This window comes from Strongylocentrotus purpuratus, unplaced genomic scaffold (assembly GCF_000002235.5).
Source record: "Strongylocentrotus purpuratus isolate Spur 01 unplaced genomic scaffold, Spur_5.0 spur5_scaffold_2, whole genome shotgun sequence".
In the NCBI taxonomy this organism is placed as follows: domain Eukaryota; kingdom Metazoa; phylum Echinodermata; class Echinoidea; order Camarodonta; family Strongylocentrotidae; genus Strongylocentrotus; species Strongylocentrotus purpuratus.
In genome coordinates this window covers 28,758,944-28,819,891 of record NW_022145605.1, presented here as the reverse complement: position 1 = coordinate 28,819,891, position 60,948 = coordinate 28,758,944, and the positions used below count along the sequence as shown (strand labels likewise).

General features: G+C 38.7%; 3 protein-coding genes across 3 annotated transcripts in view; 1 reads left to right on the top strand and 2 right to left on the bottom strand.

The window, feature by feature from the left end:
- Positions 1-235: 235 nt before the first annotated feature.
- On the top strand, positions 236-17,869 carry LOC115926799 (DNA polymerase delta subunit 4-like). The gene is made up of 4 exons (XM_030992168.1): positions 236-493; positions 13,732-13,818; positions 14,665-14,776; positions 15,788-17,869. Exons 1-4 carry the CDS (start codon positions 340-342, stop codon positions 15,810-15,812), a joined length of 378 nt encoding a protein of 125 aa, XP_030848028.1. The 5' UTR covers positions 236-339; the 3' UTR covers positions 15,813-17,869.
- A 1,879-nt stretch (positions 17,870-19,748) lies between these two features.
- Positions 19,749-43,880, bottom strand: LOC575563. Its single transcript, XM_030992167.1, has 23 exons — positions 43,613-43,880; positions 39,391-39,663; positions 38,836-38,973; positions 35,041-35,207; positions 34,442-34,646; positions 33,823-34,004; positions 32,963-33,283; positions 32,285-32,465; positions 31,580-31,683; positions 30,485-30,688; positions 29,799-30,020; positions 28,967-29,210; positions 28,460-28,663; positions 27,728-28,023; positions 27,127-27,372; positions 26,441-26,689; positions 25,651-25,831; positions 24,237-24,389; positions 23,489-23,695; positions 22,732-22,938; positions 21,953-22,191; positions 20,260-21,280; positions 19,749-19,829 (listed from the first exon to the last, which is right to left on the bottom strand). The coding sequence occupies exons 2-23, from the start codon at positions 39,650-39,652 to the stop codon at positions 19,795-19,797; spliced, it is 5,268 nt and encodes a 1,755-aa protein (XP_030848027.1). The 5' UTR covers positions 39,653-39,663; positions 43,613-43,880; the 3' UTR covers positions 19,749-19,794.
- Positions 43,881-60,561: 16,681 nt separating this feature from the next.
- The window catches only part of LOC575498 (phosphatidylinositol 4,5-bisphosphate 5-phosphatase A), a 14,632-nt gene continuing 14,245 nt past the window's right edge, over positions 60,562-60,948 (bottom strand). Inside the window, exon 9 of the mRNA XM_030992166.1 lies at positions 60,562-60,839. Within this exon, the coding sequence (XP_030848026.1) occupies positions 60,756-60,839 (84 nt within the window). The 3' untranslated portion in view covers positions 60,562-60,755. The remainder of the gene's footprint in view (positions 60,840-60,948) is intronic.

The window sequence follows — 60,948 nt, the reverse complement described above, 5'->3', positions numbered from 1 at the left end:
TTGATAATCAATACGGGCTACTGATTTTGATCATTTAAATACGTGTATAAGTAGATGTTATTGTAATTTGATAATTTTGTTTGTAAAGTTGTGATTGAAAGTAAGCAAAACGTATACAATAGCGCTTTACAATAAGGGAATCCAATCAGCTGTCTATTTTCTTAATTTGTTATATTTAAATGCCGTACGCCACATGTTACGACATGTTGTTTACATGTATCAGCCCATCCGGATCCCTGTATAGAAGGGTACCGTATAGAAGTAGCGCATTATCAAGAACAACAACTTGCGATTACAATTTACAAGTGAAGTCAGTGAGTGAGGTCTAACTTTTTGAAAATGTCGAGCAAGGTAGTATCACAGCAGTTAATCACTGATCAATTCAGCCAGCAAAGATCAGGGCGAAGTCTTGAGAAATCTAAAGGAAAAGGCAAGCAAATAGTTGGAAGTCCTGCCGGGAGTCCGAGAAAATCTGCAGAGGCACACGTCGAAGGTGAGTACCCGACGCTTGGGGCGCAGCAGCAGCGGGCTGAGCCGGACTGCCATGTTTCTGTGTAAATGGGCAGGCGTTATGAAACTTGTGTCGTAACTAATGCAAATCTTTATTCACGAAATGTTGGAGATAATATTTGTGAAATAAACCCCTTTCATAGTAGATACAACAATTGAACAAATGTTTGGGTCCAATTTACCTGACACATTTACATTTACCTGACTGTGCGATAAACTTACAGCAAATCTCAAAAAGATCAACTCAATTCAATTCAATTCAATTCAATTTCAATTTCAATTTAGTATTTATTGTCCATTTCTGGATATTTGGTTTTCACTGGTGTAACATATACAGGTTAACATTTACTAGACTCTAATGAATTTACAAAAATGTAGACATTAACAGTAAATACACAAGGTTTAACATATGATTAGCACAGATTAACAGAGGATCGAATGTTGTTTTATAAACACTAATTCAGAACAATGGTTAACATAGTAAATGAAGCAGAGCAAAAGGAGGTGTCAGGTGATCAAACGAATTACCAGGTGAGATAAATATAAATATACCGAGGAGGTTTGGTATCCTATCTACCCATACATTTATTTTCGTCTTAAACCAATTTGGGAATTATTAATTAGATTAAATATGATATTAAAGTACAACACTGGGTCTTTGAGACATTCCGTTGTACATATGGATAGAGTTTGCTATTGAAGTAGACTTGGGAGCTACTTTATAGACACCATAACCAGACATGAAATACTCACTGGAAATGTATCAGGCAATCAGGCTTGACATCCTTAACTTCCAGTAAAGGTACGTCTGTTCGGTTGAGGTGTCGGTTGCATGAGAGAGAGAGTTCAGGTTGACTCTCATCCACGGAAGCTTCCAATAGGAATAGCGCCCTCTAGTGGTGAGGGTGGCTATTGCAGACTGCAGACGTCGTCTGCTAGCGTAGGCTGCTACTGGATACGGCTGTCGTCGTCTGCTAGCGTAGCTTGATATAAAAAACTACTACATTCCCCCCCGTTTCAAAGAACTCATCCCAGGGAGAACTGAACCCCTCAAAAAAAACTCGGGTGCCACAATTAGTGGCTGAAACCCGTTAAGACCGGCTTTTGCAACAGCCAGGTCCATCAATAACAACACACAAAATGTACAGAAAACAATGCCATCCTCCGGGAAAAAGAATTTCTTACTCTTTCCGTGAACAAAACCCTCCCTCCTTTGCCAATTTACAAAGGACAACCCTATTATACATCCCATAAATAAAAAAAACTATCACGCCCTCAAAAGGGCAATTTCATTATACACAGAATAATAGAAAAATAACATGCCGATCCCCTTTCTTTGTACTGAAAAAAACAAACAAGGGTGATCCAAACAGTATAGTTTTGTCGTTTTTGGAAAGGAAAAGCAGAAGCAAACGAAATCAAAGGGCGAATCGAGTGCCAGCAATGTGCAATTTATTTTAAACCAATGCAGTTTAAATAAAATGGCCTCGAAAAGACCACACCCAGTTTGCTACATCTATACAAATCATCAAACATTCTCCACAAATCACAAACATCCCCCAATAATCACTATTCCCCGATATCCCGGAGGGAATTGTTCAAGGAAAACATTACAGGGGTCAGTCACTTCGACACCCCACTCAAATCATTGCAGGAGTCACCGTCATCATCCCCCTTAAAACATTGTAGGGATAATAAACATCATCCCCCTTAAGATATTACAGGGATAATCAACATATTGTAAGGATAATCAACAACATCATCCCCCTAAAAACCTTACAGGGATTACAAACATCATCCCTTACCGGAGCTTATAGAGATGAAGCCCGTTCTTAGTGGTAGCCTCCAGTACTTTGAGCAGGGGCTCTTCCCGCGCAGAGGCCACCATTGCCCCCACCTCCCCGATGTAAGCAGGAGTGGAATGCTTCACTCCCTGGGGAGGGAAATACGGGGAATCCGTCTCCAACAGAAGCCTGTCCAGAGGAACCTGCTTCAAAGCCGCAAGCTGAGCCGGGGAGAATTGACTTACCATAGGAGTAAATCCAAAGTACACATGCTGGTACTCCTTTCTCCAGGCAGCGATCTCCCCGGAACCCAAGGAACAGCAGTGGATGTGAATCCTCTGATGCCGGGTTACATGCTTGCCCACTATTCTGCGACATTCCCGAGAAGGAGCTATTCCGAGTGGATCGGACTCCTCCCCCCGCAGGTGCAGGATTAAAACACGTCCCGCACACCCAATCGCAAGCTGCGCAGCCAGCAAACGGCGCTGAGGTTCCCAGCGATCAGCAGCCACGGAGAAATCCAACCCCATCTCCCCGATTGCCACCACTTGACCCCCACACACCATATCTGCGACCAGGTCCACATCACGCCACCCAATACTCGAAATTCCCGCGTGCTTCGGGTGAATCCCAACCGACACAGGGAAACATGGATCTGCAGGGAGCCGAATTTCATGAAACCGACGAGGGTCAACGTAATTCATTACCCCCCCACAAAGACGCACAGGAACATTGGGGGCCCTGCCCGAAATGGCAGTCACACACTCCATCCCCTTTTTCTTTTGAACGGACTCCATCCGGTCCAAATGAAAATGGCTATCAAAAGCCCGGGGAACTGCCGGCCTCTGAGTCATCTGAGAATAAGTTGACTCAGGAGCTGGCTCGGAACCGGAAACCGGGGGTGTAACATCCATAGGACTTACCTCTGGTGCTTCCCTCGCAGGAGATGGAACCCGTGCCTCTGGGATATCCGACCCGGCATCAAAGGAGGCCTGGGGGCGAACATCAGGAGCACCCAGGCTCACCTTCCGGGAAGGAGGTTCCTCCACAACTTTGCGCGGCGCTACCGCGACTCGGCGACCAAGGCGCTGCAACTCTCTCCACTGGGGGGTGGTCAATTTAGACGTCAAAAACGCCAACCACCTCCAGTGTAACAAAGCCGCAGGACTATTAGGTGGGTGCACGATCACTGCCCCGGGATTCTTCCAGTGCATCTCTGACAGGAAATATTGAGCTTCCCGCTCGAGATGCTCTGGCACGTCATTCGTGTATTCCCAAGTCTGACCCGCGCACAGGGACTTCAATCCCTGCAAATCATCGGACCCCGTAAGCGTCTTTGCGATGTAACGCAAGCAACCGACTTGCGCCAGAGTAACATCCCGCATAGGCCCAATTGCAGTTCGCAAAAAACGAAAACACTCCGGCATATGAGAGTATATATGCCATTTGATCGGGCCTCTAGGCCTAACTGAACAGCCAGGCACCGGACAAGGACGAGTTTTCCGGATGGGTCCCCCCCAACCATCATCCTCGCTAGCCCGCTTAGTCCCAGAACGACTTCTCTCATAACCCCTTGAACCACCCGAATATGTCTCAGGTGCACTGGGTCGCGGTACGTACTCATACCTCGGCCTACCCGAATACATCCCAGGTTCCCTGGTTCGCGGTCTGCGCTCAAACCGAGGCCTATCCAAATACCTATCAGATCGCGGTTCATGCTCGACCCGCGAACTATCCGAATACATACCCGATCGCGGCGCGTGAGCATTACCCGGATGCGGCCTCCGAAGCTCAGGCTCCGGGAGTTGCTGTCTGCTAGCACCCCCTTTGCCATGCCTCTTTTTTCGGCGAACAACGTAATATCCCTCCGGACGATTGAAAGGGTCAGCCCCTAAATGAGGGTCGTCCTCGCCCGCAGTCTCCATAGGAGAAACGCTCTCTCCAGGAGTCACATTCCCAGGACCCGCCTTAGCTGCAGTTTCCTCCCCATCTCCAGGGATCAAATTCCCCGGAGTAGACAAACTCTCCCCAGAACCCGCCCTAGCCGCAGTGTCCTCCCCAACTCCAGGGGTCAAATCCCCCGGAGTAGAGAGATCCACCCCAGTCACACCCTCCGAACCCGTGGCTACCGGAGGGGGCGTTGCCGGAGCGCGTGATACAGTAGGGGGAATCGAATTCGATTCCCCTGTTAACAAACCAGGCCCCTCGGGAGACCATAACCTACGGGAGGAACCCTCCCGATACTTACCGGAAAGGAAAGCCAGAGCGACAGAGACTTGCTGCGTCTCCACCATCTCCGGCTTCCACCAAGGAGTCCCTGGGTCCAGGTACAGCTTACCTGACAATATCCCCTCTTCCCGGGGACATATATTCCTGTCAGGATCCGGATGAGGAAAGCGGTTGCATAAGTCAGAGTGGGGTATACAATCGAGCAAGTGCTCCTGCAGGCACTCCACCCAACCTACCTCTCCCTTCTCTACCGCTAACAGGAACAGCCGATCCAGGTGGTCGAGCACCTCCGCCCACGGGACCAGCCGAGGAGCCATCCGGGATACCAATCCCGGATACAGAAGCCTGCGATCCGTGACCGCCTCCTCCACCAACTTGTTCAGAGCGCCCGAGAACGACGCCTCCTCTTCCGTTCCCGGGGGCGGCGGCTGAGAGCCGCCATAGTCATCATCCATCTGTAAAGGGAATTAGATAAACGGGAAAGATATCAGCATACTTACCAAAAGTATACTAACAACGTAATTCTCCCCCCCACCAAAAAAACATTCCCCACTACTCCACCCCTCCAGGAACCTTGGCCCGGCAAGGTGGACATGAATACTTATCCATAGCCTCCCCTTCACTCGGGGAAACATCAACACACTTACCATGATACCACTCCTCACAATGGTCACACTGAATCATGAAATCCCCATCATCTGGTTTCCGGCACAAGCAATAAACTTCAGTCCGATGCACCTGCCTTTTTGTGCTACACCAGGTGGGCACGCCCCTATCTCTACATGGCTTCAGGCGATCCTGATGCCTAGTGGAGATCATGTTGCGAAGCTCCACTCGATATAGATCGGGCGACAGTCTTTCTGCTATCCGAGCTGGTCCCTTCCAGGGGGGCTTCAATTTTCTACAGACTCCCTTCAGACTAGCAGAGTCCAGAACATCACTAAATCACCCTTATTGTATTGCCGCCGGAAGGTATGGACATCATAATCCCGCTTAAGCCGTTCTTGGGTTGAACGCAGCTTTTTGCGGGCTAACTCATGTGCTTCTTCCGTCGCCTTCCGCAAACTAGCCTGATACTCACCTGCCTCGATGGGAAGGGCTGCCCCCGGCACCGGATACAACAAGTCCGCAGGCTGATTCACCTCACGGCCCAGCATTAACCGGTTAGCAGTGAAACCAGTACTTCTATTTACCGTAGTCCTAAGGGCACCCGCAATCTGAGGAAGAAACTCATCCCAACGATTTTGTGCCTTTCCGATGAAGCACCTGACAGCATCCATGAGAGTACGATTATATCTTTCCACTTGCCCATTCGAGGAAGGCCGATATGGAGTCGTCTTCGCCTTGTGTATCATCAAAGATTTACACAATCCCTGAAAAAGGCGACTCTCAAAATTCCGTCCCTGATCAGTAAACACCGCTAATGGATACCCGAATCTTGTGAAAAACTCCCCTACCGCAGCCCGAGCTGTCTCTTCCGCGGTCTGCGAAGGTAAGGGAATACACTCCACCCATTTGGTGAACTGATCCACCATCATAAGGATATATACATTCCCTCTGGATGACTTGGGCAAAGGCCCTAGAAAATCCAGGTGAACCCTTTCCATAGGGACCCCAGCATGGTACAACTCCATAGGACTGTGGCCATACCGGGTCGATTTCTTACAATGATTGCAGATCGAGCAAGTCCTCACATATTCCTTTATGTCCTGGTGCATATTATACCAGAAATACCGATCCTTTATCCTCGCCACCGTTCTATCCCGACCTGCATGACCAGCAGACGGGATATCATGGTTAGCACTCAATACCCCATCTCTTAGTGACTGAGGCACTACTAAATAATCCTGATCATTGACTCGCTTACATATCACCCCGTTAACCATATGGAACACATTGCGATTAATCCACAGATACTTCTCCGCAGGCCCCCACAACATAATGGTTGCTTTCTCCGGTTCTAGTTGATCGACCAACCAGTTCCTGAGATGACTGAGTTGAGCATCTTTACCTTGCTCAATTTGCAGACTCGCATTCGGGAGTGGTACCACATCCTCAGTGGTGACCACTTGAACCCGAAATGTTGGGACAATTACCTCATCCAGTTCCAAAGGAAAACCAGAAACAAAATCAACGGTTCCCTCAACCGCCACTGCCCGGGAAACCTTCGGTCTGTATGCCAGCGGAACCACGTAATCAACATCCTCCAAAAATGAGGCCCAATGTCGGTGCGCTTTTGTACAATATCCACAGCCTCCACAAGGTAAGTCCTCCAAGTTAAACCCTGCACGATACTCCTCGCAGACAGCCATATCCTCAGGAATTCGCGACAATGCATCCGCATTCGCATGCTTCTTACCTGGCCTATGCTCTACCCGCAAGTCATACTGGCTTAATTCCTCCATCCAGCGGGCCAACTGCCCCTGAGGATATTTGAAACTAAGGAGCCATGTGAGACTACTATGATCTGTCCGAACCACAAACTGTCTACCCAGTAAATAGTGACGATATTGCCGAGTAAATCTAACCACCGCTAGCAATTCCCGCCTAGTCACGCAATAACGCCGCTGCTCTGGAGTGAGAGCACTACTGCCATACGCAATCACTCTCTCCTCCCCCTCCTGCAATTGAAGGAGCTCAGCGCCTATTGCATCGTTCGAGGCATCAGTGTCCAAGATAAACAAATCCCGACTATTAGGCATAGTTAATACCGGAGCCCGCGTTAACCGCCTCTTTATATCCTCGAACGCCTCCTGCTGCTCAACCCCCCAACAGAAAGCATGCTTTCCTGTGATACTATACAGAGGAACCGCGGCTGCGGCGTAATCCTTGATAAAAACTCGGTGATAATTCACCAGCCCAAGGAACTGTTCCACCTGTTTAGTATTCTCAGGAGTAGGCCACTCAAGTACTGCACGGACATGCTCCCCCTTGAGCTGAACCCGATTGGCACTTACTTCCCGTCCCAGAAACTCTATCTTTTCCTGAAACAGAACACACTTTTTGGGTTTCAGCTTTAGCCCATACTGAACAAAGCGTTCCAAAACAGTCTCTAAATTCTCCAGATGATCCGCCACAGTAGCCCCGAGGACCACTACATCATCCAGAAAAGCCAGAACAATTTCCCAATTGAGACCCCGCAATACCAAATCCATCGCCCGCGAAAAAGTCGCAGGCGCATTACACAGACCGAACCCCATTCGCACGAATTCATACAGCCCGTATTTTGTGGTAAACGCGGTCTTCCTTCTAGCTTCCTCTTCGATTTTAACTTGATAGTATGCAGAGTTCGCATCTAGCTTCGAAAACCAAGCATTCCCAGTGAGAGTATCCAGACACTCCTCAATATTCGGTAACGGATATACATCCTTCCGGGTAACATCATTGAGAGCCCGGTAGTCAATGCACCACCGGACACCCCCGTCCCGTTTCCGGATTAACACTGGGGCAGATGCCCACTCCGATATAGAGGACCGGATAATCCCTGCATCTAACATTTTCTCTAGATGAGCCTTCTCTTCTTTCGCGAAACTAAGCGGAGTCCGCCGCATTTTCAGCTTAACCGGAGCAGCGGTTCCTGTGTCTATTGGGTGCTCTATAGCCGTAAAACTCCCAAAATCAAAATCATCCCGCGCGAACACATCCGCGAATTTGACCAATAACTGACGAAGCTTTACTCGCTCGTCCTCTGCCAATAAAACACACGAACGCTCATACAGCCCTTCCAAATAAGAGGGGAAATTCTCATTCTCATTCTCCCCCGTTGTAAGCTGGCGAACCGCGGGAAAAGGGACAGTATCCGAGTCTCCTTCCGTCCCTAACTCCTGAGCCTCGCCTAAAAGTTCAGACACTCGCAAACAAATATTACGATCCGTCGGGTTAATCACGTACAACTCCATCCCATTTCCTCCCCCATGTATCACAGAAGGTGCTAGGACTGATAGAGTACTTATTGGCTCAAAGATGAAATCACCCATACGCTGATCCATAATACAGGAAACCCGTTTGACATGGTTAGGAGGAATTACCGCAGACTTACCTAAGTACACACGGGCCACCCTCCCTTGTCCTGGGCCTTCACCAAATTCCATGGGGATAAATTCTTTCCCTACTTGGAGACGAGACTGCCGAATATGTATATTAACCCCATGCTTATGGAGAAAATCCACACCCAGCAGCATGTCATCCTCGATCGGAGCAACATACAAATCCTCAGAGAATTCCCTAGTCCCTAACCTGATGGACACAGGCCCTACTACTATGCCCTTCATTCGCATATCCCGACCAGCCGCATGAACTAAAACCTCCCGCATCTTTTCAGGGGGTGGACTCAACCTCCCGAATATCCGATCTGAAATAATAGTTACCTCGGCAGCAGTATCTACTATAGCGTTAACAGAGTAACCCCCAACTACTAGTGCCACACTCAACAGAGAGCTGGACCGCAATCTATAGATCGTTACCTCCTCCGGTAGGGGGTCATCACTTAGCTCCGCTCCCCCAGGGGAACAATCCCCCAAGGTAACACCCTCTAAATAACGAGAAAAAGCAGCAACCATAGAGGTAAGATCAGGATAAGGATCAATCATATCTGATTCGAGCGCGTCTAATTCTTGGCCACATATTTCTCGGGTTGGAGAGCGGCCCTCTCCTCCGACCCGGGAAAGTTTCCCTCGTCTAATTCCATGAATGCAACTTTTCGTTCCCCTTCGGGGGGAGCAACTCGCTGGGTTAATGGATTGGTTCTAGCCCGAGGGCAATCCCTCCGGAAATGGCCCATTTCACCACAGGCATAACAACCCCTGGGTGATTGGGTCGGCGAAGGCACCCGCGCTTCATGCAGAGCCTCAATAAATTTATCCAGATTCTTTTCCAGACCGGATATTCGGATATCCAAACTGGAAGTCAAACTAGATATCTGGTTATCTAAACTCTTCGCCAAACCGGACATCCGAGTATCAAAACTTTTCGCTAACCCGGATATTCGGTTATCCGTCCGCTCCTCCAACTCAGACATCCGGGTCTCGAGTCGTGAAGGGGGGCGGGTATCCGGAGTACCCTGCGTCGATCGCGGGGCAATATCCACTTTTCGCACCTCAGGCTCTCTGGCCTCGCTTGCTTCGGTCGCCAACACTTTAGCCTGCCGGGTGCGGCCGTACATGGCCTTATGTGCGTGCTGAAACCAGCGGATAGCCTCCACTGCTTCCCCAACATTAGAAAGGCGCTGATTAAGGGCATGACACCCAGCATCGCGGTCGACGCAGCCCTGGCACAAACGCAACACCAGCTGCCGCTGTACGTATGCATCGGGGACCCCGGGAAATGCCCGGGATGCAAGCTGGTGCAGCTTGTCTGCCCATTCAGGCAAGGATTCTGTGGGCCCCTGCTTAGCAGTGTTAAATTCTAGCAGGGTGGCTTCTGGAGGCTCTCGGTATCCGAACCTGCCCTCCAGCTGGCGTACTACTGCGAAATAACCCATGTCAGGGTCCCGCTCCTGAATCCCATCAAAAAACTCACTCGCCTGGCCATCCAAACTCCAGCATAAATGATTAAGCCGCTGGGAGTGATCCCACTCGCGAGCCTCCGCAAACGCGCTGAATTTGCGGAAAAACGCGCGCCAATTCCCCCGCCCGTCAAACGCAATTGATTTGGGGAGTGCCTGATACGAGGTCCTACCCCGATTACCTCCCCAATCTCCCTCCCACCTAGACACAGATGGTCGGGAGAAGGCATCATTCTTATCCCGGGGCAAATGTGGAAGAGTCCGGGGTGAAAGAGTAGTATCCTCACCACCCTCATATCCCCCCGTATATACAGCAGAATGCCTGCGCGACCCCCCCGGTGGGGGTGGATAACTATCATGGGGATAAACATGGGGACTCTGGTCTCCGAAACCTCCCTCACGGGGCGTGCTACTACAGAAATCCCCTGTCCGGGAAATCGTTCTAAACGTCATTCCAGGGAACTCTCCCCCAGAACCCATACGCGGCCGAAAATCAAATCGATCCTGCAGATTCTCCAGATCCTCAAATAAAGGAGAGGACCCCATAATCTCAGGAGTAATTCCCCCGTGTTTCTCCCGGAGTTCTAAGATACACCCTGCTCGAACAGGGCTTAACCCGGGCATTGCCAGTAACTCCGCGAATGTACATCTATTGATCGGAACCCTCGCCATACTCCCACAATGCGAGGTTCACTCCCACAATAATACCAACTCTACAATAAAATAAATCCCAGGATACGGATTGATCTCTTCAACAATTATAAACACCTACTACTGCAGGAAAATAATTGAACAGAACAATATACTAGGATTTATATCCCAGAATATTAATTAAACTACCCAATAATCATTAAAACCCATACAACCACAGGTAAATAATTGGATAGAACACACTAGGATATTTGTGCAACAACAAAATATATCCCAGAATATTAATTAAACTACCCAACAATTATTAATACCCATACAACCACAGATAAATAATTGGGTAGAATATACTAGGATATATTAGCACAATTGCACCCAAAAACAAAAACCCCTAAATAAATTCACCGAACCGATATAAAATATCAACAAAGAGCCTACTTAACTCAAAAATGAGCTAACACTCCCCGCTTGAGAGGTTCGATAAATAAAAGGAGCTCACCAGCACACCAGAGACGGGGTAGGTATAGTCCCACCCCGGCACTGACTATTAAACCCCTACCAGTACTAATCACTAAGTCTACAATTATTCGTAAATTCCGAAAATGTCCCTAAATATAAGGAATAACAAATACTGTAATTGTATTTGTATAACGCAATCGATGTCCCAATACTCCAGCACTACAACTGCCCCACCTCCGCACCGCCAAGACTCACGACTACCCTGGGATAAAACTCCCAGAGCCAAGTCCCCACCCACGGTCACAAAAGTGCTATCTATTTATTTGATATCTCCTGTTTCCCGGAAAACACCCCTACAACAGAGTTAAAAACCGAACAGTCAACCAAGATAAACAGACAATCAAAAGCAATCCCAGTTATAGATTAACCAGAACACCACCACGATTAATACAAATTCCAACCACAGCCAGTTCAGAAATACAAATATAGCAACCTAGCTGTCCATCTATTTAATTAGCAAAAGGAATTATAAATACAACTCCTTCCACCAACCAAACAAATAAACCAACAAATTTAAAGTACTTGCCCTAAACTAACCTAAGGATTGTTTAATAACTATTTCATAAAAGAACTAAAGTAATCAAGCCTGCAAAGGAGACTACAATCCCTTTCACAAGAGCAGAACTCCCGAGAGCATAACCCCCACGATATCCACTAAATAAAATTAAATTAACCAAGCCTGCAAAGGAGAAACAACCCCCTTCACAAGAGCAGAACTCCTGGGAGCAGAACCCCCACGATATCCACTAAATATAATTAAACAGCTTATGTTCAACCAATAATCACTTTTTATTCCCTCTTTAATTCAATTCGTTGAAACTAATTGGTCACACAGCGCGCAGCCCCCTACCCACAATAGGTGGACTACACGTGAGTGCTCACGGGCACTCACCCACGTAACCAGTCAACCCAACTAAACACCAAAAAATAAATGAAGGAAAAAGCCCGACAAAATCGGTCTAAATGATTTGAAACAAAGCAAAAGGTTTCTTACCTTACGCCTGATGCACCAATCCGTCCGAAAGAACTTGGGAACCACTCGAAAGTAACTTTGAAACAGCTAATTTCGAAAACTTGCCGGAGCAAAAATCTTTCAAGTTGCCTCGATAACGAAACAAAGTGAAAGAGATGGAATCTGCTCACTCAAATTTCCTCCGCTGATTCCGAGAAAATCCTGCCTCTCGATCTCGTACGTAACGTATACGCCACAGCACGTGAGCGAATGGGAAATTCCCTTTCCCCCCTCCGGAGAAATTAGACGGACAGCGCATCCAACGCCCCCATTGGTCCATCCCCCCAAGCCACGCCAGCAGACGTGCGCGAATTTTGAAACCCGTTCTACGTAAGACCCACGCTCGGAGGGATATGAAACGAGAAAACGTAACCCAGGCTGGGGATATAATTCCCCCCCCCGGTCATCCCCGGAATGTCACCCACATTCCACCATCCACCGTTCTACAGACCACATTAAATCACGCCATTCAATAACAATGCTTTCATAAACATTCAACATGGCTGCCCATCGCATCCTGTTTAATCAAGCCACCAGATAGATATACCATCCTGGAAATACCATCCCAGAACGGTCATTCACACCCATCACAGTGAACACTCTAAAAAGACATAAAACAGGACACCCACACCACTAGCATTAACACTAGCCACAAATAACAACATAACATCCACTCACGGGAGATAAAGTACCATATTTCACCGCAGCCATCCGGCCAGTGGGCCTACCCAGCCCCCACCGAACCCGCCAGCCCTTCACGGCACTCAACCCCCGTAACGGCACAGAAAATTTACCCACAGAAAAAAGAATGGTCAGCCGGAACTACTAGCGGGCAACGCCCACCACTCCCACCCGGAAACCCCGTTTCCACTAGGAACCCAGCGAGCATCACCCCGCACAGCCCCAAGCACAACCCGGCAAATTTAGGTCCGTGCCCCGCTTTGACAAAATAAATTGACAAAACAACACAAGTTACCCCAAAACGGTGCATTTCGAGGTCCTAAAAGTCCGTGACGCCAATGAAGTAGACTTGGGAGCTACTTTATAGACACCATAACCAGACATGAAATACTCACTGGAAATGTATCAGGCAATCAGGCTTGACATCCTTAACTTCCAGTAAAGGTACGTCTGTTCGGTTGAGGTGTCGGTTGCATGAGAGAGAGAGTTCAGGTTGACTCTCATCCACGGAAGCTTCCAATAGGAATAGCGCCCTCTAGTGGTGAGGGTGGCTATTGCAGACTGCAGACGTCGTCTGCTAGCGTAGGCTGCTACTGGATACGGCTGTCGTCGTCTGCTAGCGTAGCTTGATATAAAAAACTACTACACTATGAATGATTGCCGAGTTCTCACTCGTGCAGACCTGGGCACACACAAAGATTGCGTCCTTAACGTGCATCTTCACATGATCTTCTGCTTCCTTTTTACAAAAGGTCGTGTAAAGCAAACTTCCGACTAGATGCAATGACCTCATGGTTTAAAGTAAGCCCTCTAATCTGTGTATATTATTATTCATTTTTTTGCAGTTGAGAGTGCAGAGGATTTGATTAGGAAGAAGCATCTCCAAACACTTAGAGAATTTGATCTGAATTGGAGATATGGGCCTTGCACCGGTAGGTTTATCACCCTGCGTTATGATGTATTATTAAAGAGGATATTTATAAAATGTTTACTGACCCATAAGGAGATATAACATATATCTTCTGTTACAAGGAAAAAGAGCATTTACTTTACTAATACTGATATTAAATCCTTCCAGTAAAATAGAGGAAATACAAAATTGAAATACAGTGACCGTACAGTTCTGAGCAGATTGTTATTTCCTTCACATTACCAGGCAATTTGAAGTTTGAAGTTTTGAAGTTTTATTTATTCCACATTTTACATAGAAAAACAGTTTATATTCTTTTTTTAATTTTTTGTATACAGGCATATATTATTATAAGAATAGATTTCACACAAGAAGAAAAAATAAAAATATCAAAGATTTCAAAACAAATATAATGTACGGAAAATAAGTACAAAATTTTGAAATATGTAGATATAATGGGCAAGGTAGATCAATGTAATTTGAACTGTATAGCTGTAGTATATATACCCTTCAAATTTTATTTTAATTATAATATTCTCATGTGGGAACCTCCATTATTTGTGTGAACATTTGATATGGTTCTGAGCAGATTTGATATTTCCACCATCTGGAAGGACTATCGAACCAGGCAATTTGATTTTTATTGTATTATACCCTTCAACTTTTATTTTACTTATAATATTCTCATCTGGGAATCTCCATTAATTGTTTAAATATTTGATTTTCATATCTAAAGATATTCCCATATCTTGAAAAAAAAATAGAAACCTAGTGGATCATATAGTGTATATAAACACACCTAGTGTGCATAGTGCTTTATTCAACATAATATTGTTCACTGTTGCTATGATTTCCTCTTGATTTGTAGGAATCACTCGTTTAGAGAGGTGGGAGAGAGCAGAGAGCCATGATCAGAATCCTTCACCTCAAATCAAAGATCTCATCTTAGAACATGAAGATGATGAGGATTATGTCCAAAAGTAAGTGAAACACCCTTTCTTCCCTTCTTTAATTTTCTTCCCTTAATTTCCTTTTGTTAAATTTTTTTCTTCACTTTTTCTTAAAGGGATCCGGTAACTTTGTCTCAAATTCTGAAAAAAAATTCTGGATTTTGCTCATGATGCAATGATAATTATAAACCTTTAGGTAAGTCAGGAACCCCATGACTTTTACAAGCCGATCGCCCGTCTGATTATCAAGATATTTATGATTGGAATTACATATTTTGAAAACCGTTCGCCTGACGGTTTTCATAACACTACAGTCTATTGGGGAAAACGAGTATGGTAAAACCGGTCACTCAAAGGTTTTTACTTTTTTGAGGCACTTCTTGATCATTTTGAAGCGCAATTTTTTTATGGCTTCAATATTACACCATATCACAGACACTGATAACACGTTAGGCCGTGTATCTCAGATTTAACATTGTTAAACGATCCCTTTAAGTCAGTTTCTTCACTTCTTACTTTGATTATATTTAAGTTTTATATGAGGGCTACAGTACATCTAAATTGATTCTTACATTTATATTCTGATATATTTTGAAAAAAGTGAATAAAATTTATTTCACATACATGCTCAAAAGGATGATATATAAAGCCACTCAACATCAATTAAGAAATTAGTAACTTTTTGTGGAATGGATACTATAATTTCCAGCATCATTTTAATTTTTTCAAAACACAAATATCGGCATGGCGCCAAATTCTCAAGTGTATCAAATCACTGCCATCATGTTTTCTTGCTAATAAGTAAATCTTGTTACATATGTAAGTGTAATGTATTATTAATTTATATGCAATATACAACAGTGCCAGTTCTCAGGCTTTTGGACTGATTTTCCTGAAACTTTTTTTGAAATTCCAAACCATTTTCCCTGCAATTTGTTCATGTATAAATTTTACACTATGAATCATGCATCAAATGTATATTCCTTGCGAAATCATAAGAATTGATGTTTGTTATGTTATTATTATTTTTATAATTTTCAGCACCTGGTCTTCTTACCCTCTATGATTGGCAAGACTTGAAGCCTTGTTCACATGTGTGACTGTGCTAAAGATACTATTGGCTCTTCTGTGACATCTGTATACTGTACCTACAAGAAATGAAATTCCAACAGCCATCTGAATGCAATGTTTACACGTAAGCCTCATCTAAACCCATCGTATACTACGGTCGAGATATCTCAGGGCATTATCATGGTATTGTCTTTTTTTCTCTATTCAATAAACTTATTTAAACTCTTGGGATCATATTCTGTCCAAAATTTAAACCTGAAGCTGGGTTAAATGTTTTGTCCAAAATCAGGTTTAGCAAAGGCTGAGGGTTAATTCTTTTAAAACAAAAATTTAGATCTAGAGCAAGTTTTATCTGAATTCATGTGGACCATCAATTTTGGTAGGATTGATTTATTATTTTTGCTTGAGGGCAATTTTAAAGTCATGTCGCATAAAGATGTGTATTATCTCCTTGGAAATGATACCATAGTTACATGCTCATGTAGAGTTGTGGTTTTATGTTTTTAATGTGAATGAAGGCCAACCATGGTCAATGCTGCATTGAATTACAAGCCACTTGTAATTCTAAGCTTTTCCTGAAATACTGAGCATTGTTCATTTTTATCATATTACATGATGTATGTTTACGGTTTGAAAGACTGTATTCTTATTGATCAAAGAATATCGTGTTACAGACTTAAAGTAGATATCTTCCTGGATAGTTACCAGATTTTTAACAAGTATTTTTTGTTTAGGTCTGATATATTCCAAGCATCTTCTACTTGCCCAGTTTGAAAATAACAAATTTAATAATAATGTTGGAATAAAAACTGCATGCATCATTGTTGTCATAGTATTCAAGTGCATAGGTATTGGTCAAATGAAAATGTCTGTGCCATTCTCTACATGTAGGTACTGTGAGTAGGATTCTATGTTGTCTTTGGGAAATAAACTGAGAGTTTACTTTAAAATACATGACAATATTACATTCCTGTATACAGATAAAATGTCACTGTTTTCATAATTTACTTGGTATTAAAGGTTTACAAGAATGAAATGTTAAACTAAAAGTTTAGTTGCTCCTAGCATTACTCCAAGAGTGACCCATAACTTTGTGCTGTTCATACAAGTTTCATATTCTCGATGAAATGAGTATATTCACAACCAAGAATGGGTCTCATGACATGACTGTTTTTTAAACTGGTAGGGTATTTCAATAAAAGAGCTATTTATTCACTTTTTTATGTCTTTTACAACTGTACACCTTTGCACCTTTGCAATTTTGAGAGGATTATAGGCAGCATGCAGGTATTCTGTCAATAAGATTTAAAAAGCAATGCTGTGATATTTTTATAAACATTTTATACAATGTATGGTAAAATAATTTAAAGATGTACAACTTTTGTGCATTTTTTTTGGAAAATGTGTTAGAGGACTTTACATACACATATAATCATGTAATTATGAAGAATATGAAGAAATTTATTTCAGAAAAAAATATGTGCATACAATAGAGTTTTATTCTAGATTCATCAAACTAAGCTGCTTGTTGTATTATTTAATCTGAAGGTTTTTTAAAGTGTTTTTTAATGTTAAGTTTCATTGTATTTACTAATACTTTTACTGCTTATATCTTTATTGTACAAAAAGTCTAAACTATGTGTTCATATATTTTGTATTCCTTTACATATACAGTGTTGTATAATTGTATTATTCTCTTTATCCTTTGTAATTTCAACTTTATTTGATTATGTGCTAAAGTATATAAAAAGGGATGTTGATATTTGAAAACTTAAGCTTGACTGCATGATAAAAGCTTTTGATGTTTTTTTTTTGCATTTTGCATCGAAGACATTATGCTTCTTTTCACTTACAATGTACAAGCTTATGATTTAACATAATTTTGTATAACATTATGCAGCAGTCACCTTTCTCTCAAATGACTGTATGAAATTTACTCCATTTTTTCATTAAAAGCAGGGATTATCTATGTAACACATGTATATCACTAAGTTCTTAGTGTTTATGAACAAATTTAATAAATGTGTTTTATACAAAAACAATGGAAAATTATCATTTTTTGTATTGCTTAGTATCTTTTAAATAATATAATTTTGTATATTCTTATTTTTAAATAATGCCATATATCTATCTGTCATTCTGTCTATTTCTCCATCTCCCTCTCTCTCTCTCTCTCTCTCTCTCTCTCGCTCTCTCTTTGTCTCTTCCTCTCTCTCTCTATCTCCTCTTTCTCTCTATTTATCTCTCTCTATCTCTTCCTCTCTCTCTCTATTTCTCACCAACTCTCCTCTCCTCTCTTCTATACCTCTGTTTCTCTCATCCTTCTTTGACTTTCTTTCTGTGTCTCTGCTTTTTTTTTCTCATCTCTTCTTTCTTCCTCTCTCCCTCTTTTTCTGTCTCATTCTTGATATTTGTCCAAGAACCTAAATTTTACTCTTACACCTACTGTCATTTTCTTCCAATTCGCCAGCTGTCGTCAGTTTGACATGAATACATGTATCCATCTCACAGCCTGGCAAAGTAGTAGAAGTATATAGAATGTAATAACATAATTACACTCAAATCCGAAATAGAATTTAGTAAAGCGTAACCTTCCACCATCTTTATTACATTGTAAAAGAATATTGTACAATATTAAAGCAATCATTGATATGTTGCGGATAAAATGAAAATACGATCAAAACATATAAGCGTGTAAATTGAATCTGAAAGACTTTATCACTCTTAACTACATTAGTATACCGTCACTTGCTGTATTAGCAATCGGTTAAAATAGATCATAAATCATTTATCACATCGAATGAACTACATTCATGCTATGAGTACAAAGAGTTATAATATGAAGTACTATTAAAGAAAGGAAAGTGTATAATTAAATGTGTACTAATTGTTGTCCTTTTATAAACTGATAAAAACATTGTAGATAAACATGATCACTATGGTATACATGTAGGAACATGATATGTTTCTTCTTCCTGTCATTATGTCCACAGGTCCTATATTCATATTTGATACAACATTCACAACAGGATAAAGAATGCGATGTTTTAAGAATAAAATGGAATATAAACAGAGATCCCTGTATAGTTCATTATATTTTTTTTTTTACAGCATTTCAAATCACTTCCTTGAAATTAAAGACAAAAACAGTGAAGCAAGTTTCGATATTCTTTAGGTCAAAGTGAAATTGGCTTTCCACAATATTCATGTGCTATGATGAACAGGTGAATTCTTTTTAAACAAAGACATCTGACAAATTAATTCTAATTAATGCATACAGAATATTCCCATCGATTTTTAAATTGATAGCTCTTCCTTAGTTAAAAGTCATCAAGCTACATCACTAACTTAACAGGATTAACTGTTCGAATATGCATATTATAATTAAGAATGTTAGCAGTCATGATTTTATTTATTACGAAATTTGCATACATGTAGTTTAATTCCATTAAATATTTGCATATATATAAAACACGATCATGTACAAACAAACAAAAATACATCTTGAATTGTCTCGGCCAGCACATCAAAGGTCCTTTTTAAAGAACAATAACTTGATTATTGAATTACTACTTCATTTAACAGAAACGACCACCATTTTGCATTATGGCACGCGCATACTGTGAATTGTTCACAACGCGTATTTTAAGATATAGGCTACACATGCCAGCTCCAACTTGTTTGGTATTTTGCCAATCAAATCTACTATAAGACTGTTGAAGTTATTCTTGGGTAAGTATCTTGTCTGCGGTACTGTTATTCAACACAAACTTGGCTCCATTTCTAGATCTTCTGCCTCAACTCTTGTGTCGAATACAAAAGATGAAAGACCCGGGAAGAAAGAAGAGGGAATGTAGAATGAAAGAGGTGATGGGGGAAAGGAGGATAAATAGAGAGGGGAAGGTATAGATATAGAGAGGGGTTGATAGAGAGAAAGAGAGAGAGACAGCCAGAGAGAGAGAGAGAGACTCACGTGACTACAGTGGGGTCTGGTCGTCGGTTTCATTCATTCCTGTAAAGAAAAGTATAATGATTATCAACTATAGAACAACATGTATGCACTTAAATCAATTATTAAACCCGATTACTTTCATTTTATGTAAATAGAATAACATGTACTTATATACAAACTCGTCTCAGCCAGATTATTCACAATGGTTCAGAGTTATTTCTTGATAACTTATATATGATTTTCATCTATTCATAAATGAGTTTAAACATTATATTTTGTCTAGTCTCCGTGTTTCCACTCTTGTCACATCCTCTGTCCTCTATCGCTTTAAGGTCTTTCATATATTTCCCTTTAAAGATAATATTTTGTTTAACTTCTCCTTCTTTCCCTCCTCTTTCCTCACGTCTTTACATCAAAAGCTTTCTTTTATTCCCATAGTTACAACTCGATCATGCCATATAAAACCAAAGAAAAAGACGGGAATATATACCTTTGTTCTCAAAGCCCGATTTCTCCTTGTAAGTCTCAGTGACATCGGATACCTCGGACATATCGTCTTCATCGCCGTTGAAGAAGGCCAGCATCTTGGGTACGATGTTGCAGAGGAAGATGGAGGTAGCATCCACAGTGATCCCGATGAGGATGGCTGGTGTCTGGTAGTTCTTCTGAGGGAGGAGCGTGTAGCAACAGGCCCAGGACACAAGGAAACAGATGCTCAGGAGACTGGTCAGGAGATGGAACTTATTCTCTTTCTTAGCCGTTCCTCGGAGACGGTGGGACGAGAAGAACGACATGACCAAGGTCGTCAGGACGAGGATGTAGACGTAGATCATGGAGACGATGATGCTGACGTTGTCATGGTTACAAGCCTGGCCGATGAACGCCATGCATCCGGCTTGGGTAACTTCATAGGCCGCATCAACACTCGGTGCGTCAAGGATCAGCCACTCAGTCACCAGGATGACCTCAGCGCCAAGCAGGACGCAGAACAGCACGATGTGCATCGGGAAACTGTTGAGGATGGACTTGGTGGCAACGTCGCTTCGAGCCATGAAACTGGCGCAGAGAGTCTTGGTTACCAGGACAGCGTAGACAACCGAGTAGGAGAAGCTGGTCATCCAGCGTTGGACGCCACACGCTGACTCAACAGGGGACACCATGTACCAGATGTTGTTGAGGTACATCAGGATGATTCCGACGGCCAGCATGGTCATCAGGAACGGGTTGGAACTCTTGAGGATGGCGGAGTCGCGTCGTCCGATGATGACAAAGATGGTAGCCACGCAGAGGAATCCGACGATAGCAGTTACGATCAACACAATGATACTCCAGGACTCCATGTTGGTACTCCATGTCCAGCCAGAAGGCTGGGTTTCCGGTCCGGCTGTTGGGCATTCGGAGAGGACAGAAGGGCATTCAGACGGAGCATCGATGGGCTGATTAGCAGCTTCATTGTAGAGATAGGTCATACTGTCTTCCATGGTCAGTTCTCCACTTATCCACTCACCAATCTGTGGAGATGAATAAATCATCAGACCTTATTGTATTATTCACTACATAATCACGGCTACAAATCGCAAGGTACTTTGAAAATTATATTTGACATCGGCTACTAAAAATCAAATTTATCAGTCTTGCGCGACAATACTTCCCATCGCTTCGAACAGTTGTAATAATAATAATAATAATATACCGTACTTGTATAGCTCATATCACAATATGTCACTATGAGCTGTAGTTGTAGTGTTGAGATGTCCAAATTGAATTGGTACATTCTCAGCTAGAATATTTCTCTTTGTTTTAAACAGGTCAAAAGGTCAGCAGGTAATCACACAAAAAAAGGATGACGATTTTTCTTTTCTTTATTTTGTATTTTGTTATAATATATGCTTAATGTTATTATTCATTATTTAGTGGTGGTGGTTATTTTTTTTCTTGTTATTTTAGGACATTTTTTGCAATTTCTTTCAGCAACTTAGGAAATCCGAACACCGATTTTCATCCCATCAATCAATCTTAATAATCCGAAGACCTCTTGATGGTGATAAGCTTTGGGATACATTTTTGCTTTGTAGACAAACTTCGTCTGACAACCGTGTTCAAAATGGTTTGGCGACATACCTGAAGATAAAGAGAATGTAATCTTGGTCAAATACAAGGGTTTTCAAGACTTTTATTCTTACCGGCACGAAGCTTCCAGTCGAACCCTCGCCCTGGAAGTTGATGATGGAATACTCAGCTGGTCCTTGACGGTTCTCAAACCAGAATGGACGTCGACCGGCCCCTTCGAAGACGTACACGTCCTTGACGGCGTATAGGAGATCGTGCCATGATGCTTCGAAGAACTCCGGACATAGAGGAACAGAGACGTTGGGTCGCTGGTGATAGTTGGACCTTTTATAGACGTGACCCACAAATTCACCTGGAAAGGGTGAAAACAAGATATATGATTGGTTGGAGGACAGTCATGTATCGAAAACTTTTGTGGCAATGAGCCTGAGCAGCCATTGTATTTGCTTATGAATTACAGAATGAATTTGAAGGAGACGAGAAGGTAAATACAAGTACAATCCTCATCTTTGAAAGCATATTCGGCAGCAATAATATTTTTTAAAGAATTGTTATCATAAATTTCTTACTTAATTACTAACAAATTATTATTATCGAAACGGGAAGAAAGATAACTAATGAAAGTACGAACGAATATTCCGATCAACTTCATCAAACAAAATTAAACTTAAACATGTTGAAATTACTTAATTATTTAAAGAATTGTTCTTGCACGGTGGCCTGGAAAATATGAAGTGGTTATATCAATTCTTAGGACTATATACCAAACATCTAAAAATGTATGTTAAGTTCTTAACTATCATTTTAGTGAGTTCATTTTTGTCGAATTGCAAAATATGTTACTTAAGGAATCACAAGCATAATATTTGCCCGCTCAATGTACTATACCTACCGTTTCCACAGAGGAGCTGGATCTTATTGTGAGCAGCCTGAGCGATGGCATGGACGGCGTTGGTGAGTGTTGCGGTATAGGGAGGGATCACGCCCTGCTTCCCCAGATCGACGGCCTGGATGCATTCGGCAGACGTGCATCCATTGGTGAATTCATCGGTGACGTAATTGCGAAGCCAGTGGTTCTCATTCGTCTCCTTGACCAAGTCTAAAATGGGGTGTATTGATAAAAAAAAATTAAAACAATTAATACAGAAAGAATATAGAGGTGGTAACAAATGGAGTAAATGATTTTTCATGCGTAATGTAATATCAGAAATTTTGCGCAACATTAACATTATTTTGAGGCCCAATACCACACGCGAGCAAGTGAACACACATACACACACGCACACCCATATCTTCTCTCCCGTCCAGACCATGTTGGTGAAGCGTCTGCCTAATACAAAGCTTCACCTGAGTAGTAAAGCTATACTCTTCATAACCTCCGCATGTTGCATTTATACCTGAAGACATGTATGAATTTTTTATTTAATAAAGTTCCCCACTTGTGATACCCCACTTGTGATAATTATCTATTCTGTGGGTGAATTATAATGTAGATTGATAGCTTTAATACTCAAAGCTAGGGGCGTTAAATGTGACAATAACTACTGTCCATACACCAACTCATGAGAGTTGAAATTGGGGCAAAGCTAGGTTAGGCATAGATGGCACATGACTGTGTCTTTATACAAAAAAAACACATTGACACTCACCGAGATTGGAAAGATGCTCCTTGAGCGGGTTGTAATCGACCATGTAGTTGGTGACGACAATGGCGCCTCGGGCAACGCTTTCGAGTCCGGCCGTGACGTCAACATCGGGATCAGTGAACCATTTATCGGAGCCGATCCACGTGATCTTATCACCAGGTCCCTGGGAAGATTCCATCTCAGCCGTCAGGAGGTTGCGGGCATCAGTACCTGGGTAAAGGTGACGAGATGCGAGATGAAATAAATGACGTAGAAGACAGCGGCACATTGTTAGAAGGCAATATTTCCATCAAATCTGAAGCCTCCAAGTCATCCCGGAGAAATATATGTGGAGCTTTGTTAAAAATGAGAACACAATCGCAAAGTCTTTCGAAAAAAATAACCTAAATCAATTTAAATAGACTTGTACAGACCGTTTCAAAATAAGTGAACATTACAATGACCGATTACGTAACACGAATATGATTCTATAGGAATGCATTAAGGTCTTGATATTGCACTTGGGTTGATTTACAACAAGTCTTTGTGATCTTAAATGAGGTAAATGTCAAATAGATTATCAGTGTAACAACTAAACAGATTTGTGAAGGCACTTATGAACCCCAAACTTTATTCAGTATAAGGTCCGTCAATAGTGAATTTATACAAACAAATACATTTTTGAACCATCGTGCCTAGTTTTTAATCTTACATTAATTTTTTTTCTTTGAAAATGACAGCATGAGAGATTTTTGACAAAATAAAATCTTACTTTCGACGAAAGCGACGACGACGGTGATTCCGTAATCCCTGATCATCTGGACGATGTCGTCATGGGTGCTCTGTGGTGAGTCAAGGTCGATACCGATGCTATCACGGACGCAGATTCCACCAGCCCTTGCAGCATTGTTGAAAGATTCGTTGCCTGTGAACGAAAGTAGTGAAATAGGGTGTTCATGAAATCAAATTGGAATTCTGAAAAAGTCGAATAGGTTTTGATGTGTTATATAAATATCTAATTCTCTCTGATGAATATCATTTATTTTATTATAAGGTGGATTTCAAAGCTTTTAAATGTAATACTATATCTGAATTTGAATTATCTGCTTATTACTGCCGTCTACAAACTCTGACAAAGCACGATACAGCCCAAAAAGGCTCCAATTGTAAAAGGTTACACATCATTGCACCTGATAGTGCGTTTGGTGTGATGGATCCATTTTTTTTACAGAATATATTTTTCATTAATTGGAAAAACATTACAAATGTCGTCTCTAGTAATAAATCAAAGTTTACAGACCAATTCGAGGTCACAGAATGGGTCTCATTAGTATTTCATTGTTACCTATCTGTAGACACTAATTTGAACGAAATTTACATGAATTCCAGATTATAGGGGCTATCAGAATCTCTATAAAATGTATACTAATATGTGTTTTGATTGTAATTATGACAATATGTAATACAAAACGCCAAAAAAAATTATAGCGACAAACTACACTCAGCAAACATGCAATTGGAATCATATCATTCACGCGTGAATGAGCATAGCCATTTATAAATGAATGAGTCTTTGAAAGAAAATTGTAAAACTGGGGCATCCGGTCACGCAAATATTGACGAGCATTGGAGGTTATGCTACGGTCACAAAGGTTCGTACGAACGATAATTTCGTACGAATCTCCCTGTTTTTCCATTGTCTTCCCGAAATTCCATTGTCTGAAAATCGTTCGTACGGCGTTCGTAGCAGTTTGTAATGGCATTTGTGACCGAGGCTTAACCTATGACTAATTGTCCACGATCTCGGGTGGAAAGGAGAGGCATCTTGACCGTGCTTGTCAAAACCATGATTTCATGAAACTACATCTGACATCAAGAGCTCAATTTACCTCATTGGTTCTCATTCTTTGTTTTCATTGTTGAACAAGAATATCTTACAGATGCACATGTTTATTAACATATTTGTGGCTACTTGCTCTATTTTTTGTACTTTTCTTAATCAGAGCTTCTTGCGGTGAATGAATGTACCCATCCCAGTGTAAAATTTTTAATGTTTGATCTCACTTGAAGTTGATATTAGATGTATATATTTTCATTTACGGTTTATATTAATAATTTGTAACAATAAAGAGTGTCCACTTTTTTTGTTGCTGAATGGATATTGGTACTTTACTACTGGATCTAACCTGCATGGCCATAGTAGGAATGTGAGTAGACAAAGATCACGTGATGCCATCCCTTGTACTTCAGGATATCGACAGCCGCTACGGCCTCGTTGTCGTATGCTGGTGCAGTGCTGAGCAAAGACGATGCAGGGTATGGACCCTCATCACTGAACACGGAGGGACTTGCGGGGGTGAAGCCGATCTAGGAAACGGTAGTCATGAGCAATTAAGAAATTAAGTATAGCTTAAGACTAAATATTACCCTCTCACCTTTCTCTCCTCACTCTCACCTTTCTCTCCTCACTCCCACCTTTCTCTCCTCACTCCCACCTTTCTCTTTATTCGTCTTTTTCTTTCTTTTTATCTCTCACTCTCTCTCTATCTCTCTCTCTCACTATCTCTCTCTCTCTCTCTCTCGTCTCTCTCTCTCTCTCTCTCTCTCTCTCTCCATGTTCCCTCCTCTCACGATGTTACTGGTGTATGGAATTAAAAGGAAACAACAGTACAAAGCAAACAGATCAGCGAAAGACATAAATAGATTCATGGTTATGAAACGTCTCAGACGAATTATATATTTTAAGGACCAACCTTTACTGGATCAGCCTTAATATACTGGACCGTCGTCATAAGATTATTATATGGCTTTATAAACTTTTGGACAGTGTGATAAAATGATTATATCACTGATTTGGGGGCCACTAACAATTGTATCAAAATATACCAAGACAGATAACAATTAGCCCTGCTTTTTCTTTACCCTTGACACAATGGAGTGACTTTTACAGTCAACATAACCAACAGAAACACTTACCGTTGGGATATAGAAAGGGGATGTGACGTCACTGGCAACGTGACCTTGCAGATACTCTCTGACTGGACCGAGAACGCCCAGCATGGGTCCGGTCGGGGGCAGGTTGGACGCTGTTCGGCCGATCAGGGAGGTCAGCTGGCGAGCGGTCACCAAGAACTGACCACACGAGTCTACGATGGTCAAACCGAGTTTGAGATCTGGAAGGATGAGGCTGCTGTTGTTGATTTCTTCCAAAGCATGTTTGATGATCTACGATTCAAAAGTCATCGGTTATAGATCCCCACATTATTATGAAGCTTAATCGTCAATCAATGATACAGTTTTCAACTGACACTTATATGAAATAGAAATAATGGTACTACCGGCTTCCAACCGTTGAAATAGTACAGCAAATGATATGTATTTTGGTGGGACGACACATGAGACCATTACAGAAAATTGTCTAAATTCAATAATATCACAATGATTACAATGATAAGCTTTCTGAAGAAAATTAACCAACTGTCAATCTGAACTGATTATTGTTCCTCAGTGTTTCATGAAAGGGGACAATCGCCGTAGTTCAACAAACTAAAATATATCTATCTCTTATTAAACAACAACGACATGCTAAATCTGAATCTGAATCTAGCATCATCATTTCCTGGACGTTGAAACATAATTCAAGATTTAATAGGATGTTTTACCTCAATGGCCATGGTCTCTTGATGACGCGTTGCTCCGCATGTCAGGTTAGCGCCCTCACCCTCCTCGCTCAACCAAAGGACAGCCGTAACGTCAAAGTCTCCTGGGATGCGAAGATAGGTTCCACCAAGTTCCGTGGAATCGGAACATTCGTAGCAGGCTCCTCTGCATGACGATTCTTTGCCGCTGCCGACAGCAAATCGGTCGTCGACTGTAACAAGTCCGGTGTCATCTTCGTAAGTAGCAAGCTGGAAAATATATGTAAGAAGATTGGGTGATGCTAATAATCCTCTTCGTTATATGTCAAGATTCGTCGTCAATTATAAAATTACATCATATGAACATTATTTGTAAGATGTTTTAGTATAGTTCATTAAGCTTGCTGTGTACTATCTTAGCACTTTGTTTATTTCTTGTCTCATATTTCTTTAGGAACTCCTAATCACTGATGATGAAAGTTACTGGACGATAATTGGAGGGAATCACTTTAATCTGAACTTGACGAAAAAGACTACCACGTAATAAAAACTTACTAGTCAAGACTAAGACAGAAATCTCTTTAAGGAACATTGAAGTTTTGTTTTGGCAGCAACCGACCCTTACCACTTTATTGACCAAGTAATGGTCCAGAGCCAGGATGTTGAAGGCACTTGGTGCATCGCCATTCTCATCAAAGGACACTTCAGCCATACTGCCAGATCGGCTCAAGAAGCGGACTTCATGGAGGTATCGGGCCCATTCCAGGGGCGATGTGGCGAGCATGGCATCACACAGTCCGTCTGAGCGTGGTCCAGGGCACTTGTTGCGGTGGAGGTTGGTGAGAGCGTGAGCGAAGACGTACACCGCGTTGATGACGCCTTCTGCAGTGTAGACGTCTCTACGTGTTAGAGATTCGCTACCTGGAGAGAAATCATGATGTCGTAAATTGTTTTGTTTAAAACGCGACAATCTGAAAGCTATGGAAATGTCCCTCAGTGTTATTACCGACATTATGTTATCAAAAACTAGACTGTGACTTCCTAAACAGGTTTGGCAACAATTATTTTTAATGAATAGGGTGTAATCTACCTCAATTAGGGGAAGCAAAATTCCTGTGGTAAAAAGAACTTAATTTAGAGTTTACAAGGCCGACAGCCTAAGAGATCAGCATCTTTCTATAGATCCTTATATAATCTTTTGTTTTCGGTGCTCTTATGGCTGTTGGTTTCCTGGCTGGACCGTTGATGCCTTGAAACCTTTGTAATGTGCAGAATGACAGGAATCAAATGACGCTGTCACGATAGCCTTGATACAGATAAGTTGATATTTCAAAGAAAATAAATCACTTGAACACACCTGAGCATGGGGTGGTGAAAAGCTGCGGCATATTCGGTGCACCTAGCTGACACTGGAACTTGTTCATCCAGTATTCAGCGAACCAAGTGTTATGGACCGTATCAGCAAAGAACCCCTCCTCCATCGTTGATTGGGGTGTCAGGGAGATGAAGTGATCAACAAAGTCGTCGACTGGGGTCGACTTACGCCTCAGAGTGATGGAATCTTCACCAAAGACAAAGTATTAACAAAGAGTTGTGAACTCTCATTAGTCACTATGTATAGTCACTTGTATATAGACAATCGGCAAATCATCCCTTGGCAGACATAAAGAACTCAAAAATAAATCTAATTTAATCAAAGTCATGTAATTTCTCATTCAGAATCAACGACTAAAATTTGAGTGATTCGTCAATCTCTATTTGCTTTGATCTTTTATTTTAATTTCCGAAAACTAATATCAGGCCAATCACTTGAAATCAAGACTCAACATCTTTAATTCCACTTCAAAAATAAAATGCATCATACCAGTATGAACTTCTCTGTTCCAACTCTCTAAGTAGTTTGTGTCCGCAGTGAAAGCATAGATCATCTGCAAGAACTCTCCAGGTAGAGAACGTCGCTCCAGGGCGCTGAAAAGTAACTGGGTGTCGTCGTTGCTGGCGAAGGTGACGACGATGTCGGCAGAGGGCTTGGCGAGAAGGCGATCGACTGCCCCGTTGAAGTCGGTGATGGGCTCGAATGTGATAGTTTGAGCAACGCAGATGCCATTCTAGAAGGGACAAAGTCAAGCATTTCAAATGATTTGATTAATCTGTCAGCATGGCATACTATAATGAAACCTAATTAGCATGAGCATGGAAAACAAAAGTGGAACAAGGTACTTTTAGAGAGTTTCTGAGTAATTTTTTTTTCTGGGTTTTTCTCTCGACTCTTTTGTTTAACGTAATAAATCACACATAGAAATTGTTGATTTCGCACACATTTTTTTTTTGTTTGTTAAGGATTTTAGGCAACGTACTACATATATAATCAAATGTACTGCAGTTGGTATGCAATGAAAATAAATTGATGACACCTGAAGAGGTTCATTAAAAACTCAATAGGTCCACGCCTCTTGGTTACATTACCATGAGCAGTTTCAGACAGGGATTTTAGATCATACTGATTATAAAAGGCAGGAAAAAGAGGCTTCAGATTTTCAAGTGTTTCAAGATTTTCCCCGTATCTAAAGAAAAGAAAAGTGTCATTGACCTCTCGGTTTAGATTGCTTCTCTTTTTCCAGATGGTCTCTCAAGGTCCATGCAACCCGTTAACGAGAAAGACAAAGAAAACAGTCCTGCATGAACCTTTCACTTACCTTTCTAGCTTCTTCAACAAATTTCGCTGCGGTGGTGTTGTAGATTCCATCACGTGACTGTGTTACTTGTACATAGGTGACATCGTGTTCCTTGAGGAACGCCACGATAGCAGATACCATAGCACAGCTTGGTGCCACGAGGCGGGAGAAATAGGGGTACTCGGCCTTGTTGCTAAGGGCTGGTAGTCTGGCAGAGTCGCTCACCTGAGGAACTCCAAGGGGCTGTAAACATAGTTGAAATACGATGACGCCTTTGTCATTTTCAGCATTTCTGACATTTTCGTATAGATAAACCATTATCGCACTGTTGGCAATTGGTCTCTGCTGTTGATTAGTATGAATGTATTTGAACACCAAAGCAGGATGAAATGGTAACATGTTTTTCTACTGTTAAACTTTTTTCGATCCTCGAAAAGTTGAAGGCATCTGGCGTCATTCTTATTTCGAAAGTTCTAATGAATAAGCAAGCTTCCTCTAGTTATCTCTTGGATTATGCACTATAGGTGTTTTTATCCAGCGATTTTAGGTAAAGTTGCCCTATTATTAATATCAAGTTCGTTGTAAGAATTTTAGTATGCAACAATATTCCGCTCGAATGTTTTATTCGTTTGTCTGTTAAATCAAGGTAATCAAAATGTCCTACTCTGTCTCAACCAATTCAAATATAGCAATATTGATATCGATACCTGCAGGACTTGATCAATCTCGACCGTCTCCTCATCATCGACACGGCTGATGACACCAGCCATGTATTCATATTCCATGTTATCCTGGTTGTGATAACGCCCGAAGGCCTGGTTGGGTTGCCGAGTGAAATGTCGCACGAAGTCATACGTGACCGAGGCGGCTTGGTCGGGTGAGCTGCAAGACTCTCCAAGCATTGGTCGTAGCTGAAAGCAAGAAGCATTAATAGACCAGTTACGATTAGAAGGGCCTTCTTTTATTGAATTAGGACCTCCTTAGCAGAATCATACAGAATATACTCTCCAAGAGTCCAAGGCACAATTTTCCTATATCCATATATTGTCAATTGATTAATGAAAGAAGATAAAGACAAAATCACAAACACGGAGAATAAGAACATGAGGAGAAAAGGAAGATTAATTAAATGATAAAGCTATTATAGGCTAGTAATGATTATCAAAAAAATATATTATATTAATATCAGTAAATACAATATTAACAAATTTAACTTGAGGAATTATCTGCCTTGAATCCTGACTGTTTTGACCCCCCCCCCCCCCCCCTCCCGAAGAAAAACGGTTGTCTATGGTAGCGATAGTGTAACGGGAGTGCAGTGTGCAAGGGGAAGGCACTAAAACAAAATCAAGATTCAATCAATAATGAATTCACATCTCTCTATATATAAAAGGTAACGAGGGCAATTCTTGTCGGGACACTCATAATTTACTTTAACTATCATAACGTCTAGGGGAGTGTTTCACAAAGATTCTAAGTTGAACTTATCTCTAAGTTGGACTTTGAAAAAAATTGAAAAGCCGTTAGCATCTTTGGAAATATTTGGTAAAAGTTATTTTAAATTAAAAGGCATAACATGTTGATTCAAATCATTCATATTTTCTTTTATCATGTGAGATTTCATGTTCTTGATGTGGAATTTATGAAAAGTTTAAAATACTTGAACTTTTGCTTTTTAATATTTTTCATTATAAGGCTACAAATGGCTCTCCATAATTTTTAAGTCCAACTTATAGTTAAGTTTGACTTTGAATCTTTGTGAAACACCACCCAGAGGAAATTGAGATGATGGTGGTAATCACCTGCATGCCTGGCAGGAGGGATGAATCTCTGTTCACTTGATCCATGGCCCACAGCATAGCTTCAGCTTGATCAATACCCGGATGATGGCTCAAAGTTGCACAATCTGTTACCAGGACAACAAAGGAAATGAAAGAATCGTGAAAGAGAGATTACTGGTTTATCTAAAATCTCATATTCCACACTTTTCATAGTAGTGACCTTATATTAGTTCCTTAATTTTTTCAAAATCGTTATCCATGACAGCATAAATTCAGCGTGATCTTTACCAGGATGACGGCTCAAAGTTGCACAATATGTTACCATGACACATAATGTTACAGAATCAGTAATTAAAATAAAATGATGATTAATCTAAATTCACCTTGTATTTATCATAATGACCCTTTTCAGGTAAACAATTCCCTTCTGTATTTCATAGCACGACCTAATTTGAGAATTGTCTCCTCTGAACTGATTCGATGCATTCTAAAGAAGAATGTCATAGAAATCTGTTATCAATGATTCATCAATAATATTTTGCTAGCAACATAAATTGAAACAAAAATTATGCTTAATTATACCTGAAAATGCGCTCACAACGATAGGAAATTAATGGCCAGTTAGACAGATTCCATAACAAAAGAAATACATAAGGATAGAATAAAATAAACATGTTTCATTTTGTTAATTTCACCATAAAAAGAACTGAAGTATTAGCCAAATACCTGACTCATGAACAGGGAAGATTCCAGCTAGGTTGAGAATGTCGTAGTGGTCATAGACCACGACGCATGAGTCACTGCTACATGACGATGTTGGTGGCATATTCGTAACACCATTCTGCAGATAGAACTCGATTTCGTTTTCATTCACCATTAATGTGCCTGGTCCCATCCACTGCCCAACCTATCAAGAAACAAAGGTTAATATATTCTGATAATGAATCAATGTCTAGAATTTTTTTATTTTTTTTATAGGAATTGCTTGGGATACGATACGAATGCGGCTATTAGTAAAAGAAAAAGTTTTTAAAAATTAATAGCCGGTTCCTTATAGCTATTCAAGAAAACAATATTCAGGGGAAGATATACAACCTAATATGAACGTGTGGACAACATGATTGATTCGATTGATCAAAGATTCTCTGGATGGCCATGCATTGTGGCTCAAGGCATGGGCACACAGAGGATTTGTTTTATGTTGGGAACCGGGGTAAAATGCAATAAATTATTGCAAAATTATTGCATTTTCTTTGTTTTTTTTTAATTTATGGAAACTGCCCCCTACCCTAGCCTTTAATAGGCCATTCTTTGTTCAAACTAAATGCCATAACTTTCGAAAATGAAAAATACAATACATATTTTACTCTTAGTGTAAAAGAATGAAAACTGTTTCTAGTATACCTTCTTGACTGCCAAGGTGGCGCCCTCAGCCTGCAGCTGTCTGATCTCGAAGGCGGGAACGGCAGGATCGCCATTACCATCGAACGCAATCCTCCTTCCAGACACGCCGGTAAAATCTGCTGTCTTAACGTACATCTCCACGAATTCAGCAGAGCCCATCTCTTTCATGGCGTCACAGATACCAGGACCGGAGGAGCCGCACTTGTCCGAGTGCGCTCGTCGCAGGGCATCCACGTAGACATGGGTGGCATCAATGGCGGATGGTACGTAGGTCATGGGCTTGTCACTGGAGGTGGTTATGTTGTTCTTCATCAGGTAGTTCTGTTGAGACATGAATCAAGAATAATATATCATCAGAGTTTTTAAAAAAAAAGACCATTCCGTTCTTTAACATCTTCAGAAAAAGGTATGTCTAAATCTTCACTAACGGTATAGTTTAAGCCTATTATTATTCTTTCCTTCAGAAATTGAAAATGAAAGATTGCTTAAATGAAGATCCCAGGTAAGTGTTATCATGGTGCAAAAAAGATATTCATCCCAGTTCAAAATGTTATGTCATAAGGACTTTGAAAACCGTAAGGGGCAATTGCTTTAGTTTAATGCATATTCATATTCTCTCTGTACAGTATCTTTATTCTGGTAATTACCCATATACATGTATGTATACTTTATGCTCATTTATGGAAGCACTAAAGGTAATAGCAGAAAATCCTGTTATGTCAAAACAACAAAATGAAAAGTTGTAAATATTTTGCCTTTCAATTTAACCAACCACAAAGATCCTGACCACCCTCACACACATATATAAAAGGTTGGTTGAGTTTAAACAGGAATAGATTAGATGCATCTTGAATATTCACCTGTACGTCGGCATTGTAGAGTTCTCCTGCTGCGATGCTGAAGAAGCCTTTAGCTGACATCATGTCTGAGGGGATGTCATAGTCGCATCCGACGATTTGGAGATCCAAAGCAGGGCCTCCTCGAGACTGGATGGCCAAGAGTAGGTTTACCAAATCAGAGGAAGACCCCCAGAATGCAACAACTGAAGGAAATGAAGATAAATAAATTATACGATTTGGGTTTATTTATATATGATTTGATTTGATTTGGTTTGATTTAAATTGCTTCTTTCTGACTTTAATTGATATATTATTTTCTTTCATTTCATTTCAATTTGTTAAGCATAGTTGACCCGTCGAAAACAATACTCGTCCCATAAAATAGTTCTTGATTAAGTGCAATAGACCGGCTTACCAACATATTTAAGTGTATGGATGTTTCTTTCCTTATTCTATTAAAGGTACTATGTCCCATTTGCAGCCCCCCCCCCCAATAACGACCGTTAGTTGTAGAATCGAATTTAGCGATCGCGGTCGTTAAATTACAATTTTAAAAGTCTGATTTTCAGACCCTAATAGAGGACAAGGAACGACACGAGTACGTTTTTTCATAGATCTAAGCGGGGTATTAAAGACAAACCTGTTGCATCTAGGTTAGCGATGAGCTGTGAGACGATGAGATCATAATTAGCACCAGTCGATGGAATATTTATTGCTGAAGCCAGAGCAACACGACCTTTCGCTGCATCCTTGAATGCTTCAGCGCCAGTCATTCCGTATGACCCTTCACTGGAGACCAGATGAACGTAGGACCAGCTAAAACTATCGAAAAATTCCACCATCGCCTGTGAGATAACAAAGAGATATGTCAGGTTGATGGCTGCCCGAATATCGACAATGTCAATTGCAAAGGGCAGGGGCCTCTTTAAAATAAGATAATGATGGCTACCATGCATTTAAACCTGTTGGAATTTTCCCATCAAAGCGCGAGCATGAATATCAATAAGATCTAAACTCAAGGTACAAGCTAATTTCCTTGATGACCTTCATATTCTTCTAAGCTTATTTGATCACCATGTGTAAATACCTCCGATTATATTCAATGCCATTGATCTGGAGAGTTTTGCCGGTTCAAGTTGGGCACAATATGACAAATACAATATGATAAAGTTGTTACCAACTGAAGCCAAACTGGCCAAGTCTGTGTATAGATTATATTCAGATGATGATGCCACCTACCTGTGCTTGGACACTGTCAGATGCCACAGTACGGAAGAACAACCCATGTTCGGTCTTATCACTGAGCGACGGGGAGGTTGCAGAATGGCTGATCGTAGGGACCTCAGCACTGGACAGTATCGGGGAAACTGCTGCAGCTTCGCCGCTTGTGTACGGTCCAATCAAACCTGATGAAAATTTATCGGGTCATTAAGACAATAATTGTAAATATGTAAGGCAGTGTTTGGGGAAGGGTTTGGATAATGATTTGCAATATCGTAGTCTATAATAGATATCGAGATACACCAAATGTATTGATTATTACCCGGATAGATCTTTCTGAAGAAAGAATTAAAGAATAAATAGTGAACAAATTGCATGTGGAAAACATAAACAAGATGAAACGCAGCAAAAATTATTTGTAATAACAAAAAATTAATTACATTTTAGAAGAGAGGGTGTAATAAACAATTTCCGAGTTGTGACGAAGTGTTGACGATAGTCACCGGGTTTACTGAATGTCGAGTGTATAGTTTGTATAGTGTTACAATAACAAATAGTACTTTTGATGAGGTAGGCAGCTTTAGGGAGACACCCGTTATTGGAGGACAATGACAATTGGGGAGATTTCAACTATGATCTCTTAACGAGTGATGCTAATATTCATGCACATGATTTTTTAGAGACATTCCTCTCTGCCTCTTTCTTGCCACTTATTTCTAGACCCACTAGAATAACCAATACTTCGGCAACTCTTATTGACAACTTTTTTTCAAATGTACGCTCTGAATTTAAAGCTGGCATAGTTCTGTCAGATATTTCTGATCATTTCCCGATTTTCATGTATTATTCAGAACGATTTCAGGCAAATAACTCTCCTAGTGATGCACCTAAAAGACGTGTATATAATGACGAAAACCTATGTGGATTGAAACTAAGCCTAGAAGAAGAATCTTGGGATGACGTATTTAATACAGATGATGTTAACCAGTCGTATGAAATCTTTATTGGAATTTTTATGTCTCATGTAAATCGAAATATTCCTTTTTCTAAACCCAAGTCTAAAAATTATAAGAAGTCACCCAGACTACCTTGGATAACGAATTCGATTCTACGTTCAATAAATCGAAAAAATAAATTATACTATAAATATATATCTAAATTAACTGATCAAACACGGATCCAGTATACTAATTATAAGAATAAACTTACAGGAGTGATACGTACTGCTAAAAAAGATTATTATCATGATCAATTCAATCGTTGCAAAAATGATCTTAAAAGAACATGGAAGATCATCAATTCTACCATCAACAATGGATCAAAGCATTCTAAGATTACTAAGCTTAGACATAATGATGCAATAGTTGAAGATGAAGTTCAGTTGGCAGATATTTTCAACAATTATTTTTCTCAAGTTGGTTTTAATCTTGCTAGGCACATACCATCCACGTACCGTTCATTTCACCACTATTTGGGGGAGAGAAATAAAAGTTCTATATTTTTCTCTCCTACGTACCCACAAGAGATAATTAAGATTATATCTGGCCTAAAAATAAATAAGAGTGCAGGATTTGATGAAATTGATAACAACCTTTTACAGAAAACTATGAATTATATTGTTGATCCTCTCGTTTATATATTTAATTTGTCATTATTATCTGGACATATTCCAGAATCAATGAAAATTTCGAAAATAATCCCAATTTTCAAAAAGGGTGACAGTACATTAACAAGTAATTATAGACCAATCTCATTGCTTACAACCTGTCTAAAATCCTTGAAAAGTTGGTCCACATACGGACCATGAGTTTCTTTAAAAAGCACAACATCCTCTCTGATACTCAATTTGGCTTCCGAGAAAAGAGTAGCACTACCCATGCCATACTTTCTTTAGTTCAAACGGTTGCCAAAGCTATCGATCAGTCTTCTAATACGGTTGGTTTGTTCATAGATTTTTCTAAAGCATTTGATACTGTTGATCATGATGTACTTCTTTACAAACTTTCTCACTATGGAATTAGGGGAAAACCGTTGACGTGGTTCAAGAATTATCTTAAAGGGCGCTCCCAGTTTGTTTCGCTGAATGGTAATTTCTCTGAAAGTAAACCTGTCCTTTGCGGAGTTCCGCAAGGAAGTATTCTTGGCCCACTTTTGTTTATTATTTATATAAACGACATCGAGAGGTCATCTTGTCTGCTTCAATTTATACTTTTTGCTGACGACTCAAATATTTTTTTGTCACATCGCGATCCAGAGCAATTGACGCAAATACTAAATAACGAACTTAAAAGTGTGGCAAATTGGATAAAAGCAAACAAACTGTCACTTAACTTAGACAAAACTAGTTACATGCTATTTAGTAATAAGGTTGCAACTTTGCCTAATTGTATAATTTTTGATGGTACTGTCATTCAAAGGGCCCGAACAACTAAATTTTTGGGGCTAGCTATTGATGAAAAACTATCTTGGAAAGCGCACACTGACAATATCTGCAAAATCATTGCTCGCAACACTGGTATCCTTAGTAAATTAAGACACTTCCTACCCCATTATATTATGTTATCCTTGTATTCTACGCTTATTCTTCCTTACTTGAATTACGGACTTATTGCCTGGGGCAGTGTAGCAACTTCCCAAATTAATAGACTCTTTATATTACAAAAAAGAGCGATTCGTATTATTAATAATGCAGATTTCCGGGCACACACGAATAATCTTTTTCTGAATAATAACATTTTGAAAATTAAAGACTTGTATATTTTTCAGCTTGGACAGTTAATGTACAAGCTCAACACTAAACAATTACCTTTGCCTTTTAATGATATGTTCGTAAGAAATGATTCGATTCATAGTTACCTCACTCGCCAGGCGAGCTCTTTTCATTTACCATTAAATAGAACATCTTTTGCACAAAAGACATTTGTTTTTACAGGTCCAAAACTGTGGAATTCTCTTTCAAATGATATTATACAGTGTAATTCGATACAAATTTTCAAAAGGAGACTTAAAAGCTTTCTTCTGAATAGTTACTATGCTATTGCATTCCTCAATCAAATATAATTTGTAGTGTGACTTTATGCAACTTTGATTATTTCTTTTTATAAACATGTATGTATTTATCAATGTTTTGCGTTTAAAAGTTATTTTTTTTTGTATTACTGAATCAATTACTGTTATTATTGTTGTTTTTGTTTTGTTTTCTCATAAAATGATAATTCATGATAATTACTTTTACAGGGGGGCTTACACCCTACAAGCTCTGCTTTTTAGTCGGCCCTCCTTCCCTTTCAATTTCATGTTTATTTTTTAATGTATTGTATTGTGCAAATTGATCTATATGTATATAAATATGTGAATATGTTAAAATATACCATCATTGTAAATATGAACGATTGAAAGAGGAAAAAATAAATGAATTGAATTGAATTGAATTGAATTGAATTGAATTGAATTGAATTGAATTGAATGCATGTCCTCTGATAACGAGACAAGTTACGCATGAGTGGGCACACGTGACATTTGAAGTCTGAGCGATTTCTCTGATTTGACTAATTACACCATCTCAAAGACTTTCGAAAAATTAACATAAGGACGATTGAGTATCCCGTTGTATATTAATTATGTACAGATTACGTAATAAGCCAGAGTGGCGTTCTGCAGTAGGTGGCGCACAAGGCCATTGAAGTGAATTCTTAAAAGTCTTTGTGACCACGTTCGATATATTTCTTTTAAAATCATATAAAATTCCAACTGGATATATAGTGGAAAATATTATCTCTTAATTCGTTATGACTAATATAGTATGGTACTGACCTGGCCTGTAGGGAGAGTCAAGGCAAGGATATACCCCTTGTGCTGTAGTGTTGACTTGGTTCACTATCTGAGCTGTATAGTATGTGACGTCAGCGACCGCCCGCTCAGGAATCTTGCATGATTCATAACGCTCCAAACCTGATCATACGAAAAAGTGTCCATGTTTAGATCACCAATACGAAGTTATTTTTTGAATATGAATATGAATATATAAGTCCTCGAGTTATGTTTTCTAATCATCATCATTTCGTTTTATTTCTTACCCTATTCTTCTTCCTCCTCTTCTTTTTCTCCTTTCTTTGTCTTCTCTCCTCTTTTCTTCTTTTTCTTCTTCTTCCTCCTTCTTCTTCTCCTCCTCCTCTTTTTCTTCCCCTCCTCATTCTAATCCTTCTTCCATGTATCCTCCTTGTTTTCCTCATTACTATACTTCTTATTTTTAGCTATATATTAATATTTATGCAGTTATTGATTTGTTTATTATGTTTATTGACCTGTCTATCTTCTCTATCACCAAGAGATTTATAATAAAAAAAAATTTAAATCATAATTTGTTACCGATGTCAAAATCCGGCGCTTCCATCCCAGAGGGCAGGGCTACAAGAGCCGCCTTGATCGCTTCGTATATCTCTTGATTCTTCATAGGGAGAGTACAGGTCATTCCGTCGGAAGAGCCGTAGAAACTCTGCATGACTCCGATAATGACGTCAGCATCTGATGTCTGGTACTCGTCGACATCCCGTCCGCGGCATTGCTCTGCATGCGTAGCAGACACCACGGTCAATACCGCGATAAGGATGAGGACACACCTGGCCGTCATGATCTAAGAATCTAGGCAATTAGCAAATAGAATAGACGTGACTTCACTTCAATTTTAATTTTATTCATTTATTTATCTATTTACTTTTTGTTGTTGATTGATTGATTGATTGAATGATTGATTGATTGATTTATTCATTTATTTATTTATTTATCTATCTATTTATTTTTCTATCTATATATCATTTCTATCTACTTACTTTTTGCATACTTACAAATTTTGACAAATAAATCATTACACAATCTATGCCTGACTAAAATATGGGATAAATTTGGCAAAACAAATTATGGTTTGGAAGTCAAACGAACATATAACATCAATGATGTAGGTCAACAAAAAAATACGAAGAGCTAAAACACCACGTCAATCAAATAGTTATGCAGCATAATTAGGGAATACATACGTAAATACAGAAATTGGAAAGGGGGCTTGTACATTGTCATACGGTAAATATGGGGCTTGTTCCACCCCCCCCCCCCAAATAAAATGTGAATGGTGAACAAATTAAATAAAACGAAAAGAGACAAAGAAAAGGGGATCTAAGGGGACAGCAGGATGCACAGTGAAAGAACATAACACGACCCCTCCTACATCGTCCCCTCAGTCAGTGCCTTGTTATCGGATATTGTAGGCACCTAGGGCGGCCACTTCCCGGTGGAGGGGGGGGGTTACTCCTAACATGACTGTCTACGCACCAGCGTCCAGAAAAAGCGTCGAAAGGGTGTCTTTTAAAAGCTATATACGGCGTCGTCGACGTTTTCCTTAAAAAGGCGGTGTTTTTCAAGCACTGATCGCACACAAAAAAAGGGTACCTTTTCAGATTCAATATGAGCGATACATACGCTATTAGGGTCATTTCAGAAAAGGTGCGATACATAGATTTCAGAGGTTGATGGACACAAGTGGGTAGCACTTGTGTGTGAGAGTTACGCCCCTCCCCCCCCCCCCCCCCCCCGCCCACTTCCCCTCGTCGTTGGGTTCCTTCCCCCCTCAATGCCGGACCAACCGTTTGTCAATGTGCATTGTAATAAGACTTTTCAGATCTATGCAGTAGATGCTCTTTCATTTAGTCTAAGAAAATAGAAGTTACGCTCTTCAACGCTAATTAGGTTTCCATGATCACGCGATGATGTGCAAATTAAAAGAGATACATGTGATAGACGGTGTATGGGTAACATGGTATCATTTTACGAAACCGTCAGAAGTAAAATGTTTAACGACATTCTATTGAAACACCATTTAAAAATTTGATACACGCAATGGGTTGTCGGTGAGCTCGTACTTATGACGGTTTCTTGAAACGCTACCCTCGGTAACTTTTACTCCCGGCCCCCCACTCCGGTGTCGGAATAACCGCATGCGTGTTACCAAAATGCCCGGTAAAGGGGTACTTTTCGTGCGACAAAGTCCGGCCCGAGATTTCTTTAAAAAGGGGGTGTTTTTTCTTTTTCTCTCTCATCTCTTTGGACTCCTGAGAAATTATTCCGAATTTAGGAGGGTAAATTGAGCATTTTTCCGAATTTAGGAGGGTACATTGAGCATTTTTTCCGAATTTAGGGGGGTCTCCAAGGCAGGAGAAGCCCGCGAAAAGCCCGCGAAAGGGGGGTTCGGAAATGTTGGCAGTCCTCAGATAGGGGTTGCTTTTAAAAAGAGGGAACGAGCATGTGCGTACCCTAAATAACACTGAGTGGGGGGGGGGGGGCTTTTACCTGCTTCGCTGCAGATGAATTTCAAAAAAGCATTAGCGATCGCAAACGCTTTCAAAATATCAACCTATAAGGCGCTTTCAATACCAATGTGCGTCGTCATTGAAATATACAAACAGTGCAAATTACAATGAGGTGCTCTATGTCTTTAAAGTATGAGTTCAAGAAATGTGATTATACTCTAAATCTAATTGATTATTTCGACATCAAAAGGAGATATGAATGCATAGCGGTTTTAAGGAGAAGAAAGGGACCATTATATACCATGTTATTTATTATGTATCATTGAAGAAGAAAAAAACTTGTCCTTTATTTAAAATGTATATGTAACATGAGAAATATGAAAATAAATTAAATTAAATTAAATGAAATGTATATTGAAACGTTGAAAGAAGCGTTGCTCAAAATGGGAACACAATAGTATCGAATGCCAACTCGATGTATTTTAAATAATTTAACAAATATAAAAACACAGAAAAGATTACGAATATAATGAATATTTTGATACTCTTCAAAATTAAATCGTCCAACTTTAGTTTCTTTTGTAACATATAAGGTATTGAATAATATATGTCTACTTCAAGCAGCGATGATTGTGAACATTACAGATTCTTGCAAAACCCTTTACAAAGATGCCGAGAGGGGATATTACAAACATTAAGTGGGTTATTAGGTGTCACATTTGTAGAATAGAGAAGTCTAAGGAGAGGCAAGTGCTAGCTTTAGAAAATCAATTGCAGTAACCATTCTGTTAAATTTGTTTTCGCCTTGCACAACAACAGAAACCTTGCAAGTGAGAAATAAGCGACTTATTTTTAAGTCTCTTTCTATCTGAAATTGACACCTGAGGGAAGAAAGGTGTGGGGAATTAGGAGACAATCATAAGGATGGGAAATGGTCTATTTCCTCTCATAACTTTGAATCATTTGAAGAAAAGGAACGTTCTTGGCAGATTCGAACAAAACAGTAAATTTATGTTTAAGAAAATAACTAGGATCACCAAAACGCGAATGTGTTCGCTCATCCGAAAACAGCTGCACGAATTTACGAATTTGAGTAAGCTGCCGCGCTAGCTCTCTCCCACCATAGCTCTCGCACCCATCATTTGCATAAAAGTAGAAAATTCGGCGTGACGTACGCATTGCTTTTGACCAATCACATCAACTGATTTGTGGAAATGTCGCCATGACATCGATACCGGGTTTTCATTGGTGCAATAACTAGCCAATCGCTGGAGAGTATTTGCTATGCCCTGGATATCACAGCGTTGGTGTCAGCATTTTGCTTCACCGAATGACCACGTGGGCTGTTCCTCATCAACACGATTGTTCATCTAATATGTGACAATTTTTTTCCTTAAATATAATTATGTGGACCATTTTTAAGGTGATTACATGAAGTGCACATCCCTTTAAAGAAATAAAACTACATCTCTTGTCCGTCACTAAGTGTTTAATCTATCTGACTAGTGTTAATCTTATAACAAGTGAAAAAAAAACGAAATGCGGTAATGGATTGACGTAATTATTGAAATAAAAGACATCTATTTATTACAAGATTGCTCTAAGATTAGTCGAACGCAAGGTTCCAATAAGAAAATTGCAACAATAACATATTTAATTTATTTATCTGCGTTTCATGGATAGTCTACAAATAACCACGATGGCACCCAATATATATATATATATATATATCTCTCTCTCTCTCTCTCTCTTCCTCCTCCTCCTCCTCCCTATTCCCTCTTCTCTCTCTCTCTCTCTCTCTCTCTCTCTCTCCCCCTCCCTCTCTCTCTCTCTCTCTCTCTCTTTGTCCCAATTGGAGGGTTATGTCATTTACCATTCAACGTTGATTAACACATTCCGTACACAAATTCGACGATTTTAGTGAGAAAAATGTCCACTTTAAAAGGTATTTACTGAGGATATACTCAAGAGTATTCACACACAAAACTTGTCATATGATATACGGTATTCATGTAACAGAAATACAGAACTGAATTATATAACAGACCGATCCATCACTTTTGCTGAATTTGTTAAAAGTGATCAACTTAATTGAAACAGACATTCAGTCAGTCCGAAATCATAGCATCTTATTTCATGTTAAATACTAGTTACTTCCGTTGTATTATCCCTAGTTGAATCAAAAGAGTGTAAGAATGAATTTATTGGACCATTCACTAGTTTTAAATAATATTTCGATAGCTTAAAATCTAGGTACCTATCAAGTTAAGATAAGATTTCTTTTTACTCACCGCCTTTCTCGAAGGACGTCAAGAAAACAGAAAACGAGCGATTAGTTTAATCAATGACTCCGACTTCCAAGAAAAATGACAGTGGACTTCTAAGGTGTTGCCTGTATTCAGGATAAAATTTGCGATGGAAAACTGGCGAGGTACCAAGCCGTGTCGGTCCCACCAAAGATCCAAATAACAAGTACCGAACCTGCTAGAAAGAACAAATCGTCTCTCCCCCTAAAATATAGTTGGAGACAAAATATGGCTTCTTCCCAACGGCCTTCAATCAAACTGAGTTTCAAAGCTAGAGACTTCGACTTTTAGAGTATACAGGTGTGGCTTAATTTCTATACCTTTTGCATTTTGGGTTTATTATTGAACATTTTTGGTCCAGTATGAGCAGTAAGGGTTAAAAGCAAAGTCTGCGCATCTGTTTGCGAGTGTGCGCAGTACACAAGCCTCTTAATAACCATAAACGTATTTCAATTCATTCAACCATAACTATGCGAATTATTTCGGGCATATTTCAGGGATTGAATCCACTGCCTAAGAAAAGTTCGTACTATTTCATTTAAAGCTTGATGAATCTCGAAATATCGCAACTCTTTGTATCGACAGAGTTATTTTTATCATAATATTAGTGGAATGCATGGTGAGTTTAAGACCCCAAAAATGTTACACCCCTCTGACCGCCATACTCAAATCTTACATTTAAATCACTTTACTGAAGTTAGTTTGACTAGTGAGTACTACTGTAAACTAGGTTGTATAATTATTTGTAACCAACTTTACACAACCCCCATGTTACATTCATATCAGTTTTGTCCTTTGTAGATTAATGAAACATTTCTCGAAAATGATGTGTTTTTTTTTTAGTAGGTCAGTCTTGTTCAAATGTATCTAACAATAACAGGATGTAAAAACATCTAAAGGGCACTATTATCGCTAACTTCGGAATGCAAGACAACTGGGCAATCAGAGACTCTGGAAACGCTTTGCTGGAAACAATGACAGTCGGCAACATCAAAAGCTATACATATACTTTTGTTTGCGGGGATACATATCCCGCTTATCAGCAAGCTATCTACGATAAATTGACTGAAGAAAAAGTGTTTGAAACAGCCTTAAAACTTTCATTAAGTGTTTCTGCTATGCGCCCAAAAGTTAAAATTGGAGAAGTTAACCAATTTAAACATTAAGTCGATAAAAAAAATCGAATAAGCCTACAGGAAACTCGGAACTACGCTAAAATATATGAATATACGATTATAGAGTTATCCTAGAGTATCTTTTTGTCCAGTTATTTTTCATCTAATAATTTCCTTTTTTCGAATAACGGACCGTATAATTTTTCCCTTAAGGCGATATTTAATTTGTCGTAAGGAAAAACATCATGCATTTAGCTGATCGCAAATATTTCTCACTTGTTTTAGATAACAATATTACAGTTTCCAGAGAGATATTGGGTTTCATGTTTTTTCAGTAATTAGAATATAATTATATTTCAGCAGTCTCCTCCGTGACCAACCTGTTTTATATGCCTGCTGTACACGGTGGACCAATTACAATTATATTGTTAAGTTTCATTGTTTACTATGTACAATGCAATCCCATGTATTTTTTTAGTCCAAAGAGATGAGAGGAAACAAGAAAAAACACCTCCTTTTTAGAGAAATCTAAGGGTGAAAAGTTTGTCGCACGAAAAGTACCCCTTTACCGGACATTTTGGTAACACGCATGGGGTCCGTCCGTTCTCGGAGTGGGGGGGGGGGGGGGGGCTGGATAACACCCCCTCTCTCTCTCTCTCTCTCTCTCTCTCTCTCTCTCTCTCTCTCTCTCTCTCTCCCTATGTCTGTCTGTATGCGTCTCTTTCTGTCTATCTATCTTTCTAACTCTCTCTCTCTCTCTCTCTCTCTCTCATTCGACTCTCCACTCTCCACTCGCCCTCAACCCCGGTCTCCCCTCTCTCTATCTTTTATACTCATTTTTAAAAAACTATTTCATTAGGGGAGCAAGTTCATCCATGATTCATTTATTTGATTTTATTGATTTGTTTTAGCATGGGAGTGGCTGAGGAGATGCAATTCTGTTGTGATAGGTCAGTGATTTTTGTTCTTGTTCCATAGCTGCGTATCTTTCCGTTATCCATTCGGGGTAAACCTCGCAATAGGCATTTGAGGACCTCTATTTATAACGTGGAACTTCCTATACGTGGACCGCTATTTATAAAACAGAAAGGGGGTTACTTTTTATAAGGCATAAAAGGACCGTTATTCATAATGTGAGATGAGGGTCGCTATTCATAATTCACATTAAGGGTCATTACTCATAAGGACAGCTATTCATAAAACGAGAAAAGGGGTCGCTTATTCATGAATTCGTCCATTTATTTATGAATAGCGACCCTCTTCTCGTATTATGAATAGGAAACCCTATGAATACGACCCAGATTTTGTATTATGAATAGCGACCCTCTTCTTTGATTATGAATAGCGGTCCTTACGAATAATGACCCTTTTTCAAAATATGAATAGAGGTCATTATGAATAGCGAGCGGACCCCATCCTTTCATGCCCCCATCTTGTTTTGTGCAACCCGTTCCTTTGTCGGTGGAGCAGTGGTCTCGTAATCCGGTGACCCGGGTTCGAAACCAAGTCGATGCGCTAGTGCCATTTGGTAAGGCATTAATCCTCATTACCAGGTCCCTCGGAGAGGACCTAAAGCCGTCGGCCGTCTGGTTGCTTCCTAACAATCATTTATGCTTTCTTAGCAGTCAGGTAAAATAACCACCACCACCGCCACCACTGTGAGTGAGATGAATTTTTCAGATCTATACTAAATATCTAAATGATTTTTTTTTAATGGAAAAATCAAACCATTTGATTCGGAGTATTAGTTATAAGACTACATCCATCCGATTTCTTGGCACCTACCTACTTTCCAAGTCCATCAAACAAAACAAAGTGCAAAGAACTTCAAAGTTATGAAATATCCAAATTGGTAGATAGAAGTGTGAAGCCGTACCACCCCTCCTTTCGTAAGTGTCTTTTCTCTCTCAACATCCCCCTAAGGCAAATACCCCATCCTATTCTCTTCTTGTCACGGTTCTCATTTGTCACATGTAAGAAAATGGGGATAGGCGACCATTTGTCACCGCTCACTTCTAAGTTAGTTTTTCCCTTTGTGATAAACACAAACTTGGCTTGAAGGGTAATTATCAAATGATTTACGATCTGGAAAGAAACAGGACGTAGGTTATTTCATGAAGATGGTTGCAAGTAAAACAAGCTGCCACAAGCCGAAAAGTTAATTAACTTTAATACACGATGTATTTGTATACGGTAGTGGCAGGTTTAACTAGGTGAAATGTCATAATTTGTTATTAGATTCTTAAGATTGAAGGAAAAAAACTGGGCCCATTTCCAAGTCACTGAAACACACGGGCATTGACACTTTAATGCATGATCATGTGCACTATGTTTCATAAAAGATATCAAGATTTTAGATGTAGACGAGAAAAATTATACATTTCAGTCAACGCTTTCGACCTGCATGTTTTCTAACGTTCCCGTTCTTCCATCTATTGCCCATTATGCAAATACACAGTTTGCGAATTTTCACATAAAAAGAGTGAATTGGGCCTGAATAAACAAACATTATTTTTTAGTTCATCATATTGCATTCGACTTTATTTAAACATCAACGTATTTTTTTCCTTCAGAAACAAATTGTAATTGTCTTAAATCCAAATAATAATAAAAATACATCATCATGACCACACTGAAAATTACATTATTTCTATCCATTCACAGAAGTAAATCTATTTGTATACACTAGCCTTTGTTACGCCTCCTCTTTGCGGTTTTCATATAATAAATAAATAAAATTTTAAAATCTACTACGCTACTATTTGACAAACTTTTGGGGTTTGTACTACAAGGTAAAACTGGCATGTTGCCAGTATATGAATGATTCAATCATCATCACTTGTATAACTCTGTGCAGAAAGTGTTATGAAGGTATTCTAGTCTTAGGCTAAACATATCCTTCCGTCATACTATCTTATTTCATGTAATGAAATGAAAAAGGAAACAATTTGCATGAATTATGGAATGCTCAGAATTCTTTTTCCTGATGATAAATTGAATATGCATAGGACTAATATAAAGTGGCTGAGGAAGGGGTGCAGCTAGCAACACCCACCCCTTCCCCATCCATCCGAGAATGTTTAAGTTACCGAATTCGGGCAACCGCCTTCTAATATTCAGGCAGCGTCGCTCTAATATTGGGGCACCAAACTACTGAGTCTATTTTTAATTACCAGTATAGAAAAATTATTTAAAAGTTCGCTCGCTCGTTAAATTTAGAAACTGGAAGATTTTATCGGAGGATGAGACGTCAGTCGCCCTGACAATGCTATAGATCCATACGCATTCAAGATCTCTATCTTTTTATACAGATTTATATCGGTTTATAAACATTATCGATAGCATTTTAGACAACCGCCGAATAGTCAACAATAAAATATATATCGATAAAATCCAAAGTTATTTCTGCGTCGATTCACAAATTTAAAGTAGGTCTTTTGAAGATTGGCAGAAATGAAGCAGAAAATAACCTCAATTAAATTGCGATATTTCGTAACACTGGAATAGTTTGACAGAATGCTTTGTCAGCTTTTATACGGATTATTCGGAGGGATATTGGCATATTTTCCACCTATAATTTATGGGTTTGTCATTGCTAATGGCGCGTCATTGTACTTTTTGTATAGTGGAGATAGCATCAAGTGCTTAAAGGCGATATTCTTTGCATCATTCCCTTTCAATGTCGTGCTTTTCTGTGGTTTTATGTATTACATTTTCTACTATTATATGACTCCATGTTGTTGTCGTTGTTTAAGTAAATAAACAATCAATCATTCAGTTTTGGCACGCACTAGGACTGAAAATCGATTTGTCAATTGCCTTAATACTACAGGCATGAATAGAGGATAGAAGCATCTATTCTTCGAGCTAAATTCTCTAGTAGCCTTTTTTTTATCGAATTTCTAGAATTATATTCCAATTTTAATACTGTTACTGTTCCCTCCAAAAGTATTATTTTATTTGTTTTACAGATAGTTACATTTAATGAGCCCCTATCAGGTATTATAGCTTGTGTCATAACAGCTTATTAGTTTGAACATGTGAATAGTTTTGTCTGTAAGAAAATTTCATATTTCATCACTGTAATAGATGTATTATCTTTGATATTTATGACGAAGGAAGCATTGATTTACCCAAATAGATATTCTTGTCTTCTATAAATAATCACAGTAATGGCGAAGATAGGGGTGAACAGGAGGAGGAGGAGGGAAAGGAGAACGGGAAAACATAAAATTCGAAGTGAAGAAGGGTGATGAAAACAAGACGGGAGAGAAGAAATAGCTGGAGAAGGAAGAAAAGAACAAGGAGAAGGAGAGGAGAAGGAATAAGAATAGCAAGGAGGAAATACCAAGAGCAGGAGAAACGGGAGGAGAAATTGAGGAAATGGGGAGGGGAAAATTGAAAGGAAGAGAATTAGAAAGAAGAGAAGAACGAGGAAGAAAATAAGGAGAGGACTTACGACAAAAAAAAAAGGTAAAGCTACTCCTAGACATGAAATGATATACATGTCTATGATGTATATAATCTGGTTAAAAAAAAAGCTCCAAAAGAAAGATAAAAACAAACACCAACCCTCCCCCCCCCCCAAAAAAAAGTATATATGTTATATAAATATTAATAATAAACAAATAACCATACAAACAAGACGGAAAAACGTAGTTCAATTCTAAATCAACATGTAGGTCGGGTTATGGGAACATTCCATTAGAATAATAGATTTTATAAGGGGAAATTATTTTTAGATAATTTTTTGTTGCTGTTGATGAATATACCTGTTAGCGATCTATTGATTTATAACAGAAGTCATGGAAAAGAGAATTAAGAAAAGAACTAGGTTCGGTTGAAGTATTCATTGGGTGATTTATGGGGGCTTATGAAGTAAATGATAATATACAGTTCCTTGTATTATTTATTTATGTCAGAAATTCAGGTGTAATTTATTTTGATAATGTGACACACCAACTAACAAAGATACGAGACAAAGGGGTAATGGGAAAGTATTGCCTTGCTTAACTTTTTGATGTGTCAGAGAAGAAATGATGTTGATGATGGTGGTGGTGATGATGATGATGATGATGATGATGATAGCGATGGCGATGATTGTGATGGTGATGATGATGATGGTAATGATGGTGGTGATGATGATAATGATAATCATGATATAGGTGATGATGACATGATGACGATGACAAGGACTATGATAATGATGATGATGATGGTGGTTGTGGTGATGATGATGATGATGACGGTGATGATAATGATGACGACAATGACTATAATAATGATGTTGATGATGATGGTGATGATGATGGTGATGATGGTGATGATGATGATGATGATGATGGTGATGATGATGATGGTGGTGGTGATGATAATGATTATTATGATATTGGTGATGATGATGATGATGATGATGATGAAAATGTTGATGGCGGTGGTGATAAAGCTAATGATGATGATGATGGTGATGATGATAATAATAGTTACGATGCAGATAAAAACATATGGTGAAAGGGATTATTGGGGGAAAAGATTGTGATAATGGTGACGGGGAAGATGATGAAGATGATGGCAATTTCAATGATAACAATGATTACCGGTATATGTTCTTTGGCACATACACACACAAAAAGCAAGATACACATCTATTCATTTACTTTTCATGTGAATGATTTTTAATTTATGACATGGTACATCAGAGATATGTACAAATAGAGATAAGTGAAATTTAAAAAGGCTTACATTGACTGTCGTGAAATCAACACAATATCAATAAAAACATATGGAAAACTATAATTACAATCATTTAAAAAAATTCATACTGCAGTTATACATCCCTTCTCTGTTTGTTACATATACATATACATGTAGCTCCATCTAATTAAAATAAATATAAAAGGTAAATCTTTGCAGCTTTGTACAGCTTAGAGAGGAAATAACTTTATTATGCGTATACCTTTTTTCAAGTATAAAATATCAAAAGGGAAGGCCACCCTTATATTAATTAATAGAAGCAGAAAAATGAGAGAAACAGGTCAATGAAAGTTTGAATAAAATCTGATTAAAAATAAAAAAGTTAAGTTACGACCAATCATACACAAATTGGCAAATCTGTGAAGTATCTTTGTAAGGTTCCCTCATATTTGCTGTGTACTAAAAACAAAAAAAATCAGAAAATTCCATTTTCATGCTCCCTTAACATAATTATTGCAAATGTATATTTCTATACAACCCTCCTTGAAACCAATCCTTTCCATTATCAATAACTAAGAAAACATCATTTTATGAAATTTCTGTACAGAACAAATTGGAGAAGACCTGCAAGATACATCACAGTGTTGACAATTTTTGTTTCACTGATGACAACTTTACAAATTCATAACTTTGTTTCTTTTAATCAGACATTGCGCCAACTTTCACTAATTTGTTTCTCTTGTTTTGCTTCTGTTATCCAAAACAGCTAATTATTAGGGTGGACTTTCCCTTTCAACCATAAGAAAAATTAGATGTTACAAAACATGACAAAAAATGACAAACATAGTAATTTTAGTGCAGCACTCGGAATATAAAGACATGAAATCATGTTACATCACTTACAAGTAGTGTGACTCATAATTTAATATTTTCTACTATTCCAGTTTCTCTTATTTGACAATATACCCTTTTCCTGATTTCTCTCTAGACATATCACCAATTACGAGCATAAAAGGGTCAACATTGTAGAGAAGAGACAATTTGATTGTGTTTTCCTGAAGAGTAGTCAATACTTTACAAGCAATAGATATGTTTTTTTAAAGGTAAAGACCAGTATTGGAAACGCCCCAATTTCAAAAAATGAAATGGAAGCTCTCATTACCAATTATGTGAAAAAATATGTTTTGACTAATACATGATGATAAAAAATTTGCCGGGAAACCGCCTACTAATTCATATATTTGGTAAATTTGTTTCTCTCATGGTCTGTGATAGATATAGGGTAGTCCCATATACATCTTTCTGTGTATAGTGCTTGTAACTTTACGAAGAATGGGCCAAATTTCTTATCATTTTGATGATTCCAGAACCTTGCAGATGCTAGATGCTAGATGATCAACCTTTTCTGATCGATTCCACAACGTTTCTTTCACAATGCAATCGCATGACCATAACTGGTCTTTACCTTTAATCGTACAGTGACAATACTATGATAGTGACAAAATGACAGTAAAAAAATCTTAAGAATCTAAAAGATTCTTTTTCAAAGGATTACAACAAAAAAAGGATTTAGAAGGAAACTACATGCAAGCAGGTATATGAAGATAATTTCTATAGCATAACAAATTTAAATCAATATCACCTCAAATAATATATTATGTGCTGATAAATCCATTTTACTTCTCTGAACTCTTTCTTTATAAACAGAGTATTCAGACAGTTAATAAATATTGCTCTTTAATATAAAATCATGAAACAAATACTTTTGCATACAAATAAAACATCTATTTCTATACATTTAAATTGTCTATGATAAGGAAAAACATATATAATTTACATTTACTGACCAAAATTAAACCCGTCATATAACAAATCAAGTAAATGCTGCACCTGGTACAATGTATATGATCTCCACAATCTGAATACAACTAATATAGGGCAAGAAAGGCCACTTTCTCCTTCACCAAACCAAAATATTCTAAAAGGTACTAATTTACACTACCAAAAATTAATTACTCCAAATTATTCTAAAGCATGGGTTGTAAGATAATCAAGAAAACGAAGACACTGTAAAGTGAAAATATCAAGCAATGATATATGTGGATGCTTAAGGCAAAATTCTAGTTGTGATTCGCAAATTGATGTTGAAATAAAGTCAACGAAGGAGGGTAAAATAATTAAAATTTAATTCACAAGAAACGCAAATGTTTTTTTTTTAAAGTACCTTTGATAACCAAATAACAGTTTAACTGCTACAAGTTCAAGGCCTGTATTCATTGCAAAAGAAAATTATACTATTTCCAAACAATTAAAGAAACTGTCCAATTTTAATTAACACTATTAAACAGAATTATACTGAAAATGTCAACATTTACTCAAAAAAGGCACCAAGGAAGTGACAATTATACACCTCAATGTCTGAAAAATGAAACAGATACAAAATCAAATTTTGATGATTTTTTTAATTCAATGATGATTCTTTAATGCATATATCTCTAACAACTTAGATGATGTTGACTTCTTAAATATATGCAGAACAAAAATGAGCACAGTGACGTTTGTACATGTAGATCATGATTATATGTTTTTTTATGTGATTTTTTATTACACATACTAAATTACTTAATTTGCAATTATTATTGATATCCAATTGTTCCAAATATACAGTTTATACAAAAATGTACATATATCATTTACATGCTAGTACTTCTACTTTCTACACTGCATTTGTATCAACATCAGGAATTCAACAATAATTACCTGTATTCATAATTAAAATTAGGATGCTGACATTGTAAACAAAACATGCATATGAGCTTTTCACTTCATTTTATTTATTTATTTAATCACGGTAGCTCGCTTCAGCCTCAACGGCTGTTCTTCAGAAAGTTTGTGTGAATTGAATAAAAAGTATAATGTAATATGCCCCTATGGGACATTTAATACATGAAACAAAAAGAATAATTGATGAATAATTGCATCTGAGCTGTCCTTACTAAACTTGCTGCAAATGATAGGTGAATACTGGAGTATCTTCTTACTTCAAAGATTATTTCAATTATTATATTTTCTTGACCAGAAATACACTTTCATTTATATATTTCATAGTTTTGCGTTTCCAATTCAAAGCATCATAAATACATGTACATGAATGAACTGTTCTAAAGGGCTTCATATATCATTCAATTTGTTTTCAGAATTTCATCTGTTTCTGCACAATCATTTGGCTAGTCCAGACTCCATAATTATCTTCATCTTTTGAAGGCCATTTAAATTTGCTTCTTTGTAATATTCCTAAATATTCCATGTTATTACATCATATATAGCCAGTAGATGAGCGAGTATCACAAATATGTGTTTTTCTTGATATCTTTTATTAGTTATAAAGGTCAACATCTTCAGTAATGCTCAACTTATCCAAATGCAATCATCATCAAATTTGGGGGGTCTAGCAACCATATTTCTTGCAGCAAAATTTGAATATTGATAAATTTGTCTTTTTTTCCCCTTAGCTCATATACATGTATGCATGCTAGTGTTATGATCAATCAGATTTAAATCTGGAAAACTTTGTAATCATACGACTCTGTTTCCTCAAAAAGACAAAAGGCCTTGCAATCCATATTTAATGAGAAACTTTGGAAATACATGCATAAGTTTGACTTGAGAAAGTGGGAACAACACAGAAAGGTAACATTCTTCTTTTTCATACTGGGTGATCTCTTCGATATGAAGGGTGAGACTAGGATAGCGTACACACGTGTATCCAATAAAACAAATTAGCATCATTTGCAACAATTCTCCTCCATCATATTATGTAGATGCTACAACAGCTACACAATGAGCTGGAATTAGTTTACGAGTAGCCTTTAGATATGAATAGAAATAAATTTGCAGGCCTGGGTCTCTACAAGGTTGTGGTTCAAATGAATTGTAAAGAACCACTTAATTCATCTTGCTCTCTCCCCTATTGAATGGATAAATCTCTAAGCGCCACATCGTAAATGAACGTTATCGCTTAATTTGCTTGAAGACCAAAGGATTGTTGATTTTTAATACAACAAATTCATATTGTATACTTAACATACTTATCTTCTGCAGTTACGATACAAGAATTCCATAATCATTTTTATAATATTTCTCAAATATATTTTTAGTCTTCATGGATATAATTCATAGAAAGTCTATCTTTCATTGTTGAATTCTCCAACAAACTTTGATATGAAAAACATTAGGCTAACCTAAGGGGGAAGTCCAATCTGATACCTAGTTTGTTTCAATAAAAACAGAAAATGAAGATAAAATAGTAAGCATTTAAAAACAAAATAAGAAGAAACCCTGTGATTTACCTATCGAGCAGATATAATTTTTGCCATCATAATTTTTTTTTTTTTTTGTTGATGCAGGAAGGTATTTTTAGAGAGGAAAGTATAAAAACATGTGCCAAATAATGACATATCGAGGGCACTGATCTAAGAAAGTACCTATCTCTGGAGAAAAATTGAAATTTACAAAATTTTGATATGACCTCTATTTCCCCCGTGCTACAGCAATTTTTATGTTGAAGTTATGTCTTTCTATCTTCTCATAATGGAAATACTCCTAGGGGGTGGAGAGGGCATCAATTATATCATATATGTGTTTGTGCAAATTATTTATAAAAGTACCTGGAGAGTAATTAATGCAACTCAACCCATAATTGTCATTTACCCTGGATTTTAATCAAGATTTATTAAAAAATCCTCTTTATTCTATTCCATTCATTGCTGTCACCTGCATTTCAATGCATGCGTGATGGAGTGTTATCTTTTGAGGTAGTCCTAGTTTTCATCCACTCTTTACCTAAGCCTTCAAATTGATGCAAAGCTCCCCTCTCAGTCCCCTTCTAAATTTCAACCAATTCTAACAAACAATATTCATTGAGGCGCACACGGGTCAAGGAGTTCTGAAAGCACCCCATCTTTTAAACCGCAGATCATTCATCAAGTGAGATCCACGACACCTGCTTAAGTATGCCCAACTATTATTTCAACAACCAAAAATAGCTGCACAATGAAAGCTCATGCCGTGTAATTTACCCCCACCTCTCCCCTTTTCTGCTCATTTATCAAATTATGAAATTAACTCGTCACAAAATCTCCTTCATCACTTCTCTGTTGTCTTTTTTTTTGTTTGTTCTTTCTTATTCTCCGCTTCTTCTCCCCCCTGGTTGAATAAGAAAATTAATGATCTCATAAATCTTCTATTGTGGCTATTATTTTTTTACAAATAAATATTTAGGATAAAGATTAGTTGAAAAGAAACAAACTGAATGGGTGAAAACTTAGAAGTGGTACTGGGGGTGATGGCATTCTTCAGTTAAACTACAGGACAACGACACCGTTTCATAAGGTGTAAAATACCACGACACCAAAAAGTTTTAAAGGATTATTTGAAATTGTAAAAAGTTGGATAACACCAAAAAAAACATGCATTTAAAAATTATACTAGCAAGAAGTAAGGACTAGTCTATAGGTGTGAATACCACCACACCAAAGAGATTTAAAGAATAATTTGAAAATTATAAAAAGTTGGATAGCACCAAAAAAATATGCATTTAAAAAAATTGTATTAGCAAGGACTAGTTCATAGGTGTGAATACCATACCACTACAGAGATTTTTTACAAAATGAATGGAAATTTCAATGTTAGAGAACACAACATTTTCCAGCTTTTAAAATTATGCTAACAAGAACAAGTCATCTTTATGAAGCATGGATACTGTAGCTTGAAAGAGATTTAAGGAAAAGTGGGAATTTTAATTGTTCACCCGAAAAAGATTTCCAGCTTTTTGCAGTTTCTCAAGTTTCACTAAATCTGTTAATATGTACCAAATCCTTACATTGACATTTTCTCTTTGGGGGGGGGGGGGGGGGGGGGGGGGGGGGGAGGTGAAGAGGCAAAGAAGCTGTGAATTAAAGCATCAATTAATAGACACAGTACTAGTACTCTAATATACCTAGATGTATTCAGAAAAGATTATATATCTTGACTGCCCTTAATCACTGATTTACGAAGAAGTTTTCTAGTCATTATCATTAATTTCACTTTAAAAAGCCACTGACTTTTCAATTTCAATTTGTTATGCACAAGTAATGCTCTGCAACAGTTCAGATTGGGCCTTTTCATTAAAAATGTTGAAAGTGAATATTTTCTTCCAGCTGCACCATACAGGTATGTACAACACTTCAAGAAAATGATAATTTCTTGGCATCATGACAAATACTCATATGAATACATGCATACCCTTGCAATAATGGCACTGCGACGAGACCACATGTCTCATGTTTTTTCTCTTTCATTTTGTGTCAATAATTGAGGAGAGAGAGCACAAAAGGTTCTTAAGGAATATAGTCACCGTAGCTAGGGGCAAAGTGTGAATTCATCAATTAGGCCTGCATTTCTAAAGGCCACTTCAAATTACTTTCCATTGTATTATTATGTAGTTTCTACATAATGGTTGCAGGAGTAGGACCAAACACTTTGGGAAATCTGTGAGTGGTCCAGGTTGATGCAAGTTTCATAATAACCACCATTATCACCATCGTCATAACTGCATAACTGGTGAATCATGGCACTTTTTGTTGTTGGTGCAAGTGTCAATTGTATATTGACATTAGAAGAGAAATTCTGAACAAGTCTTGAAGGTTTCATGTTGCGAGAGGTTTGCCTACTTTGCAGCATACTTGCAGATGTCACCTGCAATCATTTGATTGTCAAGAAAACTATTGGCACTGCACAATTTCAACAAAACCAAAAACACAAAGCAAAGCGGCCTGGTAACTCTTTTGTAGTCATTTGTACAGCATGTTACGCATTTCCTATTCATCTAGCCTTTATATCAAATATCCAGGCATTTACTGGTTTCAATCTTTGGTTGCAATTTCCAACACATCTGTGGCAGCCATTCTAAAAGTTTCTTTTTACTGCTGTTTTAGTGATTCAATTTCATACCGCAGAATGACTTCCCACACCATAAATGTAAAAAAAAAATGTCTTGGGTAAAAGGTGTAAAAAACGTTATTTCAACCAAAATATGAATTTTGAAAATGGAACATTCCATTTGGAAGAGAAGACATCATGAAAGCACTTCCTGTTTATTGAACAGAACATATTTGGCAATTCCTTTTGCGTAATATTATTGAGAAGAAGATGAAGAAAGAAAGAAACTCTCGCCTCCATTTTATACAATAAAAAACACACAAATTGCATGACACATACTTGTTATATACATGTACATATATTACTTTGATGACACTTCTAATTGGAATAAATCACTGAATTTCAAACTTTTCAAAGATAATCTGTATCATAAAGCTGACAAAGTGACAATGAATATATATATGAAAAAATGAGCAACATGACATGTATTTAGGCACACTATAATGAGTAAAAGATATCAAACAACAGCTGTATATACATACAATGGTAAACAAACAAGGTGACAGAATCTCGATACACTTGTATCACGGGAATGGTTGAACAAACCCTGTCGTAAGGGCCCTTCCATTTCACTGACAAACAGCAAATATAACTATGAATTATTCCCAAATCGATCTCACAAATTCAGTGTGAAAAAAATATGTACCTACATGTATAGGACGCTATGACATTTTCTCTCGGTGACAATTGCTCCAGACTTTATTTTATCAATAGCCATAGGTAGGGTTGCATTATAATTTAGGATTAGGGTTAGGATTATGGATAGTGTTGCCGCTGGGGTTGAAGTTAGTAATTCAGTTAAAGAAATTGGTTGCCGAGCAACTACCACTGGAGCATGTGTCACATAACCACCTATCGGTGTTGCACGTCCTAAATCTTGTAAATTTGAGCTGAGTCTTCAGCAAAATATTTCTGGTAACGGTAGCGTCGCAACACTATTATCTATACCTTTTAGCTATAAAATTGAAGAGGCCATTTTGGGATCAACTTATTCAGGTACTTTATAGTTATAATTGCCATTAACAGTGAATTGGAGCTGCCCTTCATTTACATTCTACAGCTGTACATTAAAATGAGCTCATTTTCCAGCATTAAAGCAATAAATAACACTTTTTATTATAAAAAAAAAAGAAAGGTCAGTTAGCATCACATATACATGTACAATATATGTGCAAAAAGTGCTGTTACTGATGGGCTTATAAATAAAGTACACCGTATATATGCCTAGGGAAAAAAGGGTGAAAGAGAGAGTTTAAAAGAGAATTATTGATTCTCTATTATGGCAAGTGGTACTTAGTCGCCGTATAAAAAACAAAAATGAGTGGACAAAAAGCATTATGCAATAGCTGTATACATTAAAATCTCACTTTAACATAAAGTGATTGGTTAACTCTGCCAGCACTTCTCATATCAAGGTACAGAAGATGCCCCATACTGTCATATTTCTCTAACTTGGAACTGACAAGATTATAAAAAGTTTTATCAGGCAAGAGGAACAAGTTTGCTTGAGGAAAAAGGGATGGCCAATCCCTGAATCCTTTGGCAAGGCATTTATCTACAGCTACCACTCTCCATCAAGGTGTAGCAAATGGCTACCTGGTAGGGGGTATATCCTTAAAATGCTTACAGCACCATGATGCTGCTTGGCTACAGCCTGGGTAGTATCGGTACTCTGTAGGTGTCTTGAGCATCCCTTGGGATGGTTATGTGTGCAATATACTTTATGTAATACTATAATTATCATTCATTCATACTATATCTAACGAATGGTACTTAAAAAAAGTAAGATCTACCATTTAATAGGCAATTAAAAAAAAAAAACATGTTAAGCATCCTGCATTTTTGAAAAATATGGAGGAGACCCTTTTTTTTCTCAAAATGGCCGCTTGGTACATTTTCCCAGACAGTCAGGCTATTTTCAAGATGGCCGCAAGCATTTTTTTTTAAATTCAGAAATAAATCATTTTAGCAGTATGTTTCTCATGTTTCTTCATTGAACAAAAAAGGAAAAAAGCAGGGGGCCTCAAAAAAGGTAGCAGACAGGGATGCCAAACATTAATTTTTTTAAATGGCCATATAAAAAGAGTACTATCAAGTGGGGGCAAATATATACCATATGGCAATTGTGCACATCTGCATTTACCAAACATCCTCCAACAAGCAATGTGAAATTCTTGATTTATTATATTTCCATATTACTTGTGAAGGCCTACAAGATTTTGTCAGCATAAATCGTGGGATACAACATGTATCCACTGTGATCTTTTATTATTTTGCTCTATAACTCTTACAAATAATGCAATTTGCTACATGTGCCCCAAGTTTGACAACATAAATAACTTGTTGATATATATGATCCAATCAGCCCACGATTGCTCTACTTTGTCTTGAATTCATTGAAGAAGATATTGAATGTTTGAATAATGGTTGAATATCTGCTCAGAAATACCTTCAGCGGAATGCTTTGAACACACAAACAGAGGCAACACACAAGCACGTATTCATCAGGAACACGCATTCCACAACACACATACACGCCAGCAGACACCAACATGTACCCTCCTAAATTATAAAATAGCACCAGATACGTTTCCGCTTCACTTTCATCATAGATACCGACATTCTAAAATCTATTACAATTATGTAAGAGATAATGTTTTATACAACATTCTTGACATGAATTTGTGTCATTGCACATTCATGTGTTTATATCATCCTTATATCACAATGTCACATGTTTGGTGTCTGTTGCCCTTGCATCGATTCAGCCCCATTCAGACTTGATGTAGAAACCCCCATCTCTTTAAAAACTACGGCGTCAAACCATCGTGTGAAAATGAACGGCAAGTGACAATATGTTGGGGTATAATAACATAGATATGCTCAACAATGGCTCTGTGTATTTATACAAATTGTGAAATATACTAATGCTTATCCCATTTAATTTTGCCAAAAAATTGCATTATTTCTTAATTGGCCTCATTCCTCAAGTTTGAAGGGGCCTTTAGCTTTATACTTGTTCTATAAAATGAAGACATCATCCTGCTTACTTGGTGTTAGCAGCATCTCTCTCTCTCTCTTTCTCCCTCTCTCTCTCTCTCTCTCTTTTCTCCCTCTCTATTTCTCTCTCTCCCTGGCTTTCTTTCCCTCCCTCCCTCCCTGTCCCTCTGTCTCACTCTATCTCACCGTGGTATTTTCAGTGTTTGATGTGCTTCGTGCTTGATGTACACCCACCCTGTATGTGTGTTGACTTACTGACAGAGGGTGTGTACGTCCTCATTTTGGTGTTTAAAATCCTCACCGCTGGCGTTAAAGTGCTAACATTTGTTTTGCACAACTCACATTGGGGTTTGGTAGTTCAAACTACTGGCCAAGGCTTGGTTTTGCTGCAACTGACGTTCTTCCGCATCAGATGGGAGAATCTATTCAAATGATAAAGATAATGATAATTATGATTGATAAATTCTCATCGAGAACATTGGATGTAAAGGACTTATATACACCATAATAATAATAATAATAATAATAGGC

Coding starts and splice junctions, on each gene's coding strand:
- LOC575563 (XM_030992167.1), bottom strand. CDS start 39,652: ATGACGGCCAGGTGTGTCCTCATCCTTATCGCGGTATTGACCGTGGTG. Junction 35,208..38,835: donor TGACTCTCCCTACAGGCCAG/GTCAGTACCATA, acceptor AATTTTCATCAG/GTTTGATTGGACCGTACACA. Junction 28,024..28,459: donor TTTCACCACCCCATGCTCAG/GTGTGTTCAAGT, acceptor ATTTCTCTCCAG/GTAGCGAATCTCTAACACGT.
- LOC115926799 (XM_030992168.1), top strand. CDS start 340: ATGTCGAGCAAGGTAGTATCACAGCAGTTAATCACTGATCAATTCAGC. Junction 13,819..14,664: donor GAGATATGGGCCTTGCACCG/GTAGGTTTATCA, acceptor CTTGATTTGTAG/GAATCACTCGTTTAGAGAGG. Junction 14,777..15,787: donor GATGAGGATTATGTCCAAAA/GTAAGTGAAACA, acceptor TATAATTTTCAG/CACCTGGTCTTCTTACCCTC.